This window comes from Lathyrus oleraceus, chromosome 5 (genome assembly GCF_024323335.1).
Source record: "Lathyrus oleraceus cultivar Zhongwan6 chromosome 5, CAAS_Psat_ZW6_1.0, whole genome shotgun sequence".
NCBI classification, from domain to species: Eukaryota; Viridiplantae; Streptophyta; class Magnoliopsida; order Fabales; family Fabaceae; genus Lathyrus; species Lathyrus oleraceus.
The window spans coordinates 609,354,215-609,426,303 of record NC_066583.1 but is presented as its reverse complement, the minus strand read 5'-3'; the positions used below and the strand labels follow the sequence as shown (position 1 = coordinate 609,426,303).

At 36.7% G+C, this 72,089-nt stretch overlaps 2 protein-coding genes and 1 non-coding gene across 5 annotated transcripts; 1 reads left to right on the top strand and 2 right to left on the bottom strand.

Annotated features, from left to right (window-relative positions):
* Window positions 1–36,197: 36,197 nt before the first annotated feature.
* LOC127082390 (uncharacterized) lies at window positions 36,198–37,605 on the bottom strand. Its single transcript, XM_051022626.1, has 3 exons — window positions 36,816–37,605; window positions 36,468–36,541; window positions 36,198–36,254 (listed from the first exon to the last, which is right to left on the bottom strand). The coding sequence occupies exons 1-3, from the start codon at window positions 37,603–37,605 to the stop codon at window positions 36,198–36,200; spliced, it is 921 nt and encodes a 306-aa protein (XP_050878583.1).
* Window positions 37,606–38,622: 1,017 nt separating this feature from the next.
* LOC127087001 (uncharacterized) lies at window positions 38,623–46,558 on the top strand. Of its 3 annotated transcripts, none has more exons than XM_051027834.1 (14): window positions 38,623–38,810; window positions 39,518–39,617; window positions 40,452–40,579; window positions 41,049–41,202; window positions 41,359–41,468; window positions 41,972–42,055; window positions 42,161–42,209; window positions 42,298–42,389; window positions 42,812–42,938; window positions 43,133–43,206; window positions 43,291–44,720; window positions 45,284–45,397; window positions 45,476–46,220; window positions 46,335–46,558. In XM_051027834.1, exons 2-13 carry the CDS (start codon window positions 39,525–39,527, stop codon window positions 46,036–46,038), a joined length of 3,018 nt encoding a protein of 1,005 aa, XP_050883791.1. In that variant the 5' UTR covers window positions 38,623–38,810; window positions 39,518–39,524; the 3' UTR covers window positions 46,039–46,220; window positions 46,335–46,558. The 3 variants fall into 3 exon arrangements, with proteins under 3 accessions (XP_050883791.1, XP_050883792.1, XP_050883790.1); XM_051027835.1 differs by having other exon boundaries at window positions 42,809–42,938; window positions 45,308–45,397; XM_051027833.1 differs by having other exon boundaries at window positions 42,809–42,938.
* An 8,844-nt stretch (window positions 46,559–55,402) lies between these two features.
* Window positions 55,403–55,508, bottom strand: LOC127090061 (small nucleolar RNA R71). Its single transcript, XR_007791595.1, has one exon. It is a non-coding gene; the product is annotated as a small nucleolar RNA R71 (small nucleolar RNA).
* Window positions 55,509–72,089: the final 16,581 nt, after the last annotated feature.

Below are 72,089 nucleotides of genomic sequence, written 5' to 3'. Positions count from 1 at the left end.
CCTGTTTATCAGCTTATGTGTATACTTGATATGATATGCATGCAAATGCAAATGTTATGCATGGTGTAAAAAGAAAAAAAGAAATCTGCTCGGGGAAGCAACTCTGGTAGGGAGCGGATCGCTGTATCAATCCTTGAATGCTCTGTGGGGAACGATCTGTCTGCCGGGACCGGGGAGCCACCGAAAATAAATCGGCCTTTTTTGAAAAGTTGACCTTGCTGGGGAAGTATCAACTATGGAAACTTTGCTTTGCGAGGCTCTGCGAGGAGAGTCTGTGAGGAAAGCACTTCCTGGGGAAGTGTCGTATGAATCGACATTTGCTGGGGATATGGGCTTGCTAATCGTCCTCAAGCTGGAGATTAAAACAAATCTGTTAGAAATAATCTGCTGGGGGAATGAGATGAACACTCGGAACACCACCCTCTTGTCTGTTGGGTATGCGACTACTCCGCTGTTGCTGGGAAGATACAGTCTGGCACTATCGACTCCGCTGGGGATATATAGTCTGGATACTGTCAATTCTACTAGGGATATACAGTCTGGATACTGTCAACTCTATTGGGGATATACAGTCTGGATACTGTCAACTCTACTGGGGAACCTGCTTTGCAGAGGAGAGGCTTTATCAACCGCTTGGGGGTGAGGATTCATGACTTGGCATCCGGTTCCTGTGACCTGTAACCAAAAATTACACGTATGCCCCGGGGAATTATTCGGTTTGAATTCACCGTCCGGGATTAAGCACATTCAAAGCAATTTTGACTGTTTTCCTGCGCAAGTCATCTGCAAAAGCCACCATTACATTCAGATGCAATATGTTTCCTCAAGAATTCAGACATCTTTTGCAAACAAACTGATAAATGAAAAGTAAAGAGGCTTTTTAACTGAATTATTCGACTTTTATTGGTTGAAAAATTTGTGCCAGGAAAAGGCGAGTACATCAGGAAGCTGATCCCTGGAAAGAGGCGATCGCTATAAATTGAACAAGAGAAACTATCCTAATGGCAATGTGGAAACGGGGTCCCACCGAGTTTCGACTCTGTTATGGCTTGTATGTCCTCAAGACGCTCTACTCATCTTGCTTTCTGAAGTGGATGATTAGTCGATCTTTTACCTTCGAAGATTGTCGGATTGAATGAAACGGTGATATAACACGGATGAACTCAGATCGCAGTTATTCGCTTATTCCCTAACTTTTGCGTGGACCGCCCTTTTGGGTTTTCAATCCACCGGGATACCCTTTTTTGCCTGAGCCGCCCTTTCGGGTTTTCGACTCACCGGGTGTACATTTTTTTTGATTTTTATATCCCTAATTTTTGCCCGAACCTCTTCATTCTTTTTTTTGGTTCGTCGGGATGCCCCTTTTTGCCTGGACTATTCTTTTTACTGTCCAACAGGTCTATTTTATGCGAAGTATTTTTTAACTGCGTCTGAGTTGACAGGGGACGGGAAGTCTTCGTCATCCATGGTTGTTAGCATCAGAGCTCCGCCAGAGAAAACTCTTTTAACCACGTATGGACCCTCGTTGTTCGGTGTCCATTTGCCCCTTTGATCTGTGTTAGGAGGAAGAATTCTTTTGAGTACCAATTCACCGACTCGATACTCCCGAGGACGCACTTTCTGATCAAACGCTCTCTTCGTCCGTCTCTGATATAGCTGGCCATGGCATATAGCTGCTAGTCTCTTTTCCTCAACTAGGCTTAGCTGATTGTATCGAGAACGGACCCATTCTGTTTCGTCCGGCTTCATTGTTGGTGCAGGGAAAAGTTATTCTGGCACAAAATGGCATATGAACCCCCTCCGGTGTGATCAACATTGCACCAACTCCGCGACCATTGACGTTGACCGCCCCATCAAACATCATAATCCATTTGGATTCAGGGTCAGGCCCATCCTCCGGGAGTGGTTCCTCGCAATCTTTCGATTTGAGAAACATGATGTCCTCATCTGGAAAGTCGAACCTCATAGGTTGGTAATCATCAATCGGTTACGCGGCAAGATAGTCTGATAAGACACTTCCTTTGATGACTTTTTGTGAAGTGTATTGGATGTCATACTCTGTCAGCATCATTTGCAACCTAGCAACCCTGCTGGCTTTTCAAAAATATACATGACTTGATCCATCTTTGATATCAATAGAGTCGTGTGAGCCAACATATACTGTCTTAGTCGTCGAGCAGCCCATGCCAAAGCGCGGCAAGTTTTCTCGAGCAGTGAGTATCTTTGTTCATAGTCGGTAAACTTTTTGCTAAGGTAGTATATTGCATGCTCTTTTCGACCTGACTCGTCATGCTGACCGAGCACACAACCCATTGACCTTTCTAACACAGTCAAGTACATGATCAACGGTCTTTTCCTCTCGGCCTGTAGACTGGCCCCGATCTTGATCTCTTTCTTGTCGTCTTCGGTACCAATGTTGATGGTCTCAACCACCTCCTGATAAGGTGTGATAGCTCGGTCCTCCTGTTTCAACAACCTGGCTAACTCCTCAGGCAATTCACAATCTTCCTCAACCCCTTCTTCGGCTTGATAGATAGGATTGTCGAAGTCATACTTGGCCATAGCAGTGTCGTTAGCAGTGAGATCCGGGTGATCAGTTTTACGAGGTGTTTTTTGGAAAGAAAAACGAAAAAGAAACATGAAAAAGAAACATTGTCGTTTTTGTAAAAGTAAAAATAATTAAAAGAAAGAGAACACAAAATTGTTTGCAAAAGCTGTCCTTTATTGATGATGAAAATAATTGCGAAATGTAACTAAATGGATGGCCCTACAGATGAGTCATTACACCTTGGTCAAAGTGTAAGACTTTGTTATGCATGTGATAAAAGGAAAACAATAAAAATTACTCCTTCAGCAGAGTAAACCGGACGACTTTTTCAGACGACCAATTGTCGAGCTTTTCTCCTGGGACACACAGGCGAATCCAGCTATCTAAGTCACAGTCACTGTCAGCCTTGTCTTCATCTACAGCATTGACGGTGTGGGGAGAAACCAAACCCCCGCTAGAGAAAGTACCGGCTTCATTCTTCTGAGACCCCGGAGTATACCCCAATCCAAACTTGTCTTCTTTTATGATTGGCTCCACAAATTTTCCCCAGCCTTGGGCATTACCAGCCTTAACCACTTCAACAGCTTGCTTGTATGAAGAGATAGAAGTCCCGACCTTCTCAGACTCAGGTGAAAAGACAGCTTCGGACGCGACCTCATTGATGTTTATAGCTTCGAAGCCCTGAAACAGCATCTCATGCATCTTGCCATCCATCTCCACATACTTAAACGTAGATAGGTGGCTAACAAAAATATCCTCTTCACCACAGACAGTGACGATCTGACCTTCTAGTTCATATTTGAGCTTTTGGTGGAGGGTAGAAGTAACAACACCGGCAGCATGAATCCAGGGCCAACCTAGCAGACAACTATAGGCAGGCTGGATATCCATCACATAGAAGGTGCTCTTGAACACCTGCGGTCCAATCTTAACTGGCAACTCAACTTCGCCACAGATAGCTCGCTTAGAGCCATCAAAATCCCTCACAACCAAATTACTCGGCCTCAGGGTGGCGTCATCGCAATCCAACTTCATCAAGGCTTTCTTTGGAAGAATATTCAGAGAAGAGCCTGTATCAACCAAGACATGGGAAAGCACCGTCCCTTTGCATTCCATTGTGATATGCAAGGTTTTGTTGTGATTCCTGCCCTCAAACGTCAGGTCATAATTGGTGAAGCCTAGTGCATGGCTAGTGTGTACATTCGAAACTACCAACTCCAGCTGGTTAACAGTTATCTCTGGTGGAACATAGGCCATATTCAGTACTTTCAACAAGGCTGCTATGTGTGCCTCAGAGCACATCAATAGTGAGAGAATGAAGATCTTTGAGGGTGTCTGATTTAGCTGGTCGACTACCTTGTAGTCACTTTTCTTGATAATCCTCATAAACTCATCCACTTCCTTCTCGAATGCGGTCTTAGGAGGAGCTTCCTCGGTAGTAACCTCTTCGGTGGATACCTGTTTTCCTTTAGCCTTGGCAGCTGCCTCAGCTTCAGCATTCGTGCGCAATATTGATGGTGCAAATAGGCGTCCACTGCGAGTGAAGCCACCAATTCCTCCAACATTATCTACAGCGGAGCTTTCAATGTCAATGTCTTCTTCGTTAACTTTCTGCCTGTGGCAGTAGATATCAGCCCCATAGTGCCACGGGATAGCACTATCTTTCTCATACGAAACAGGTCCTGGTACCGTGATGGTGACCGGACCAATCAAAGTCGGTTGAGGGTTGTCAAAGTAAATTGGTGCTGGACTTTCTGGGAAATATATTGTTGTCGGAGCGGGTCTCTCGGGAACATATATTTCTTCAGGAGTGAAATAAAATGTTATTGTCGACACATCATTCTTCACTGGACGAGTCTGATCGAACTGAAGACAACTTCATCTATCAGTTGCTGAATACCCCTTCTCAAACTATCACATCCGTTCTCGGCGTCTTGATAATTTCTGCACTCTTCCCCACAGCCCGGGAAAATCTGTCCTTTCAAGAGTCGGTCTTTGACCACCGATAGCGAAGTCTTCACTTTAGTCACATCAGAAACCAAATTCAAAGTTTCCCCACTATCAACAGCATTAATCCTTTGCCCGCCGTGAGCTGGCATCGGGTTTTGGATAACATTAGGCACCGGAGAAAAATTGATGGCCTGGGCATCTCTCAAATCTTGTACCTTTAGCTGGAGAGCCTTGCAATTATCTGTAGTATGACCATGTGCGTTGGAGTGAAAAACATATCTAGCGTTGACATCATAACCTCTAGGCAGATTGTTGGGATCGACCGGTAGGGCCAGAGTTCTCAACGTAACCAGATTCATGTCAATCAGCTTGGGAAGTAATACAGAATAAGGCATTGGGATTGGCTCAATGACCCGGTCCGCCTGCCTTGGATGTTGTTGATAGGGTCTCTGCTGACCTGGATTACCTCCTTGTTGTTGATTGTTGTACCTGGGTTGCTGTTGCGGATGATACTGCGGTTAAGGAACAGGTGTTGGAATAGTGATTGCGGCCACTTGATCTTGATAATAATTAGGGCGTCCTCTGCCCCTGCCTCTGCCGGCATATACAACGCTCGTCTCACCTTCTCTTCTTCGCTGATCGTTACCAGCAAACGGTTTCTTGGGAACTGATGAGTTGGAAGCACTGTTGTCTTGAATTCAGCCCATCTTCAACAGACTCTCGATCCTTTCTCCAGCAATCACTATCTCTGCAAAGCTGATTGACGGGTAAGCAGCCAATCTCTCGATATAATTGCCTTGAAGAGTGTTCATGAACATGTCCGCCATCTCCCTTTCAGACATAGGGGGTTGGACGGATGCAGCAATCTGTCTCCAACGCTGAGAATATTCTCTAAAGGTTTCCTTGGCAGTCTGAGACATTCCTTGCAACAAGGTCCGATTTGGAGCCATGTCCAAGTTGTATTGATATTGCTTGATAAAAGCCTCTGCCCAGTCTTTCCAGCTCTTGATGGTAGTACGAGACAAATGAGAATACCATTCGCGAGAAGCTCCAGTTAGACTGTCTTCAAAATAATACATCCACAACTTTTCATCTTCCGTGTGATCTCCCAACCTTCCCAAATAAGATTGGAGATGAGTGCGGGGGAAAGAAGCCCCGTTGTATTTCTCAAAAGTAGGGGGTTTGAACTTGTGAGGGATCCTTACTCCCTGAACCAGACCAAGATTGGTGACATCAAAACCTAAGGAATTTTGAGACTCCAAAGATTTGAGCTTCTCAGCAAGCTCATCCATACGGCGAGTGGTCTCGAGGGCCTCGTCGTGCAAAGAAAATTGATCATACTGACAATCTTCAGTAACGGGGCACCCGTTAATCCGAATACCTTGATTCACATTGTAACTTCCGCCAATACCATTCCCAACATTTCCCGTGTTGCCAACATTACCCGGGTTTCCATCAACATTTGCGTTACCCGCGTTTCCAGTGTTCACAGGGTTATCAGGGTTCCCAGGGTTACCAGGGTTTCCCTCAGCATTTGGTATCTCCAAATCTGGATCGGGCCTCGGTTGCTCAACCAATTCCCTCAGCTTTTCTTGGCCTGCTGCCATACCAGTCATCAATGTCATGAACTGATCCATCCTTTCACGCATATCCGCCAGTTCTTTCTATATCTGGTCCATTACTAGTCCTGGACGATTTTCCTTTGTCGGGTACCTGTGAACTCACTTGGGACCAATAACTGCCTGCAACAGGGAACAAACATTAGACATTACGGTGACACCTGCAAAACAAACAAGGGTTAGTATGTATGGTATGCGATGCACTGCTTATTCGATTTTAAGGCCCCCCCTTAAAGAGGGAATACCCTGCAAATGAATAAGCATGAGATGTTGGATGCAAATATGCAGATGATGTTATGCAATGCAATGGCATGTCAATCAGAATTGCTAGATCCGCTTGAACATTTGTCAGGTTGCACTGCCTGAAGAGAAATTAAGAGGATCAAGCAAAGCACACCAAACAAAGGTCATGGGATGGATCATGTTATCCTTAATATCAACCATCCATTTTTGGTGGATTATGGTTTACACCTTATCAACACCCAAGTTTCATTGATATTAAGGATACCTGAACGGATCAACCATGAATCAAGGGTTTGTTGCAAGTCACGAGCATGGAGTTTAGGTTAAGAACCACCCAAAGGGAGTGTACTAAGGTTTAAACCTGCCAAACATGTTCTACAAAAGGTTCCCATAGTCATAATCCCATCTTTCGGATATTATCGGAGGAACGACTACTCGTATTCCAAAAATATTCTCAAGAGAGACTCTTATGGTGTAGTATCGCGTAACAATCGTATCAAATCTTACACTTGAACGACTTTCGCACTACGTCCTACGAATAGGCCAAGATGGGTTTGGTAAACTAAGGTCCTTGGCTTCTAAGGTCTATATTGGAAAAAGTAATGTCTAACCACAACTTACTTGTGTGACATTATTGATCCCAACGAGACCTCCACCAAGTGAATGGGCTTGCAAGTCAACTTGCTAAGGAATAACTCCACACAAGTCAACAAGACTATGCCATTCTCCTATCCTAAGTGCACTCGAGTTCGGGTATAAAACTCATCTCACAAACAGAACCAACAGATACGGCAATCATATGTACACAATGCAATAAAGCAGGTAAATGCTGAAAGATAAATAACTGTACAAAAGAATAAACACCCAATAAACAAACAACCTACAAATACTAGGAGGGACTCACTTAGGGAAACCGGGTCCCCACCAGAGTCGCCAGCTGTCGCAACCGGAAAAATGGAATGCGAAAAAAAACAACCGGCGAAGAAAGACAGGAGAGTCGCCACCGTGCGTTATTTATCCCAAAGGAGGGAAAGGAAACGCTCGAAGTAAACCTGGAAAAAGGAAAGGACAAGACAGGGTCTCGCAACCAAATCTTGGGTTCGGGAGTCGATTATGCGAAGGGAAGGTATTAGCACCCCTACGCGTCCGTAGTACTCTACGGGATCCACTTTTGTAGTTCTTGTCTAAAGGGTGTGGGTTTATCTAATGTGTTATTTACTAAAAAAAAAGGGTCAAAAGAAAATGACTCGCACGGATGTCGCATCCACTGCATACGTATCTCATATGAATATGAGAATCAGAGTCTTCGTAGCTCGGCTACCTAGGGGTTAAGGGTAATTATGCTTGCTAAGACATCGTGTCTTATGCCTACGTATCTCATCTGGAATGAGAATCAGAGCAAGCCGTAGTTCGGCTAACTACGGGGTTATGAATTGGGTTTTGGACGAACGACGTTACTACGCAATCTACCGGATGCTCGACCTTTGGAGACTTACTCGCCTGTAGTAGAAGGAGTTAACGTGTTCTTAGGAGAAGAAAAATCAATGACTTGGTTTGCATTTTAGGAACGCTCAGGCAAAAGGGAAATCCTAGACGAAGGAACCTGCATAAAGTAAACACACAAAACATTGCCTCCTATCGAGGTCTTCCAGCTAAGAAAGCGGTAAAAATACGGGAAATGTAAAAGTACCACACGGATAAAGATCCGAAGTAACAGTAATTAACGGAACAAGGAAACCCTGAGATCCTTCCAAGCTAACACCATCAAAGAAAGTGAGTCAGTACAGGTAATCGGAATAAACCTCCAGGTGGTATCCCACAAATAAAGTGGAACACCAGGCAAACCATCTCTGCAAGAGTCATATGAGCCCTCACAGAACAAAACTCAACAAACAGGTTAGAGAAACAAAATAGGGTAACCCAAAGTTGCCCCCAAATCAAAATGTAACCACATGAATCATGCCATTAAAATTCACAAAAAGCTCACAAAAAGCAACCAATGGTAGGAGGCCTAAACCTCTTGTCAAACACATGCATCAAAAGGGTATCAAATTCACCTATAATACCTCATACATTTAGAGCATTCAAATTAAAGGCATAAAGATGATGGATATAGGGCAAACCTGATTGGAGAGATCGGTTGAAATCAAATGGCACGGCTGGATTTGCAAACCAATGTTAGGGTTTGCTTGAGCTGAAAGTGTGTGAGTCAGAATGAACCTTTTAGAGTTGCTTGGAGGTTGCTGCAGATTAATTCTCACTCTCCCTGTCTAGGTTTCTCTTCAGGTTTTGTCCAGGGTTTTTGTTCCAAGGAAACCTCAGAGTGTTTTGCTTCTCTTCCTTTTTCTGTCTGTTCTCCCTCTTTTATAACCTGATTTTCATGGCTTTGTGGGCTCAAATGAGAGAGGTCCAAGTCCAAGATTTTTCTATTATATTTTATTTATTTATTTATTTAATTTATTTATTTTTCGTTTTTTTTTTTTTTTTGAAACGCGTGGGCTTCGCCTAGCGAGCATGACAGCTCAATAACAAACCTTTGCTCCTTCAAGATTAACATTTTGACTGACGAATAGACCCCTGTTGGTAGTAACTCAAGTTTTTCCCTTGTGTTGACTGATCATCTAAATAGAACCCACAAAGTGTCCTGGATGATGTTCAAGCTTCTTGGAGCTAATCCCGATTGACATGATGAAATGCAATGTATCTAATGTTAAATGACCTAAAAATGAATGCGTGAATAAGGAGGGCAAATTTTGGGGTGCTACACCCATGGCGGATAATTTGTGACTGCTAGAAACCCTGCATCCAACTGTTTTTGCACTTCTTCCTTTATCTTGACAGCCATCTCTGGTCTTGTTCTTCTGAGCTTCTGCTTGGCCGGAGGACAACCTTCTTTGAGCGGCAAGTGATGTACCACGATGTCTGTGTCAAGCCCTGGCATGTCCTGATAAGACCAAGCTAAGACGTCAACATACTCTTGCAGCAATTCAATCAACCCCTTCTTCACATTGTATTCCAAAGCAGACCCTATCTTGATTTCTCTCTTGGCGTCCTCGGTGCCGAGATTAATCACTTCAACAGACTCTTGATGCGGTTGAATGACCCTTTCCTCTTGTTTTAATAACCTGGTAAGTTCTTCAGGGAGTTCACAGTCTTCATCACCCTCTTCTTCAGCTTGAAAGATTGGATTTTCAAAGTCGAAGCGAGCCATAGCAGAACCGTTATCAATAGGATCCGGTGATGTGCATCTGTATGAGTGATGGTATGTGCTTATGAGTGTGAAAAAAAATGTGGAAACTAAACAAAACATTGCCATTTTTTTTTGAAAAACTGCAAAAATAGAAAGACAGGGAACGAAGTATTTAAATGCAAAAAGACGTCCTTTATTTATGATAAAAAATGCAAGTGTCACATAGATGAGCCCTACAATGAGTCATTACGCCCTGGCGGAACATAAGACTTGGATATGCATGAATAAACAAAGAAAATTACTCCTCCAGACAAGTGGCTTGGACAATCTCCTCAAAAGACCAATTGTTGAGAACTTCACCCGGGATCCTCGGACGCACCCAGTTATCGATGTCGCAATCACTATCCCCATCTTCATTATTGACCGCAGAGACTAATTTGACTTCTCCTTCAACCATGTTAACGTTGGCTCCACCATGCTGGGGCATGGGATTGTTGACGACATTAGGAGCTGGTGCAAAGTTAACGGCCTTTGAATCAATGAGGTCCTGAACTACGTGCTTAAAAGCTTTGCAGTTCTCAATATTGTGGCCAGGTGCCCCATAGTGGAAGCTACACCTAGCATTGGCGTCATAACCCACCAGAAGCCTACCAACGGGAGGAGCCAGAGTGCGCAACTGCACAAGTTGTAGTTGATGAAGACTAGAAAGCAACTGAGCGTACGACATTGGAAGAGTGTCGAAACGCCGGTCCATCGTCCTTGGCCTCGGTTGATAGGCGGGTCTGTTACCCGGTTGTTGTGGTTGGTACTGAGCTGGTTGACGTTGTGGTTGTTGTTGTTGTAGTGGTGCTGCAGCTGGAATGGTCACAGCCGCAACATACGGTTGCTGATGATAGTTCTGAAAGTTATTCCTCCGGTTATCCATGTTCTAATAAGAAGATATGGCACTTGCATCCCCTTCTCTCCCCTTATGTCCCTGAATGAATGGCTTCTTCACCCCTGATGAAGATTCACCTCCACTCTGGGTCTTGTATGTCCTCAGGTAATTCTCCACCCTCTCTCCGGTAGAGACTACATCAGCAAAATTGGAGGCATTGCAACCCACCAGGTGCTCCAAATAAGGTCCTGGCAGAGTGTTCATGAACATGTTAGCCATTTCCTTCTCCAACATAGGAGGTTGAACACGGGAAGCTATTTCTCTCCAGCGTTGAGCGTATTCTCTGAAGCACTCATTACTTTTAAGAGACAGATTTTGAAGTTGAGTTCTGTCCGGAGCCATGTCTGCATTATACTGATACTACTTCACGAAAGCCTCAGCCAAATCCCTCCAGCAACGGATGTGTGCTCTGTCCAGCCTCATATACCATTCCAGGATGCCCCAGCTAGGCTTTCCTGGAAAAAGTACATAAGCAACTTTTCGTCATCGGAGTATGCAACCATTTTACGGAAATAGGCTTGCACATGGGTCTTCGGGCAAGAGTTGCCATTGTATTTGTCAAATATCGAGACCTTGAATTTCGGTGGCACTCTCACACCTGGGACCAGCCCCAAGTCAGCAACATCTACTACCAGAGGATTCTGTCCTTCCACTGCCTTCAACCTCTCTTCCAATCTTCTAAACATGGGGTCGACACCATGACCCATACCAAAGTCTTCCTGCAACAGGGGGAACTGATCGTCCTGATCATCATGAACGGGCTGTTGACCGGAGGTGACATGTAGGATTGGGATAGGCCCTGGTCCATTGGGTCCATTAGCCTCTCTAGCTGAAGGATCAGTCACCGTCTCTGGTTGAGCAGGGGGATTCCTCTGTATCATCTGCCTGAGCTCTTGTTGTCCCTGAGCCACCCCTTGAACCACATCCATGAATTGATTCATGCGGATTTTCATCTCGGCGAATCTGCCTGTAGGCTCTCCATTACTCTCTGTTGGTTTCTGTGGGTACCGTACCAGTGAATGCCTGGGTCAGCTATCCTACTGATTGAACACCAAACAAACTGAGAACACTGTGGCGGTACCTGTTATGCAAGACATGCTAATGAATATGTAAATGCAATGACATGTTTATCAATTCCAAAGGTATTCTACCCCCTTGATTCCAGTCTCTCAATAGATAAACGATGTAAAAAAAAAAGACTAAGCCGTTGATGAGAACCAAGAAAATTCCGACTAAAATCAAGTAGAAGATATAAACCCCACAGAAATGGATAAACATGTGTGAATGATTATGAATTCAAAATGATGTGATGCAAAATGATGTGAATGCAGTGCAGTGGCATGGGAATCAGGATCGCTGTATCTGCTTGAACATCTGTCAGGTTGCACTGTCTAGAAAGAAATTAAGAGCACACCAAACAAAGGTCATGGGATGGATCATGTTATCCTTAATATCAACCACCCATTTTGGTGGATTATGGTTTACACCTTATCAACACCCAAGTTTCATTGATATTAAGGATACCTGATCGGATCAACCATGAATCAAGGGTTTGTTGCAAGTCACGAGCATGGAGTTTAGGTTAAGAACCACCCAAAAGGAGTGTACTAAGGTTTAAACCTGCCAAACATGTTCTACAAAAGGTTCCCATAGTCATAATCCCATCTTTCGGATATTATCGGAGGAACGACTAATCGTATTCCAAAAATATTCTCAAGAGAGACTCTTATGAGTGTAGTATCGCGTAACAATCGTATCAAATCTTACACTTGAACGAATTTCGCACTACGTCCTACGAATAGGCCAAGATGGGTTTGGTAAACTAAGGTCCTCGGCTTCTAAGGTCTATATTGGAAAAAGTAATGTCTAACTACAACTTACTTGTGTGACATTATTGATCTCAACATGACCTCCACCAAGTGAATGGGCTTGCAAGTCAACTTGCTAAGGAATAACTCCACACAAGTCGACAAGACTATGCCATTCTCCTATCCTAAGTGCACTCAAGTTCGGGTGTAGAACTCATCTCACAAAGATCACCAAGCAGCCATAGCCAGCCAACAGATACAACAATGATATGTACACAATGCAATAAGGTAAAGCAGGTAAATAAATAATTGTACAAAAGCATGAACACCCAATAAACAAACAAACTACAAAAGCATGAACACCCAATAAACAAACAAACTACAAAAGCTAGGAGGGACTCGCTTAGGGAAACCGGGTCCCCGACAGAGTCACCAGCTTTCGCAACCTGAAAAATACAGTGTGCAAAAAAACAACCGGCGAAAGAAAATGACAGAAGAGTCGCCACCGTGCGTTATTTATCCCAAATGAGGGAAAGGAAACGCTCGAAATAAACTTGAAAAGAGGAAAGGAAAATACAAGGTCTCGCAACCAAATATTGGGTTCGGGAGTCGGTTATGCGAAGGGAAGGTATTAGCACCCCTACGCATCCGTAGTACTCTACGGGATCCACTTTTGTAGTTCTTGTCTAAAGGGTGTGAGTTTATCTTGTGTTGTTTACTAAAAAAGGGGTTAAATGAAAATGACTCGCGCGGATGTCGCATCCACTGCATACGTATCTCATCTGAATATGAGAATCAAAGTCTTCGTAGCTCGGCTGACCTATGGGTTTGGGGGATGTGTGCTCGCTAAGACATCGCGTCTTATGCCTACGTATCTCCTCTGGAATGAGAATCAGAGCAAGTCGTAGTTCGGCTAACTACGGGGTTAAGGATTATGTTTTGGGGGCGGATGACGTTACTACGCTATCTACCGGATGCTCGACCTTTGGAGACTTACTCACCTGTAGTAGAAGGAGTAAACGTGTGTTTAGGAGAAGAAAAATCAATGAAGGGTTAGGGATTGGGATGCTCATGCAAAAAGGCAGTCCTTGACGAAGGAACCGCGCTACCTGCGGGGATACGAACACATACAAAACAAATATGTATAAAGTAAATGTGCCAACAAGGCAATCAGAATAAATCTCCCAAATGGCATCCCACAAGCAAAGTGGAATATCCAGCGAGCTATCCCTGCAAAAGTCATGTGAGACTTCACAAAAACTCAACAAAAGGGTTAGTGAAACAAGATAAGGATTAGGAGAAAACATGCTATGACAAACGTAAGTCAGATTAGAGCAAAACAATATGGTTTTTCATGGATAACAGTATGGTTTCAGAAACCTCAAACCCTGTGGCATACACTTCAGAAATTAAACGATTAAGCATTCAAGGCATTATTTATACATTCATACATAATTATGAACCCGTGGGCAAAAACCTAATGAAATTCATCCATCATACCTCAAACATTCAGAGTATTCAACTTCAAAGCACAAGGGTAATGGGAATAAGGGCAAACCTGATTGGAGAGATCGATTGAAATCAAATGGCACGGCTCGATTTGCAAACCAATGTTAGGGTTTGCTTGAGCTGAAAGTGTGTGAGTCAGAATGAACCTTTCAGAGTTGCCTGGAGGTTGCTCTGAACTCTGTTAGCTCTTCTCTCACTATCTTTTTCCCAAGGGTTCTTCTCTCACTATCTTTTTCCCAGACAGGGTAATAGGAATAGAATGCCTTTTGTTTCACTGAAACTCTGAATTTATAACCTGATTTTTGTGGACCTGTGGGCTCAAATGAGAGAGGTCCAAGTCCAAAATTTTTTCTTTTATTTATTTATTTATTTACTTTCATTTTTCGTTTTTTTTTTTCGTTTTTTTTTTTAAAACATGTGGGCTTCGCCTAGCGAGCATGACAACTCATGAACAAACCTTTGCTCCTTCAAGATTAACGTTTTGACTGACGAATAGACCCCTGTTGGAAGTATCTCAAGCCATTCCCTTGTGTTGATTGATCACCCAGATAGGACCCACAAAGTGTCTTGGATGATATTCAAGCTTCTTGGATCCGATTCCGATTGCCATGATGAAATGCAAATGCTAAATGACCTAAAAATGAATGCATGCATGAGGTGTAAAGCGTATGCTTCCAGGAAAAATGAAGGGTAAATTTTGGGGTATTACACATGCCCCAAATATGTTCAACCTTTAGTGCTCCTGACACGACCCGTGTCAGCTGACACGGGTGGCTATGTCAGGCCACTGTTTTTTCTCTATTTCCATTTTTGACCAAGCTTCTGACACGGGCACCCGTGTCAGGCTGCACTTTTGGCCGTTTTTCAGATTTTTCTTCCGTTCAACCACGTTATTTTTCCGTTTGACATGACTTAGGCATTTATTTAAGTGATTTCCCATCCTTTGTAGAGCTCATGTGTAAACCTACAAACATACACACATTGATTAAAATTAAAATTGTGTGGGTTGCCTCCCACGAAGTGCTTCGTTTAACATCGCATGGCTCGACGGTCCTTCGTCTTTTCAGGTAAGACGGATTTTGTCTATTAGACCATCCTCCCGGTCTTATAGGTATGGTTTGACTCTTTGCCCATTTACCTTGAACACGTCCCTGTTTGCTAGATTTCTTAGTTCAACGGCTCCATGCGGGAATACTTTTTGTATCATAAAGGGTCCCGACCATCTCGATTTTAGTTTCCTAGGGAACAACTTCAACCTTGAATTAAATAATAATACCAGTTGTCCTTTCTGAAGTTCGTTCTTCTGAATGCGTCGGTCGTGCCATGTTTTGGTTTGTTCTTTGTATATTTTGGCATTCTCATAAGCTCGATTTTTGAATTCTTCTAGCTTTTGTAATTGAAGAATCCGGGATTTCCCCGCTTTGGACATATCATAGTTGAGAAATTTGGTAGCCTAGAATGCCCTGTGCTCGAGTTTGAGCAGTAAATGACAAGCTTTACCGTAGACTAGTTGGTACGGGGACATACCTATGAGGGTTTTGAATGTTGTTCTATATGCCCGTAGTGCATCCTCTAGCTTGATCGACCAATCTTTTGGTGATGCACAAACTGTCGTTTCCAGAATCTGTTTTATCTGCCGATTTGACACTTCCACCTGCCCAATTGTCCAGGGATGGTACGGTGTGGCGATTTTATACTTTACATTATATTTCCTTAGCAGGTTCTCCATTAGAATGTTCAGAAAGTGGGTACCTTCGTCACTAATTAGTGCTCTTGGTACCCCAAACCGAGCAAAGATACAATTCTTTAGAAAATTGATCACCAATTTCGCATCATTCGTGGGTAGTGCTAATGCTTTCACCCATTTTGACACATAGTCAACTGTGACCAGAATGTATTGCTTTCCAAAGGACGGTGGAAAGGGTCCCATAAAATCTATTCCCCACACATCGAACAGTTCTACCTCTAACATGGCATTCTGAGGCATCTGATTTCTCTTTGATATGTTACCTGTTCTCTGACATATGTCGCACTCTTTTATTATCTCTTGTGCATCTTTGAACAATGTAGGTCAGTACAGTCCATACTGGAGGACTTTTGTTGCGGTTCTATCTCCGCTAAAATGTCCTTCATATTCTAAGTTGTGACAAGCTTTGAGGATGTCCCTCTGCTCTTCCTCCAGAACACATCTCCTCACCAGGCCATCTATTCCCTTTTTGTACAAGAACGGATCATCCCATACATAAAACCTGTAATCATGCAAAAACTTTTTTCTTTTGTTAGAGTCAAAATCATCAGGTATTAGTCCACCTACCACAAAGTTCTTGTAATCTCCGAACTAGGGGATATGCGTAACGGCTATGATACATTCATCGGTGAACTCATCTCTGATGGGGTGGGTTTCTTTTGTTTCTTGAATCGGAGTCATCCGAGACAGGTGATCGACAATAGTGTTTTCACTCCCCTTTTTGTCTCTGATTTCCAGGTCGAACTCTTGTAGTAGTAGGATCCATCCCAGCAACCTTGATTTTGATTTCCTGTTTGGCAAAAAGATATTTTAAAGTTGCATGGTCAGTATACACAATTACCTTTGATCCCAACAAATAGGATCTGAACTTGTCAAAAACATACACAACCGCAAGGAGCTCTTTTTCGGTGGTTGCATAGTTCATTTGAGCGGGGTTCAATACGTGGCTTGCATATTAGATCACATGCAGAAGTTTCTCCTTTCATTGCCCTAATACTGCCCCTACTGCATTATCACTAGCGTCGCACATTATCTCAAAAGGGAGAGATCAATCAGGGGCCATAACTATGGGGGCTGACACAAGTTCCTTCTTCAGGGTTTCGAAGGCTTACCTGTACTCTTTGTCAAAAAGGAATGGTGTATCTTTCACCAGTAGACTAGTTAGTGGTTTTGCGATCTTTGAGAGATCTCTTATGAACCTGTGGTAGAACCCCCGCATGTCCCAAGAAGCTTCGGATGCCTTTTTCATTTACCGGAGGTGGTAAATTATCTATTATCTCAACTTTTACTTTGATACCTCGGATGGAAATCTTGTGTCCCAACACTATGCCTTCACGCACCATGAAATGACACTTTTCCCAATTCAGGATCAAATTTGTTTGCTGGCATCTTTCTAACACAAGTGACAAGTTAGTTAAACATTTATCAAAATGACATTCTTCTATAAGCAAAAATACCATAGGGGCATGTGAAGGCAGTCTTCTCTTGATCTTCAGGGGAAACCGCAATCTGGTTGTACCCTGAATACCCATCTAGGAAACAATAGTAGTCGTGTCCGACTAACCTTTCCAGCATTTGATCAATGAATGGTAACGAAAAATGGTCCTTTCGTGTTGCCATGTTCAGTATCCTATAGTCGATGCACACTCTCCAACTTGTAACAGTTTTGGCTGGAATTAACTCATTCTTCTCATTTTTTATCACCGTAGTGCCCCCTTTTTTTGGTACCACATGGATTGGACTTACCCATGAGCTGTCGGAAATAAGATAAACTAATCCCGCATCCAACAATTTTACAACCTCTTTGCGTACCACTTCTTTCATAGATGGTTTAAGTATTCATTATGGTTGTACCACCGGCTTGTGATCATCTTCCATTAAGATCTTGTGCATGCAAACGGTCGGGCTTATACCTTTTAAATCCTCGATTGCCCATCCAGTTGCGCCTTTGTATTTTTTTAGCACTTGAATGAGTTCTGCTTCTTGGGCACTTTGTAGACTGGCATTGATAATAGTTGGGCATTTTTTTCAGTATCCAGAAATACATACTTCAGATTTGTTGGTAGCTGCTTCAGATTTACCCCTGTTTTGGGTTCTTCAGTGACATCAGATGGTGGTGGTGGTCTTAAATCTTCCGACCGGTGTGGTTTAGATCTAATCCATTCAAGTTGTTTTCCATCATAACGAGCACCTCAGAATCCCCCTCATCTTCATCACTCTCAAAAATCGATAGACTTAATACACGTTCTAATGATGATTGGGGCATATGCTTTTCAATTTCTTGAGCAATTACCTGATCTATTATCTCTACAATGTGGCTTGTGCCAATATCATCTTTGTATTGTATTGTGTTTCGCACATCTATCTTTAACTCTTCATCATAGACTTTGAGGGTCATTGTTCCTTCCTCTTTGTCTATCATACATCGTCCTGTCTCCAAGAATGGTCTGCCCAATATAAGAGGAATCTCCTCATCTTCAAGCATTTCCAGAATGACGAAGTCAACTGGGAAAACAAACTTGTCAATTTTTACAAGAACATCTTCCACAATCCCATAAGGTCACCTAACAGAGCGATCCGCAAACTGAAGTGTCATTTGAGTAACTTGAACGGTGCCAGTGCCTAATTTGATCGGATAGTGGCATCAGGCTTACACTTGCTGCTAAGTCAATCAAAGACTTCTTGAATTTTCTATCACCAATAGTGCATGGAATAGTAACCGATCCCTTATCTTTCTTTTTCACTGGGATTTTCATACCTTGAAGAATGACATTATATGTTTCAGTTAGGATGATCGGGTCTATATCAGTGGAATGCTTTTTGGAGATGATGTCTTTCATGAACTTGGCATATATTGGCATTTGTTCTAATGCCTCGGAAAAAGGGATGTTTATTTCAAGTTTTTTGAACATTTCCAGGAACCTCTCAATTTTTTTTTCATGTTGATCTTTCTTCTTCTGTCTTGGAGGGTAAGGGAGTTTGATGACTGGTTTTGGAACTTTTTATTTCTCCTTGACAGGTGTCAGTACCACTTCTTCATCTTGGTCTTTAGTTTCCTTGATTTCTAAATCCACTTCTAACAATCCATCTTCCTCCATACTGTTTTCTTTCGTTGCCTTCCCACTTCAGGTTACGACAGTGTTAACATTGTTATATTCCCGTGGATTTGTTATCGTACCACTTGGTAGGGTACCCGGGGCTTGAGAATTTGAAGCTAACTGTTGTGTTATCTGACCCATTTGGACTTCGAGATTTTTTATGGAGGCAGTGGTATTTTTCTGATTGGTTCTAGTTTCTTCTTGAAACTGCATGTTATGGGCGGCTAATTTTTCAATGGTGATTTCCCATTCAGCCCTTTTAGGTGCCTGTTATTGTTGATACTGAGTCTGATATTTCCCTGTACCTTGTTGCGGAACATTCCCTCTCTGATCTTTCCAGGAGAAATTCGGATGATTCTTCCAACATGGGTTGTAAGTGTTGGAGTAGGGAATATTCTACTTCAAGAATTTGATCTCTTCAATTTGTTGGGGGGTAGCAAAGCAATAGACCATGTGATGAGGTCCATTATAGATTCCACAAGTGCTACCCTGAGCTGGCTGGACCTGAGCTATCTGTTGAGTACCTATATTCATAGCTTTCAACTTCTTGTCTATTTCGGCAGCAATTGTGTCTTCCAGATGGATTTTATTTGTCTCTAATTTCAGATCAATTACCCCTTCTGGATGACTAGTACATCTGTCGTATAATTCTAGATGCTCATTGGTAGTTATTGCTTCAATAATCCTTTTAATACCAGTGGCTGTTGAGAAATTTGTTGAGCCACTAGCTGCTGTATCAATCAACTATTTTGTTTTTATTTTCATCCCGTTAACGAACATCTGCATTTGTTCAGTCTTATCCATATTATGAGTTGGACACGCTACTAAGACCCTTTTGAATCTTTTGTAGGCGTCTCCCAATGATTCACCATCCTTCTGTTTGAAGTTAAGGATTTCATACCTTTTTCTCAGGAATACTGATGCTGGAAAGTACTCATTTAAGAATGCAATCTCCATCTCTTCCCATGATGTGATACTGCCGGCCAGAAGAGAGTAGAACCATTCTTCCGCATCTTCAGCTAAAGTGAATGGGGACATTCTTAATTTTTTTGCTTCATCAGTATGACAATCAATTTTCAATGTGGTGCTCATGGTCATAAATCTTTGTAGGTGTTTGTTGGCATCTTCATTAACCTTTCCGGTGAAAGGGTTTCTTTCCAATTGATTGATTGTGCTAGGATGTAGTTGAAAATTAGTTACATTCACCGGTTGGTTGACAATGGTCAGTCGACCACCCGGTGCGTTTGTACCTCCATAGTCACCTAGGAGTCTTTCCATAGGTGAATGAGGTGGATTTGGAGGAACATCAATCATTGGTTCTTTGAATTCATCGTGATCAGAGGTACTTTCTCCTTTGGAATCCACTTTTATGTTCGTGCATCTGCGTTGAAGGGTTCTCTCGATCTCTGCGTCAAAAAGAAATTCAGCTGAGGATTCTCCTCACATACACAAATTAGTAATTTATAAATGATAGAAAAATAATTTTATTGCAGAGCAACAAATTTTTAATTGAATTTAAAATTAAACTCTATATTTTGGCAGTCCCAGGCAACAGTGCCAAAAACTTAATCGGGAAAAAAGCAAGTGTACTTCCTATTATAATAATAACGGGGAAATTCCCCGAATGTCGATCTCAAGGACTGCACGTCAATATCGAGTTCAAATTATCATTCAATTAAACAAAAAGTATGAATTGGGTTTTTAGATTCAAAATTATAAAAATAAAGGCAAAGGCAAATAAGAATGAAAATAAGGGTTTGCAAGGTAAGAGGAACAATGCCAAGGAAGGTGTATGATTTATCCCTGTAACAACTCTAAGTCACTATTACATCAACAAATATCAATTACTATCAGTTCTCAAGGGTATTTTCTCCCAAGTCCTTGGTGAGAAAACCTTTAATCAATCTACCCTAATTTCCATGTCCATAAGCAATTAAGGTGAAGTTAAGCTTTATTATATCAAGAACACTCTGGTTCATACAGGGTATCCCTAGTCCTAGGTGATATCTACTGCAGAGTAACCTTATGAAAACCTTATCAATGGTGGTCCAACCTAATTGATAACCACAAAACAATTTAGATTGGTCCGAAAGAGAAAGCATTAAACACATCAAAAGGTTACTGTAAGAATAATATTATAAATGCAAAAGTATACTCAAATTTGTTATAATTCTAAATTAAGGACATACCCCTAGCATTGGGGGGTTTAACTACTCATATTGTTCAAAATAAATGCAAGATAAAAATTACACATTACAAGTATTTGGATGACTTTGATCTTCAATCGCTCCCTCTCATGAAAACCTTCAGCTCTCCGAACTCCTTCCTCTATGTAATACTTGATTACTTGACAATGCTGTGTTTTGCCTCGTTCCAAGATAATCTTTTCTTTGGTAGAAGGTTCTCTTATATAGTGAAAATTCCAAGCAATAGGTGGACATGTCCAAAAATCTCTCTGCAAGCCCGATAAAAAAGGGAAAATTTTAGTCTTGGGTTGACACGGCCCGTGTCAGCTGACACGAGTGGCCGTGTCAGCTCACTGCTTCCTGTGACACGCCCATGTTGCTTGACACGGTTGGGGACAAGGCCTGACATGGTCCGTGTCAGCTGACACGGGTGGCCGTGTCAGGCTACTGTTTTTCTTTTCATGCTCCTTCAGCCTGACACGGCCCGTGTCAGGTGACACAGGTGGCCGTGTTAGGCCTCCTATACTGAGGTTTTTCATTCCTTTGCTTGTCATAATTATGCACTCTCTCGCTTCGAGTTCCTCGATTCTTTTACCTGGACCTGTTGGACAAAAATACAAACATCCCACGCGTACAACCATGAAAATATAAGTATAATATGACAGTGAATGGAAACACTTAATTATTATACGGAAAGTAAAATTGCCTTGAAAAGTACCAAAATGCTTGTACAGTGTCTCAAAATCCTCGATTTCTTGTCGGATGAGTAACGAAGACTTAATGAAAATGGTGACTGATCAGCAGCCACCAAAGCTTCCACCATAGCAGTAAGCCTCTCATAATTGTCCCTTAAGGTTGTCACCTCTTCATGGAGTTCACGATTCTCTTGCTCTAGGCGATCCATCTTCTTTAATTGATTAGCTCGAGTATTGTACCGGTGAGACAACTTGTTTGGATGAAGACCAAGAAAGACATAAGACCCCTGGCGAACTTACTTAAAGCAAGACCAAGATGCAACATGATGCATGATATGCAAATGCAAATGTGAATGTTATTTTTTTTTCAAGGAACTTTAAGACATAAATTGCAAACATCATTTTGGGAATAACATATTTTGAGGTACTGAAAATGTCATTTTTTTTAATAATGTAAAGGATTACAAACAGAAATACAATTTCAATGATTATAAACGAAAAAGAGCCAGCTCTATGGAATCATGTCCAATGACGACCCAACTCCAATATGATACTTCTTATGAAGCCTTTTGATCTCTCTTTCATTGCTTCTTTTCATAACATCATTCTCTATCAAGAGTTGGTCTACAATGTCTTTCCAAACGCCAGAACTAGGAAGATGAGTAGATGATGAATAGGTAGAGGAAAATAAACCCTCTTGGTATGTTGCTTATGCAATTTTATCAAGTCGTCCTTTTCCTTTAGCGGCTTCTGCAATTCTACTTTCTCAAGGTGTGAGGTGTGGAATTTGTCTTCCCAATCATCCCTTTTTTGCTTCATCCTATCCAAAGCCTATTGCAACTCCTCTATGCCTTTAATAGTGGGTGATTTGACCATTACTAAGTACATAGGTCTTTCATAAGCGTATGGAATCTTGAATTCTTTTTCTCTCTTCTTCACCGAACTAGTGTAAGGCTCCAAAGTTGTACAATTCTTCAACCCAAGCTCATTTTTTCCTTTCCTATGAACATTGTGCCAAACACGTATCATTCTAGCTTTCAACCCTTAAGTGTTTTCCCTTCCTGGAAAAATAAACCTTATAACAAAGTGTTATTAGGTTTGTCCTTCATGGCAAACCCAAGTTGATGTCTTGCCATAGCTGGGTTGTAGTTGATTCCCCCTTGTGTACCAAGAAGAGGCACATTAGAGAACTCTCCACAACTATCAATAATCTCAACATCATCGTAAATAGAAGAATACCATCATTGATGGGGGACATAAGTCTTTGAGACCACCTTAAACAACCCTTGTTTTCTTTGAAGATATGAGACTGCGACAAATGCAAAATAAACCACTTGTATAGTAAAGGTGCACAACAGACAATAATTCTGCCTTCTTTAGAAGTCATATAATGAATGGAGAAATAAGTGTCACCGAGCAAATTTGGAACTGGATTCCTAATCAAGAAGATCCTCATAGCATTAATATCAACAAAATTGTCAATGTTGGGAAACAAAACCAAACCATATATGAGAAAGGCAAGAATAGTCTCAAATGCCACCATGCTACCAACGTTAGCAAAAGAAAAGGCTTTCTCAATCAATAATTTCGAAGTCAACCCTCTGATTCCTCCTTTTCCGGTGAGATTGACATTTATGTCACATTTCTTCAGATGAATGGCTTCAGCAATAACTCGAGACTCAAGAATCCCTTTCACCCCCACTAAAAGGAACTTCATCAGAAATTGGCATACCCAAAATATAAGTATATTCCTTCATGATGGGCAACAACTGATAATCGGAGAGAGTGAAACACCGATAAACAGGATCATAAAATTGAACCAGAGTACAAAAAAGGTCATCCTTAACATCAGTAGATAAAATAAATAAAAGCCTCCCAAAATGGTCTCTAAAACCCTTAGTATCATCCATAAAAGATGCTAGCTTCCTTAATTCCATGAGATCAGGACATCTGAAATTGTATTTCCGAGTATTCCTTCTTCCAATATCCATGATCAAAATATCTGCGATGTTTGCAAAGAGAGTCTCTAAGTTCCTTGAAAATTGGGAAAATTCTTATGAATGCAATGAATGCATGATGCAACAACCACAAACAAGATCACACAAAGCACACAAACAAGGTCCAAAGTTTTGGAGTCACGAGCATGGAGCCAAGGGTAAGAACCAACCCACAATGTATGTATTAAGGGTATAATCACATGTATAACAAGGTTCTAAAAAAGTTCCAAGAGTCATAATTCCATCTTTTGGATATTACCGGCTTAAACGACTACTCGTCAACCAATAATATTCTCAAGAGAAACTCGTCGGAGTGTAGTATCGTGTAACAACTAATTCAAGTCTACACATGAATAGCCACCGCACTACATCCTAAAAGGCCAAGATGGGTTAGGGGTTTTAAGGTTCCCAACTTCTCGGGCTCCCCGGTCGGAAAAAGTAATGCCAACTACGACTACTCGTGTGACATAGGTATACCAAAGGGGCCTCCACTGAGTGGGGGATCTCAAGTCAGCTTATTAAGGATTAACTCCATATAAGTCAAACATGATAATATCACCCTCCTATCATAAGAGCTGTCAAGTCTGGGTATATGACTTATCTCACCACACAGAGATCACCAAGCACCAGAAAAAACAAACAATAACAAACAACATCAAACATAATATATGCACAAAAGCAAAGATGGGCTTAACCCACTAGGGACTACTCCTAAGCAGAATCACCACTTTTTTGTAGCGGTCAAATTTTTTAGATTAAACTATTGATTAACTTAACTCACAAAGGAAGAGTCGCCACTGTGCTTTTATTGTTTCCAAAGGAAAAGGGAAAAAGTACGAACAAAACCCGAAGAACTTTTAAGACAAAAAATAATAAAAAGAGAACAAGGGTTCATGGGTTAGTTATGAAAAGGGAAGGTATTAACAACCTAAACATCCATGGTATTCCATGGGAACCTCTTTGAAAATGTGTCTTTTGGTTTAAAAATGGGTATTGCTTGTAAAAGATTGGAGAGATGGGAAAAGAAATCTTTTTTATAATTTTTGTGTTTGTCGAGACCTTTTGAAGTCTCATGCCTACGTACCAACAAAGTGCAATGGAGGATCAAAACCTCATAGTTCGTGGTAAAAATAACAAAGATGTTTGTTTTGATCCATTTTTAATGAAAAAATATTTTGTCACTTTAAGGAGAGTACTCAACTAGTCACCCACAAATATGAGAACTTTGCATCATCATGAGAAAGACTCCAACTTGGATAAAGATCAACAAGTATGTCACTAACTCTCTTAGATGGAAAAGAATTATCATCAATACTATGGAGATAGTAAAATTATATCTCAACTATGGAAATTACTTATGTCTAAACTTTGAGAAAAGTTATAAAAGGAAAAGTTCACAAAAAATGATTTGAGTGAATTATGCATTTTTTTAAGACTTTTGAAATTGGTCTCAATATGCTTAAGATGATTTTGCATTTATTAAGAAATTTGTGAAAATCTCTTGACAAGATTCAAAGTTTATTGAGAAAGTGGTTCAAGTTTAAAACAAGAAGATTTTGGAAAAGAGAGAAGATTTTGAAAATTAAAGAAAAGGAAGAGAAGAAGAGACTATCTTAGGGCATAAATAAAAATCTAGGGAGGAAAGATCTAACCAAGAAATAACAAACTTCATGACATGAGTCAAGCAAGAATTCCTTCCTTTGGATTAAGCCTCAAGCAAGCCACATAAGAAAATAATAATCCATGTATCAGATGAAACTAAAATAACTCAACCAAGTCTTTAAAAGAAGTCAAAAGTCAAAGATACTAGATAGATTTCAAGGGCTCAAATCACAAGTCCCAAAGCAAAGATCAAGATCTTACTTCTAAGTCCATAACTCCACAACATTGTTAAGGATAGCAACCACAAGTCCATGAATCAGGAGAACCAAGTTTCTTTTTAGGTTTTTCTTGTTAATATTTTCCTTACAAAGATATAAAAGTAAAGTCCAAATGGACAAAGAACAAATGACATAATCACAAACAATATGATATGAAATGCTAAACATAAAGTAAAAAGTAAATGGCATAAAGTAAAAGAGCATGAAGTAGATGACTTGGAAATAAAAGTTAATACAAGTAAAAATGTTAGTAAATGGTGTTAGAAAGCAAAAATGACAGAGGTTTTGGTCAATTTTTGGAGAACACTCAATTATTCACCCACAATCATGAAAATACGAACCTATACATCATTTATAAGAAGGGCTCCAACTTGGATAAAATCAACAAGTATTTCACTAGCTCTCACAAATGAAAAGGGAGAAATATTTTCACACAATACCATGAGGAGTAGGAGACTTACAATCTTACTTATAAAAGTGTCTTTGCTTTTGGGACAAATTTAGAGTTATGTTAAGCAATCGTAATTGGACTTATGTAGAAGGGGATAATCAGGCACAAAGGCTAGAAGGATGGTCAATTACCTCAATCTACACTTCATGAAACTTATGACAAACTTATGCATCAAACCTAAGTACCTTAAATGATCCATGATCGCTTAGAAGGTAGATTTGAAATGATGAAAGTTCATCAAGTACCAATCCACATATTATGAACAAGATAGACACAAACTATCCAATTGATCAAAGGGAAAAGAAGGAGATGAAGAAGACAGAGGCAAGAGAAGTCACGCCCAAATTGGATCAAATATTTGATAAAGTCATCATCAAAATCAATCATCCATTTTTATGGATTAGGGTTTTCACCCCATAAACACCCAAGATCCATTAAGTTTGATGAGACTTGAAGTCCAAACCATCATGATCCAAGGCCAACAGAAGTTCACAAGGTTACACAAACATAAAATACAATTAAATGAATTAAAATGCACCAAAAGTATTTTTAAATGAATTTTTAAATAGAAATAAAATGAAAAATCCATAAAGTCCTTCAAAATATCAAATAAGTGGCCAAGAAAATTACGGAAGGTCATAAATAAAATGAGAAACGTGTAATAAATTTTTCAAAATTTAAAAATGCAGAAAAGTATTTTTAAACTAATTAAAACAAAGGAGAAAAGAGGAAATTCTTGAAAAATATAAAATTAGTGAAATAAAACATGGAAAAATAAAAAATCAGATGAAGAAAAATAAAAAAGAATTTTAGAAATTATTTTGGGGTTTTATGGATGAAAAATGAAATTACTATGAATTTTAAAAGAAAAAGCAATTAAAAATAATAAAAGAAAAATAATTAAAATCAGAAAAAATATGGAGCATTGGATCACACCTCATTAATTGACGTGGTAGATCCAACACTCCACATGTTAAGATGCACGATGGAACACGCTGCAAACAACACACAAAATCCTATGAATATGAGTCAGAACCAACTTTTGATTTTTGAATATGAGAATGTTGAAGCAACCAAAGCTAGGTTGGCTTCTTCTTTACTTTTTTAGCTTATTCTTTGTCATTAAGTTCATCTCATGTTGCCATGATACTTTTCTTGAATTTACTTCTGAATTTATTCTTCCAGAAGTTTTCCTTTTTGGCTTTGTCCTTCTGAAGATTAGGATAATCGACAATGAAACGATCAGGCTTTTGTAAGTTGAAGCAACCTTTATGGTCAAGTTTGTTTTCTCTAGAGCTTGTTCATTTGAAACCAGATTTTTTACCAGAGAATGTTATGTTTTTGTTTGCAAGATACTTAAATCTTTTTATGATGAATGCCATTTCATCATCATCAGAAACTTTATCATTAGTGGCTTCTTTGTGCTCCCAAGTCTGAAAAGATTTCTCAGACCTCCCAATAGATTTAAAATCCAGAGACTTTTATTTATTGATTGGTTATTCATCTCCATTGAGTTCTAACTCATGACTTTGAAGATTACTCATCATACTTTCAAGACTGGTATTATTCATATCTTTTGCTTTCTGAATACCTGTGACCTTTGGTCTGTATCTGACAGAAAGACTCCTAAGAATCTTCTTGACATAATCAGAGGTGGTGTAGATTTTGCTCAAAACCAAAAGCCCAAAGACAAGTATTTGAAACCTTGAAAACATGGTTTTAATACTCTCATCACTTTCCATTATGAACATTTCATATTGTTAAACCAACAAATTAACCTTAGCTTCTTTAACCTGATGATTCCATTCAAAAGTGGCACATAAAGATTCAAAGATGGTTTTAGAAGTAGATTTGTCAATGATCTTTATGTACTTTGAGTGAGGTAGAGATTCCACCAAAATACCCATCACTCTATGATGCTTTACGTAAACCTTTTTAGGAGCAGGTGTGATATTTTTTCTATTGGTTACCATGCCTGCTCCATCAATTTCAAAGTTGATTCCATATTTAAGAATATCCCAAAACTCATCATTAAGCCATATGATATGGGTGTAAAATTTTCTTTTTCACCAATCAAACTCAATGGAGTTACCACTAAATGTTGGTCGTCTAGCAATATAATTGTTTTTATCAAATGTACTTTAATCATGGTTATTATTATTGCAAGGAGTACCACCATCGACTAGTTATTTCAGGATCATCAGACATGATGGAATATGTATTTATCTCGGGACCTTTTATGTACCACTTTTAAGTGTTTAGCATAGACCATGCTCTGATGCTAACTAACGGTGAGAAAAATAATAAGAGGGGGTGTGGGGGTAAATTGTGTATGCTAATTATTTTTCACTTCTGAAAATCAACTTCGAACTCTGAACTATTTGAGATTATGATTACAGAGTTGTTATGAACAAAATGAATAGTAATCAAAAGCAATAGATAAAGAAACACATACAATTATACTGGTTTCTCTCCTATTATGAGATTAGTCCAGTCCCTTTGTCCAATAAGAAATTTTTACTATAATCAAACTGATTACACTTTGCTCAAGCAAACTAGCAAGAGACTTCAACTACTCAATCACACCAGAAAGAGACTTCTATTCAAACAAATTAGCAAGAGACTTTTGCTTAAGCACATAGGCAAAAGACTTCTTCTCAAGCACACAAGCAAGAGGCTCTCACTGCTCAAGCATACATGCACGAGACTTCTGCTCAAACACATAGGTAAGAGGCTTCTACTCAAGCACATATGTAAGAGGCTTCCACTGCTCAAGCAAACTAGTAAAAGACTTTCTCTACTATAAACGAATAGTTTAGTACAATTGATAACAACTATACTTGATGTGAAATCAAAAGTATATAAGTGATACAACAACCACACAAATTTTTAACACTTGAGGTTTCTAAGATATACAAAGATAAGAAATCTTAAGAACTTGTGCAATAAACAATTATAAAACTTTAGCTCAAAGTTATGCTTGTTGGATTTTTTTCTATTGTTGTGTTGGTAACCTTCCTTCGAATCTTCAACTCTTTTTTATCGAGGTATAAAGAGAGTCGTTGGAAGGTGACTTGCACAAGTGTTCTTTGTTGATAAATAGTTCCAAAAGAGAGACATTGGAAGACAATCCTATTAAGATCTTCATCCATTGTGTAAATACTTTGTCCACTGCATCTTTCTCATACTAAGTAACAACCAAGATGTTAGTCAATACTTAAAAGGTCACTCCAACTTTCCTTGAACCTTGCACTAAGAAGCTATAGTTTACTTTTTCATAATCTGGCGTTGACAATATTAGTCTGCTTTGGAGACAAAGTACGAATCAAAGGCTGAACACCTTTAGTTGAGGTCTTTAGAGTCTGAGTTATCACCAGAAGTTGAGATACCACTTTTAGATTCTGATCCTTCAGAAGCTGAGATACCACGTTTAGAGTCACCTGATTGTGATCCTTCAGTATCCGAGCTTTTTAGCTTCTATACGTATGCTTTCATCAAGGTCAGTTCTGAGTTAAATTTTAAGCTTATGATCCTTCATACTTGAATATATGTTATTATATCCAATTGTTCTTTAAGTACTTTGTTATCATCAAAGCCCAAGGGATATAAACAATTTTGTTCCAACATTAACAAGTTTATGTGGAATTTTCTCCCTCATGTGATCTTTCTCTTAAAATTGCTTATGAGTTTAAACGGGAAAAAATTATGTTTTCAATTGGCGGTCTTTTGTTTGGTCTAGCTATATTCTGCCATTGAAATCATTCATGGTCTGAAGTCTTATTTTGAATAAAGATGAAATCAAAAAAAGGAGGGGATTTTCTTTTCCATCCATCTTCACTTTGTGTCCCAATGACGAAGAATCTTCTCATCATTTATTCTTTAAATTCAATTATGTGTCCAAACTCTTGGATTGTATTTCTTCTATCCTGAACCGTCATCGCTGCATCAGGAATTGGACCGATGTTTGGGATATTTCCATACTTCTATATCTATGCAATGTTCCATGGTGGTTCATGTGGTTATCATCTATCTTTTCAACATGGTTTGGATAACGCGAAACAACAACAAATTCAAGGACAAGGTCATCCCGTTATTAGTCTCAATTAATTTTATGTTTGTTGCTTCTTCTATTTTCAGTAACAACACTAACTTGGTTTCTCCTCTCGGTATTCAAGACTTTGTTGTCTTGAAAAGTTTTAAGATTAATATTCTTCTGCCTAAAGTGCCTAATATTGTTGAAGTAATCTGGAAATCGCACCTTTGAGATGGATTAAAGCTAACTGTGAATGAACATCTTTAAACATTTCGGGGACCTCGGCATGTGGTGGCATTTTCATAGATCACATAAGTAGTTTTCTTGGAGGTTTTTCTAATTATTTATAGGTTTCTAACTCTCTCATATTCTAACTTTCGAAAGCTATGCCAACCATTAAGTTCGCCTATCAAAATGGTTGACTTAATCTTTGGTTGGAGTCTGACTCTGTTGTGGTGGTTCAGGCTTTCAAGCCTCATTTTATAAGTGCGTCGGAAGATTCATAATAGATGGGTCAATTGCGCCAATCTCACTTCTAAAATGTTTTTTGTTGTTTTACATATATTCATAGAAGTGAATACTTGTGTAGACTCCCTTACTAATTTAGGTATAATTGTTACATATTACGTCCAATTTGACTTGCTACCTTTGTATGTGAGAGCATATTTTTAAAGAATAAATTAGGTTTGTCTTTCTGTAAGTTTTCTTCTTATTTAGTGGGTCTTAGTATAGTCCACCGTCTCCTTTTTGTAATCCTTTTTTTTTCCTTTTTTTTATATATAATCTTATTACAAAAAAAATTTAATTTGTTTAATATGAAAATTATAAGGAAATCACTATCTTTAAAGTTATCTAAAATTACTTTTATAATTAAAAAAACTACATCATTTTAACAAATTATGTCATTTTGACTATATTATAATATTTATTAATAAATATTTATGTTAATGAGTTTCATTACTTTTTAAATTTATAAAATGTAAGACCCTAATTTTGACCCTAAGATCCCTCATGCCACCTCATCATATGCATTGGCTTTAGGATCACACCTTGACATCATCCTTACCCCTCATTTTTTGGGTTTGCACGGGGAGAGATCACCAATCATATTTGATTGTATCATGCTTTGTTTTTTCATTATTTACTGACCAAAATACCAAAAATATGTCAATGTATAGTTTGTTGCTTTTGTAGGTAGTATGTGTGTTCACCCATGCTTCATCAAGCTCATATTTAGGGTTTGAGACCCTGAATGTAAAGAGACTAATAAATAGATGGTTCACATTTACTCTAGATATTATATATGGATCCTCATGGTCTTCACATATCATTTTGATCAAGAATTCATCAAGAGTTTGAAGCTTGTTTGCCTTGGAAGCCCTAATTCATCTAGGTATCTTGTGTGACTTCCTCAACAAGTTTTCTTCATCAATTTATCAATTTCTTCAATGTATACTTAATTTCACATCATGTTATATATATATATGATCCTCCATGAGTCCCAAAAATCAAGAGAATGTCAAGCTAGGAAGATGGTTCATGATGGTTGACCAGAGAAAGTCAACTCGTCAAAACTGGGGTTCCCTAGAGCCTATCTCCTACAATTTTTGTCATATGAAAATGATTCCAAGAGAAGAGTTACTCATAATGACATTCCAAACAACTTTCACTTTGAATTTAAGAGCTAGTTTTGCTTGGAAAGTCATTTTGCATGGTGAAAGATTATAGGTCTTTTTGTCTGAATCCTAGTTAGGAGGTCAACTTTCCAAGACCATAACTTGCTCATTTTTTATGATATGGAAGCCATTCAAATTCCATGATCAATTTCAGGATGTCTACTTCAACGTTTATGTTTTCAGGAAGTTAAAATTCAACTTTCAAATACATGTTCCAAGAGGAAACATTATAGGTCATTTTGGGCCATTACCATTGAACAAGTGATTTTCCTCAACTTCTAAAACGCATAACTCCTTCATGTCAAATCCAAATGAGGTCAAATTTGTGATCAAATTAAATAGGTTTTAAATAGCTACAACTTTTATGAATGAAGGTTTTCCATTTGAAACCCATAACAAAAGTTATTCAAGGTGGAAGAAGTAAACATTTGACTTGGTACTTAGAAAATTTTCATTTATGTTTGATTTTCCAAACTTCCACCTCCAAATTCATAATGATCCAAGCTTCAAATGGAAAATTATTCATCATTAAAGTTATCCCCCTTGATCCTACCTTTCCAAAAAGTCCAAGATTATCTCATTTGGATCAATATTGAAGGACTTGCGCATGGGTGCAATCCATGGTACCATTTGGAAGTTTTTCATGTTCAATTTCATTTCAACATTGCATGGCTTAATGCATTGCTTTCAGCATCACATGTGCATGATTTTGGACATTTTTCAATCATTATTTGGGATTTGTACACGCCTATGCAAGATCATGATGCAATTTCTATTTTTGGATTTTCAAATAAAAGTGTGTGGAAAGCATTTGAATTGGCTATAAATATAAGTGCAATGAGTTCAGAACTTCATCAATACCTTGCCCAAGCTTTGCCAAGACAACTCAAACCCTTCACTCCGTAGAATTGCTTGAAGATTTATTTGAAATCGAGTTTAAATTTCACCTTCTGTTTTGAAATTCAAACTCTAAGAATTCATTGCCCTTTCCATCTCAATTGATCACTGCAAGCAAGAGGAAGAGGAATTAAGCAAATCCAGATCAAGATCAAGCAAATTTGAAGCTACTCGAAGGTGAAAATTCAGAAACTTTATCTCTTCGATTCTCTCTTAATTCTTCACTATTCTTTGTGATTTTTGGTTTGCTGAAGTCCTATCAATATAGGCAACAAGATTGAGTTACTTTGAGGTCAAATCGAAGTAACTCAGATCATGAACCTCAAATTTCAAATCCATGTATCTTTCAATATACTTGAAATTGGAAGAAATGGAGACCAAATTCGTGCTCTTGAGAAATTTTTCTTCAAATTAGTATATTCACCTTTCATTTTTCATGAAGTTTTGGTTGGACCAGTCCGGTGGTCCTCACCGAAGAAGATGACCGGAGTTAGGACTCCGGTGGTATGTTGGCTTGACCTGAACCATCTGATCTTGGTCCAACGTTTTAATCTAAGCCATTCTTCCTGATTACCATGCGTGTACACACGTTGACTGCAGAACATGATGGAAGCGCGCACTTGGCCATCAGATCTGCCACCTCAATTAATGAGGGAGATCTGATGACCCTTGTTTTTTTGAATTTCTTTTTATTTTCTGATTTTTCATTTAATCCATTTATTTTGTTTAATTCATATTAATTTAATTTTTAATAAAAAAATATGGGACTTTCACCAAAAATCTTTAAATATTTTTCTCTTTCATTTTCTGAATTAAAATTATTCTTTGGATTAATTTTGATATTTTTCATGAATTAAATATTTTTGTGTATATTTTTAATTGTTTAAAAATACTTCTGACTTTTTAAAAATCATGAATTTTTTTGTCTAAGGTCCTTTGACATTGTTTGACCTAGGATAAATCTCTTGGCCATTTATTTGGTTTTTTGAAGAGGTTTTAGGTTTTGACCAAACTAATTTATATTTTAATGCATTTTTAATTTGATTTTTAATTGATTAATTGTGTAAAAATCATGTTGAGCCATTTTTATGGTCGTGTGATGTTTGACTATTTGTTTGGGCATTGGTCAAGATTGATTTGACTTTTATTGGATTAAAATTATTGGATTTAGGGGACTGATGAAATATACATTTCCTCTCCCAAAATGAATGAATAATTTTAATTTGGTAAAAATTCCTCCCATGATCAATTTGTGTTTCTCTCATTTCTCCTCCCTTTCATCTTCATTCCCATTATTTCCTATCCCTTTCATTGACCAATGAAATCTCAATATCCTAAGGCTAATTGGTTCATCAATGACTTTGTGTCAGATGAATCAATACAAGTATGGATGAGATAGGTTCACCCCTTTTGATCTTTTCTTTTAGTGTGTGGTATGTTTTAGGAGTTTGATTCATTATACCAAATCTCTAACATGCATTAACACCTAAATTTTTATTGCCAAACCTCAAATAGTTGTGACTTCTATATAAGTCCAATTACAATTGCTTAACATAGAGCTAAATTTGACCCTAAAGGCATAACACTCTAGTAAGTGAGATTGTAAGTCTCTCATCTTTCATGGTATTGTGTGGAAACTTGACCTTTTTTCCTTCCTTTGGAAGATGTCTTGGTTCAAGGATTCATGCTTGTGAATAGATGGTTGAGTGTTCTCCAAAGAATGACTTAATCAATTAAAAAAGCAAAACATCACTAACATATAATTAACAACAAGTCCTTTTGCATATGGAATGTTGCCTAATCCTAAGTCCAAAAGTTCAGATTAAGGTCAACAGTCCACCCAAACATTTTTAGGGTTTTTGTTGTTTATTAGGCCAAACTTCTAAAACATACCACCTTCCATTTGTGTAACCAACCCCCTTACCTGTAATCTCTGACATTTTATTAGTTTTGATTTGAAAACTTCTTATCTTTGTGTTTTGTTTGTACTTTTCCCTTTTTCTTTGGAAACAATAAAAACGCGGTGGCGATTCTGGTTTTATTGACGTTGAGCTTATCCATAGCTCGATGGTCATGAATTTACCGCTACATAAAAGTATAAAATAACTTTTACTATTCTAAAAATAAACTATATCATGTATTTTTAAAAACATAAACAAAAGTAATTTAATTTTAAATCTATAAAAAATGGCCCGCCTACATGCTAAAAGAAGAGGGAATTGCTCTCTAAATTCCATTGAGTGCTCCCCCATTATCGTGAAACGTCACAATTGCTCATAGAATTCAGAGATGCATCTCTTGACACACCCTTTTTACACAACCCTCAACATAAAGTGGTGAACCACATTTATTTTGCCAAAATTTAGTATGAAGATGCATCTCTTATCAACATTAGGGTGAGTCTAGAGATGCATATATGTAAAAACCCTTAATTCAAACCTCATTGAATTTTTCACAAATGCGTCTTCGAAATATGGTCTATTAGGTCAACCCATAAACAATTGCAGAATGTTGGAAAAATAATACAAATTAATATTCAAATACTTAATATTAAATATATAATCACTGACATAAATTTAGCAATACATATCATTACAAACGGGTGGTTCAAGACGTTGCAACATTCTTATAATATCTTTGGTCAATCTTGTAATCGTTACATCCACTTCAATTGAATAATTCGATGAGTAACGATAAAATATACTTCACACAGCCTTTAAATATTCATTCATCTTAAGTTCAAGCTTGGTGAACCATATCTTTCTTACGTCGTCAATTGAGGATGAACAATACTCGAGTTTGACAACTCTTCGATTTTCTGGATATCATAATAGAGTATTTAGTTTAAATTTCAAATTCTTGAGAGGTGTGTCCTTAGAGACCCTAAATAAAAGTGGGAGATTTGTGTCATTGAAATACACAAATGCAAGATGCGGATATGTATTCATTCAAGTGTGTTGTATTTTTGTAAATAACATGGAATGAGTGACCCTATATTTATATAAGTTTTAGATCAATTTATCCCTTAGAAACATTATCCTTTCATGAGGGTATATTTCAGAGATGCATATCCGAACACACCATTTTTTTTACAAATAAGGGTGTTTATAGAGATGCACATTCGTAAAGTCCATTGTTTAGTTGTTTTTACAATTAAAACGAGGTGTGTTCGAAGATACATATCCAGAATCACCCCATTTAGGCCTCTTCATTGTGGATGATTTTTGGTAACAATGATGGTGAAGATGGTATGCTAATGTGAGAACCCTTGAAAACAATTTTTTTATAAAGATTTACGGGTTAAAGAATCTGGAAAATGCCAGTTAACATGTTCAAAGTAAGAAGGAAACCACTTTAATTATCAGTCTCAGCCAGTTTAATGTTTTTAGGGGAACCCTTCATTTTAACCGATTTCGAGGATGGTTTCAAATTTGTGGTTTCAGGATAATCAATCTTCCTCAAATGTTGTTTTATGTGCAATTTCATGTTGTCATCAACATACATGAATCTCTCTTAGATCACTTCCACTCGATCATGACAAATATGTTTGTTTTATCATCACTCATCACACCATCATCATCATAAAACCAAAGCTTTTTTTAGTGAGTGTAAATCTCATCCATACGTATCTAGCAACCTTCACTTTCTTTGCAATTAGACAAACACATGGAAAATCATACATCTTCCTAAGTGTACAACCACACTTTGAATAATCTGATCCTACTTTCTCTATTCACTTGGCTTCATGCTTAATAAAATTCAATCCCGCCCAAGAGATGTTGCCACCCAACTGTCAATAAATGATTATATCTTTGAATCGATATTCTAACATAGTAATGCTCTGATCCAAAGATGTTTGCATCTCATTATGTTGATTTTGGAGCATTTGGTTTACGACGTCCCAATCTCGACAAAAATCACCTTTACGATTTCCCAATCAATTATTTAGTGTAACACTTGTAGATTCAACTCTGTTAGTTGTTGTATTACCAAAGTGTCTAACCTGATCGGTCCATGCACAAACAATCTTCTCTTTCACCAGATCCAAAATAATTCTCTCAACATATTTCAAGAAATCTGGATATATCACACACCCACCCATAAAATGTATTACAAATAACTCGTATGTGGAATAATTTATTATACCATTCTAGGCATCCATTCTCTTTTCCAACACCCTACTATGTTTGATAATTTTTCCATCTTGCCCCTTGATTTGTTTGGTGCATACCGCAAGTTTTAGTCGACTCCTCACATTTTTTATTATGTGATACTTATAAAGTAGTGCATACGATGTAAGAAACACATCTGCAACCAAATTCATCAATGCGACGCGATTAGTGACAATTACTTTTGACGTGTTTTTTTTTGTTCTTCAACATAGTCTTGCATATTTCCAAAACCCGTGTAACATTGTCCTCTTTTTCGGATTTCAAAAATGCAAAATCCATTAAAAAAGTCTTCTCAGTATAAGTAACACCATCAATTTCTAGGAGTGGAAACCTATACTTGTTGGTCTTATATGTTGAATCAATTATGAGCATAATGGGAAATATGTTAAACAATTTAATGAAATCAAGATGGGACCAAAATATATTTAGAACAATGACCTTATCCTCATAAACTCTGTACATAGAAACATAATGATCATCATCCAAAAGCTTCAATAGTTGTTGCATTTCAAATCTTGGACCTGTTGCCGCCTTGTTGTTTTGGGCATGCACATTGTATAGTTTCTTGATATTTGAAACATTTGAAGTATTTTTCCTTTTCAAAGTTGCATGTATGTTTTTTGGTGCCTTCATGTTTAATGTCATGTTCGAAACAAGTTCCTTCTCCTTTGGAATAAGACAACATACAATGGGATGATCGACTAACTTGAGACACAATACATAATTATATACACTAGACACCATATTAAATGTACATATTTCATTCGCCTTACGATATACACATAAATTAAACAAACACTTACATTTTCTCGATATGGTGTCATCATGTTTCAACTTCCTAATCGGTGGTTGGTATGTGCCACTTCTTTCACATCCCATTGTTACAAATATTTTTCTTATATCTGAACCATAGTTAGACCTTCCTATTACAATGCCAAATCCTAAATCTTTGCCTCCATACAAACCCATTATAACATATGTTCACGAAAAATAAACTCTTGTTTATTTGTAAATTATCCACGGACATCTACCTTGCCAACAATCGGTCTAACTCCTGGTTTAAAATCGTCATTCACTTCATTCAATATAACATCATCATTCACTTCATCCGATTTAACATTCATCCTGATAATAGCTTTGGAAAACATATCCAGGTGCACTATATCTAACATCAATCATAATAGAAAAACAGATTCAAAACTAAAAGTATCAGATAAATCTAGAGACGCATCTTCAAAACACATGAAACTTAGTGTGGATATGCATATACAAACTCAATATTCTTTTCTCAGCTCAAAAAACATGTTAATGCAATGAATGATGGATGAAATGAATGAACTTTACATTAAATTCAAGCTTCTTTTATTCTAGTTGATGTGATAAAATACGAGAATCATGTTTTGATGTTGAAAAGTTCATTGAGAATGAAAGATTTTTTAGTGTGAACTATTTTTTGATCATGAGGAACAAGAACATGCAAGGTGATGTTTTATTCAATTTCTCGCGTGACATTTTCGAATACGCATTTCCGAAAACATCATTGAGTCGTTAAATAAAGCAACTCAATGAATAAAAATACCATAAATAAGTTGCAGAGGGTTTTACGGAGATGCATCTCCGAAGACATCCATGAAAGTATACGAAGTTGTATCTCTGAACTATATTTTAACAAAAATAAAATGACTAACTGAAATACGAAGACGAATATGGTATAAGGTGCGTGTAAAGATACATCTCTAAATATCAATAAATATATTTTTGAATTTTTATAGATATATCCCGTACTACATTAGAGTAAGATGTGTATTTCTCAAAGAAGATTAGCCCGTATATGTATATATTTTTAAATGAGAACAAAATGTTAGTAGCATTTAAAGAAATAATAAATAAAATAAAACAAAATAGAGTTAAAGAGGGAAAAACAAAGGGTAGTCATTGTAATTAAACCAAAACGAAAGGACAATAAGCGTAATTTTGAATGACAACGACGCTTAGAGAGGGAGAAGCAGCAGCCAAAAAGTTGCATCCAAACAAAGCCTTCTCTCTTCTCTCTCTTTTTAAGACGTCACATTGTTCATTTCTCAGCCTCTTACCCTTTGCTCGTGTTTTCGCAATCTTCCGCTTCTCGAACAATCTCCGCCTCACAGTTTCGTATTCTTCCCGATCTCACCACTGTAAGTAAATCCACTTCCAATCAATGACCTAAATTTCTCGATTCAATCCTAATTTTACAGATCCCTAATTGATTCGTCGATTATTTTTTGTGGTCGATTGAATGGATCGTTTATTTAGCTCACAATTAGCTTGTTTTACTGTTGTTTTTAATGCCTAAATTCATAATCCAGCGCTTTCTCTTGGATTTTGTAGGATTCAGATTCTGTTAGTCTTGAAACTTTTGAAACTTTTGATTTAGGTTTTTGATTGTCAATTTATTCCCCCTTTATGTGGAATTCTATACTCGATTAGTATTTATCTGATCTACTATGCACACCGCAATCTATTTATTGATTTATTTTTAATTATAATTTTTTAGTGAGTGTATGGATTCAAGCTGTGTTGATGGCTGTAGTTAGTTTACTCCCCTGGTGCCATTGTTTTGCATAATCTATGGATTTTTCGGGGTATATCTTAAAGTGACTGTGGCACAGTTTAACATTTTTTAGTTTGTTGCATTAAGAGGTTCATGACTATTAAAACTATAGTAGTCGTTATGGGTTCCTGGTGTGATTGTAGGAATTTTCCTTTTGCTGTTCTATCCAAAACTTAGAAGCTATAAATTCAGGATAAAGTTCGTGGTTTATATTGTTTATAATGTTCCCTGGTCATAATATTACTTGATAGTGATGGCATGCATTTTCTGGTCTACTGCATTTTCATTCAGGGCAATCATGAGTGATGAAGGAGAAAGGACTTGTCCCCTCTGCGCAGAAGAGATGGATTTGACAGATCAGCAATTGAGACCATGCAAATGTGGCTACCAGGTTTTATTCTATTTCTATGTTCTTTTTATTGCACAATAATCCTATTGATGTTGTGTTTTCTAAGTTTACATGTAGATGATCTTTTAACATATTTTTATCTATTGATCTTTTAACATCTGGCATTCTTCAATCCTTACTATTCATCCATCGTTGGTGGGCTCAAAATCAAAAGACATTCGTGTCTGTCAAACTTGTTGGTCAAAGGATCCTAGAGTTTGCCCAGCTGAAACCTTGGTGTTGGCTATGCGCAAGCCACAGAGTCACCTGGATTCTTATTCTCGGTTTCATCATGGACTAATAATCCCATAGGATGTTTAGGGGTTACTTCGTTGTGAAACAATTAGTGGTGGGGTCTATCATGTGTCCCGTGTCGTAGTTTCTGGCTTTGCTGTTTTTTAAGTTGGGTGAGAGTGATGTTTTTTTTTTAAAGTTTTATTTTCTCGCCGTTTCTGGCAGGACAATTTCTCAGTTTTTTGTTTTCTGTTGTTGAGGCACTCATTGTGCGAAGATTTTGGTGATCTAATAATTTTTTTAGCTTATAAAATAATCTTTTCGCGCCTCCCTGTCAATTTTTATTCTTAGTGTATTTTATGCAGTCTGTAGTCGTGCAAGGTGGAATTTTATTGAATCAAATATAGTGTTTTATTAATTATTACTCCTCAATGAATATTGTGGTTACTCTAAATTATTTAGTATGGGTTTGATCTTTTACTGATTAGAATACGTGCTAGTCCCTTCTCTTTGTTGTGTTTTGTTTCCCGAGTCCTGTTTTTTTTTTTCGTTAATCATCAACACACAATTTTGAATGCCAACTGTTTCTGTAATTGGCTGTAGATTTGCGTCTGGTGTTGGCATCACATAATGGACATGGCTGAGAAGGACAACACAGAGGGACGGTGCCCTGCATGTCGTTCTCCATATGATAAGGAAAAGATTGTCGGGATGGCTGCAAACTGTGAGAGGTTATTCTTTTAACAGTACATTTTGTGGGCTTGAAATGTTTATTCTTTCCGCATCCCCTTCCTCCCATTTTTAATTAAGTGCGCATGCATTTGTCTAACCATCTCTCATATCATATAAACTTTTTAAGTAAGTTATAGCACTATATGTATATATCGTAAGCTGTACTTTTTATGTTTCAGATAGAACAAGGTATATCTCAGTTATTATGGGCCTATTTGGTTTTATAAAACATTTTCTTTTAGTTTTTTTCTTTTTATGTGTTTAGACTATTATCTGTTCAAAAATTTGAAAACCGCAAAGCGAAAACACGGTGTTATTTTTGTAATTAAAATTGAGAGCATACAATGAAAGCCTAACAGGCCTTACACTCTCAGTTTCTTAGATCGTGTTAGTCAGAAGCATTTTTTTAAATGCTTCCATGGTTGTGCATTTTTGTAATTGTATCTTGCTGATAATATCTTTGCTTAGATTGGTGGCTGAAGTTCATATGGAAAGAAAGATGAAGAGCCAAAAAGCAAAGTCTAAATCATCTGAAGGACGGAAGCAGCTCAATGATGTTCGAGTTATTAGGAGGAATCTTGTTTACATAGTGGGGTTGCCTCTCGACCTGGCTGATGAAGATGTAATATTTTGATTTAATCTACTTCCAATAGTTACCATCTTTTGCATTTCTTTAATTAAAAAAGTAGCATAAAATTCCACCTTACCCTCCAGTGTCTTTCAATTTTTCCCATTGTTCTCAGTGGATGTTTTTAAAATTTTATCAATATTCATGCAGCTTCTCCAGCAGCGAGAGTATTTTGGTCAGTATGGGAAGGTCTTAAAAGTGTCAATGTCTCGGACGGCAGCTGGTGTTGTTCAGCAGTTTCCAAACAGTACATGTAGTGTGTAAGTTTGTGTTCTTTCAAAATTTGTGGCTCAGCTTATCTTTTCATAGTGGTATTTGCATGATTGTCATAGCAGCCATGGCAGCCACTTTAGTGAGCATGGCAGAGAGGCTCTTGGCCACTCCTGAAAGTTAGTGGCGCTACTCTATTGGTATCCAAAATCTTTAGTTAAACCTCTCTAAAACCCACCACAATTGGCCACTCCTGAAAGTTAGCAGCGCTACTCTATTAGTCAGAAGAGATGTAGTTCATAATTTGTTGGTTTATTAGAAGTGTTTATTTTGAAGAGGACAATGGTTTGGTCCCTATGATGTCCTTTTTCATTCTATTTTACTTTATGTGTAGTTTGTCAATCCTCTTTACTAGTGCTTCTATTGGGTCTTCTCCACACATATTCCAATCAATTTGGATGTGGTTTTGACTTTGTAATTATTTCTTATCATTTTCATCCATTATAATTTTATTAAAAGTTGCAGCTCTTAAAGGAAAGATTTTTGGTTTCAGTTATATTACTTATTCAAAGGAAGAAGAAGCAGTTCGATGTATTCAAAATGTACATGGATTTGTTTTGGAGGGTAGACCTTTAAGGTATTAATCCTTGCACTTGTTGAGGCCTTTTTCTTTTACATATGAGATGATTGACCCATGGTTCTTGCTTATCAGTTTCTTATTTTATCGGTTTTTACATTTCAGGGCTTGTTTCGGAACAACTAAATACTGCCATGCATGGCTCAGAAACATGGTTTGAAAAATACTGATTCCTACAAAGTTTTTTTTACCTTTTCCTTGATTAGTTAAGCTTTTAATTGTGGATAAATTTTGATGAACAGCCTTGTAACAATCCGGATTGTGTGTATCTTCATGAGATTGGCTCTCAAGAAGACAGTTTCACCAAAGATGAAATAGTTTCAGCATACACTAGGTATTTCTATTACATGAGTTTTGATGCAAAGCATATTATGTTTTGATTTAAAAATAAAACCATACTATGTTGCAATTGGTTCATGCCCCTTGTCATGTAAGCATTTCTTATCAGCATTTAGTTTTAGCTAACAATGATAAATCTACCTTACCTTTCTGTGATACTAAACTATTTGTGGATAGCAGAAATTTTTACTCTGAATATCATGTTGCCTATGGTTAATTGTTTGAAATCTGAAACCTGATGACTGTCATATAAAAGGCAAGGATTTTTAACGGCAATTGACAAGCTTGGGTTTTTTTGATGGCTAGTTAATGTCATCATTTATTTTTAAAATGGATTAAGATGGGTTCCCATTGCATAAACTGTGTTACCCTCTAATTTGTGCTTATGATGACTTAGTTACTTTTTTTTTAAAGAAGTCATGTTCAACATATTACTGGTGCTGCAACCAATATGGAACGGCGTTCAGGGAATGTATTGCCTCATCCGTTGGATGATTGCACGAGCAACAATTCAGAGAAACCCATTGCGAAAAATACTTCTAGTGTATGCGTTACTTTTCGTTATACTTATAACTCTTTTTTGTTATATTGCCTCTATTTTTGGGCGTTGGCCTTTACTGCATTGTTTCCCATGCTGACTCATTGTTTAGTTGCTCTTCGTCCAGACCGACTATGCTGCTAAATGCCCTTTGTAGCTAAACATGAAGTTACTAACTTTTTATTTTGATTATGGAGCAGAACTCTGTTAGCACGGTAAGAGGTTCTCCTCCTAATGGAAGTCCTGCAAAGCCTATGGCTCCTCCTGCTGCATGGTAATATATAGTGTTGGATTTGGATTGGAATGTTGAAACTTAAGATTGTTTAAAGTTAATTAACATTTGAATCTGTGTTATTAGGGGTTTGCGGGCTACAAATTGTCAGCCAGCTGCTGGTGGTCTATCATGTCCTACTGGACTGTCCAAGCCCAAGCCTGATTCTATCAGCAGCACACTACCCTTTTCCTCTGCTGTTGCAAGCACAAATCAAGTTTCTAAGCATAATGAGTCAATAAAGAGGCAAGTGTCAAGTGATGGGCGTCATAGTATAGTGCCTGGAGAAAAAAATAACACTATGAATGTCCTGGCGAGTGCAAGTGAAAAAACTTTGGCTTCTGATGTTTCTCTTGCACCTGTGAATTCAAACACCCAATTGTCTTCTATACCATTAGCCAGAGATGGTTGTACAACATCAAACACAACAAAGTCTATGGACATCACATCAAATTCAAATGGCAGCTTTTGTCCCGAAGAAGTGGTTGCTGCTACCAATGAAGAGATTCAAAATTTGTCATATGGGCTGTCCTCTCTTGACCTTGATAGAAATGTCCTAAATGAACATTATAACGTAACCAAACCTAGCAGCCCGCCTACTGATTATGTATTGGTTAAGTCTATGCAATCTCAAGGATCAGAACATATTGATAAGTTTAGAAATGTGGTAAATACAACAAACGCAGCTAGTAAAGCCTCTATATCAGATAGCGAGGTCTGTAAATCAAAACAATATGATTTAAAATTGGATTCTCAATCTAAGCTAGCATCTGGTTATGTTGAAGTAGAAGATGATGCGACATCTTTTGATAGTCAGAGACTCAAGGATCCAGAAGTTGTTAGTCATTCTTATTTGCCTAGGTCATGTTTCCCTTACGTCACAAATCATAATAATCCTCATCCTCTGCAGCATGGTGAACCTTGTACTGTTGTAAATACTGGTTCTTTAGCCACAGATAATGAAGTTGGGTATGAATCACAGTTACATGGATCTAAAGCATTATGCGATGGCTATTCTGAGAAATTAGACAGTACCAGCTCTTACAGTTTGCTTCATGATGAAAGCAATGATCATCACATTGGAAGATTAATTAGTAAAACAGTTAATATTGGAAATGATGCTGCCACAACAGATAATGGTGAGAGTAGTATAATTTCAAATATATTGTCCATGGAGTTTGATGCCTGGGATGATTTGGCGAAGCTGTTAAGTGACAGCACCGAAAATCAGAATGGTCCGCTAAAGAAATCTAGTTCTTGGAATGTTCAAACCAATCAATCAAGATTTTCTTTTGCAAGACAAGAGGAGTCCAAAATCCAAGCCTTTGATATGAATCCCTCTCATGGTGCCAACCAACAATTACTCAGAAGCCGCTCACTCATCCAAGATTTTGTGGAAACAACAGACGTGTCTTTGGACAAGGTGGGTATTGCATATGGCTTTCCCGCCAATAACATTGAGGAATCTGAAAATCTAAGCAGTGGTCAGTTTGTTGCTTCTTCCAATAAGCTTTCTGGTGAGTATTAATAGCTTACATAAACTAGCCACTCTTTCTATTTATGTAGCATTTCTCAACATTGGTTTCTTTTTTTGATTTAGTACTGATGTTATTTTATGCCAATTTTGGCTTGGAGTTTTTCTTTTTGATTGATCTGAATTTTTAAAACATCTTACTTTTGGTGGAATTTGCTAGAAGTAGAACTTTTTATAGGTATTGGGAATCTAGAGAGTCCACGTCCACTATTGAAAGTGTATTCCTGGAAAAATAGTGGTTAGCTAGAATGCTTATAAGTGTATTCCAGAAGGAATAAAGGCTAACGGTGCTCCTAGAGCAGCAAGAGTTGTGTTTTGTCATGGCTGAGGATAAAATTCCATGAATATATTTGTACACGTAAAAAGGTCAAGTGGTCTGGATTTACTCTTGAATTTCTAGATAACCTGCCCTGTCAATTGTGATTTACAGTAGAATAGATAACTTATTATGATAATGTCACCAAGTTGAAATTAAAATAACAGCTTCCAAGCTCCTGTTATCTTTTGTAAAGACATGCAATGATCTTCCTCTATTATGGTTTTCAGCTAACTCAAAACCACAAATTTCAGCGCCCCCAGGATTTTCAGTTCCAAGCAGGCCACCACCTCCTGGGTTTTCTTCTCATGAAAGAATGGGGCAGACTTTTGACTCAATTTCTGGTTAGTTATTGCTTTTTTCGGCTTGCACCTACTTCCTGCATATTGTTTGAAATTGAATGACTGTTTTCCTTTTGACAGGGAATTCATTGCCTGACCCTTTCTTGTGGAGAAATTCATATCAGACACCATCAACTGGAAATTTTGGTGGTGCAGGAGACATTGAGTTTATGGATCCAGCTATTTTGGCAGTTGGTAAGGGGAGGCTTCAAGGTGCGCTAAACAGCCCAACACTAGACATGCAATCCAATTACACCCCACAATTAAATTACCTTGAGAACGAAGCCAGACTTCAGTTATTGCAAAGATCTCTCTCACCACAACATAACCATCGATTTTCGGAAATTGGAAACACATTTTCTCAGCTTGGTGATCCTTATGGAGTTTCTTCACGGATAGATCAATCACATGTCAGTAATCTGGCAACATTTCCTCAACTGTCTCTCCAGCAGTCTAGAAATGCTGTCTTGTCAAATGGCAATTGGGATGGGTGGAATGAATTGCAGAATGGAAATAGGATGGGTATGGCCGAGCTTTTAAGAAACGAAAGACCCGAGTTTAGTAAGTTTTATAGAGGATATGATGATTCAAAATACCAGATGCCAAATTCTGGGGATCTATACAACAGGACATTTGGGATTTGAATTTATTGGTTATACTATTTTTCTCAATTTTGGGCATGGCAAATCCAAGGCAGAAGTGGAAAAGCACAATTTTTCCGGCATTGCTAAAGGTGTTCGAGCTGGCTCTTGCTCTCGGCATTATCTGTCTAATGAACTTATGGCTACGATGATAGTCGAAGACGTGCAGTTTATAATTGCAAATGGTAATTTTTCCAGTCTCCCCTTTTTCCCTTTCTTGCTTGTTAGCCAGTATTATATTTAAAACACGCTTTTCTTAAAAAAACATCACATAATTTTCCTCCCTTTTCTATGTGTAGTTCCGGATTTGCCGAAGCAAGCTGTGTGAGATTTAAGAAATCAACGAAGGATCGAAACATGATCATTAGCTCATAGCCCACATATATCTTAGTCCAATGTTCTCTTATAAGTACAGACAAAGGAAACTTGTCTATTGACAGTGAAGTGTGAACTAATCAACTCTATTTATTGGTATTGTAATTTTCTTTACTAAACTTGAGGATATAAATGGAGGTTGGGAATATGATTCAATGGTGTAATACTTTTGGCAGCAACTTTGCATCTCTTCATATTTGAGATTTTAAAATTTTCATTTTTACTAAACCTTTTTTTTTATCATTAATCCGACTTTAAAAAAATGAAATTATAATTTATATTATATGTTTTTGACACACTTTATATTATTATTATTATTATTATTATTATTATTATTATTATTATTATTATTATTATTATTTATAAAATGAAATTATAAAAATAGAACATCACTTCTCTTTCATCTTCTATCTCCATAGTACCTTCCAATTTATCTTCTTAAGTGTTCGAATAACCCATCAAAATTATAGAAAACGAACTAAGAAGTAAAATTTTGTGCAAGGTATGTGTTTTTCTATTTTCTTTTAAGAAACCTAAGTAAGTGGTTGTTTTGATTTGTCGGTTTTTTTTATACTAAAATCTTAATTTTCTATTAATAATGTGTGTTTCCACTGTATTGAAATTGTCATATGTGGTCTCATTGTTGTCTGTGGTTCCACTGTATTGAAATTGTCATATGTGGTCTCATTGTTGTCTGTGGTTCCACTGTACTAAAATCTTAATAGTTTAATTTGACGTGTTGTCCCTTTAGATTTATATGGTTATTTTTAATGTTATACCTTTAGATTTATATGGTTATTTTTAATGTTATACGAATCTATTGGTTGGTTGTTAAACCATTAGGTTAAGAATTCATCGGAGTACATTTGTATTCATCCTTGTTAAATGGTATTTGGATGAGGAAGTGTCATAAATGAGCTGGAAATGGGACATTGACTATATATATGTTATATGGAATTGGAAAAGTTGATTAAAAATGTGGGATTTACAAATAAAAAATGTATTTGGTATTGCATTCCTAGACCTAGCTTTGCTCGTGGGCTTAGATCACTAAAAATGACGTTTGATGTATTTAAAAGATATGACTTAGTTGATGTGTATGTTGAGCATTGTGTTGATATCCTTGAGATAGTAGATGAGTCAGAGTTAGGACATGACTATTTTGAAGAAGTTCAAGTTAATGATGAGTCAAATTTTGATTGTGTTGATATCCTTGAGATAGTAGATGAGTCAGAGTTAGGACATGACTATTTTGAAGAAGTTCAAGTTAATGATGAGTCAAATTTTGATAATGATGATGTAGTTGAGGACGTGGGAGGAAAATTCAATGTTTATGACCATAATGAGGTTGATGATAAGGGAGAGAAAACCAATGTTTCTGACCATAATGAGGTTGATGACGAGGAAGAGAAAATCAATAATGATGGAGATGTTGATTTAGATAGTGAAGATTCTATTGACTTGGACTCGACAACAATCCTACCATTTGAGACAAAAGATGTACCCTCTGAGCATGATCATGGTGTGGATTTTGATAAACTATATACTCCTCCTGCTAGTGAAGATGAGCAAGAGTATGAGCATTTTCCAAATTTCAAAAATGGTGAGACAATCAAATTTCAATTGGGGATGGTTTTTAATAATAAAGATCTGATATGGGATGCTATTAAGGAATATGCAATGGATAGTAAGAAAAATGTTTTCTTGAAAAAAAATGATGAAAAAAGGATGGTAGTTAAGTGTCTAAATGACTGCAAATTTTACACGAGGTTCAATAAGAGGGTTGGAAATCAATATTGATAAGTTGCAAGTTTATTTGATGAGTATACATGTCATATGACAACACATAACAGACAAGCAAAGACTGAATGACTTGTCAAGAATTTTTTCCACATACTTAGACATAGTCATGACATGAAACCAATTAGGTTTATTGCTAAATCAATTGTTAAACGAGGAGTGAAATTGTCAGCTGATCAGGCATATAGAGCTAAAAGAAGAGCACCAGAATTGATACAAGGTGCTGGAAGTGACCAATTTACTAATTTAAGAAGTTATGCACATGAGTTAGTAAATTCAAACCCCAACAATAACGTTGTGCTACAATGCTTTGATTCAAGTAGTGATCCCGCGTTTGAAAGGATTTATGTCTGTTTATAAGCATGTAAAACTGGATTTGAAAAAAGCTGTAGACCATTAATAGGACTCGATGCATGTTTTTTGAAAGGAGACTATGTGGGACAATTGATGGCGGTTGTTGGAAGGGATGTGAATAATCACATATTTCCAATTGCCTATGCTGTTGTAGAGGCCGATAAATTTGGGAGTGGTTCATAAATTTTTTGATTGAGAACTTGCATGCCATAAATCATAAGCCATATCCTTTCATCTTTGATCAATAAAAGGTAGCATGTTATAATGTGTTCTTATAGTTCAAGGTATAATTTATTTCAGACCCGTATCAATGTATTATGTTTGTATTGTTTTATAGAGACTTGTCCCAACAGTTTAAGGTATCAGTGCACATGTTGAGCAACCCCTTTGTTATAAGAATTTATATGAGAATTGGAAAAAGAAGTTACATGGGATGGGTTTGAAAGAAATTATGTGGAGTGTAGCAAGGTCTACTACAATTCCAGCATAGGAGAGGATAATGTTAAGAATAAAAACATTGAATGAGGTTGCCTAAAAAGAAATGAAGGACATACTTGCACATTTTTAAAGCAGATCACACTTTAAGACCTATTCTAAGTGTGACCTACAAGTAAACAATACGCGTGATACATTTAACAAAGAAATCTTAGAACATTGAGGCAAATCAATTATCACTTTGTTATAGGGGATTAAACATTATATCGCTAAAATAATTACTACTTAGAAGGAAATGATGCGTAAATATAATGGAGATATTTTTTCTAGGATCCAATTGATATTTGAAAAAAACAAGAAACTTTCAGAAGGTTGTACTCCCAAATGGTATGGTGATGATGATATGACCATTTTTTGAGTAACTAATTGGATTGAAACCTATTGTGTCAATCTCAAACTAGGTAGTTGTGCATGTAGGAAATGAAACTTGACTGAGATCCTTTGCAGCTATGCTATCACATGTATGTGGAGAATCAAAAAACCACCAGAGGACTATGTATATGATTATTATAGGTTTGTTTCATATGTATCTGATTATGTACTATATTCATTTGATCATACCTATATGCTTATGTGGTGCAACTGTGTGCAGGAAAGCAACGTTTCAAGACACTTACTCAAATATCATCTACCCAGCTAATGGACCGCAATTATGGTCTCTAGATGAGCAATTAGCAGTCAATCCACCATTGATGAGAAGAGCAATTGGATATCCCAAAAAATTGAGGAAAAAGACAAATGACGAGCCTATAAATCCACATGTGTTGCCTAGAAATTTTGTCACAGCTACATGCCATAAGTGTGAAGTACTTGGTCACAACATGAGAAGTTATAAGGGAAAGAGAGCTGCAGATAGAGCCATACCAAAGGGTGAAAACAAGGCCAAGAAGGAAAATCCAACCAATACTAAGAAGAAGACTCAAACAAAGACAAAGAAAAATACCAAGGCCAAGAAGACAAATCCAATCACTGTAACAGAAATAGGAAGTTCATCACATGGACTACCTCCCACACAACCAACTCAAGAATAGTTTTAGGATGATCACGTTGTTATTTTGTAATTTCTATTTTCTGTGATGAACAAGTTGTTTTTATGAACATGTTTATATTTTTTTTTATGTTTAAGAACAAACTGTATGTTTATGATATTTCTGATATTTTGTGCAATGTTTAAGGACAAGTTGTATGGACAAGATATTTCTGATATTTTGTGCAATGTTTATGAACAAATTTATGATATTCTGACATTTTGTGCAATGTTTACGAACAAGGTTTTTGATATTCTGATATATCAGAGGTTTTGTGCAATGTTATTGTTATTTGTGCAATGTCATATTGATAAGTCAAACTCTGTCAAAACTCATAAAATACTCTGTTATTAACAAGTTTTCGATATTCAGATATTTTGTGCAATGTTCATCTTCATTCAACATTAAAATTTTACATTCAAAGTTAACACATGTTACAAAATATCACATTAAAATAAACCAAATCAACTACTTCATTATATTTGATAAAACTAATTCAATTAACAATACAAATGTGATGACACAATAAATTTCATCATAATGTTCATAAACTCTAACTTCATCTTCATTTCTTCTCTTTTATTTTGGCCTCATTAATTTTTATTTTTCTTGATTCAATTTTGGTGCAGAGGAGTAATTAGTTCCTTGACTTTTGGAGACATTTCTTCATCGTACCATATAAAGTGGTTTCTCTTTTTTAAACCATTGCAACTAGATTTAAAGAACATAGATGGAGGAAGAGCTCTTTATACATCCCACACCTAAAAAAATGGCGACTTGGGTTGAAATCGGTCCATGATGTTATCAATGGAGATTCGAGTCCACATCGACATTCATTTCAAAATGAATGGCCAAGGGATTAATTGCTAGATTTCAAGCATTGAGACATGATTACAACTTACACGCGTTAATAAGGTGAAAACGAAATGCCAACAAGGAAATGAGATGGAAATAAAATCTATGGTTTGTTTCATATGAAATGGGATGAACATGGTAATGAGAAGGAATTTTATAATAATAATAAGGGTCTTGCTAACTTGTGCCCTTAAGGCACAAGTTAAGGATACTACAATTAGAAAATTTGTGTGGAATAAAATAATGTTTTAAGTTTCAAAAAATTAAATGTATGCATTCCAAGAGAATATTTCTACAAATAAGTCATTAACTTGTGCCCTTGGGACACATGTTAGAATTATCCTAATAATAATAATATAAGTTATAACTTATATTTATTTAAAATCCGATTAATGATAAAAAAAAGTTATTAATAATATAAATTTAAGAGTTAAATATGTTTGTGGTCCTCCTAAATATCTTAAATTTCTTTTTTAGTCCCTCAAAATATTTCATTCAAAGAATGATCCTCCTAAAATTTTCCATCCACAGTTTTGGTCCCTAATACTAAAACCATCGCTAATTCAGTCGCTAGTTTTTGATAAGTTTTTAAGTTTTTGTGTAAATGAGTAGAAATTGATGATTAAGGTTAGACATGAGTAGAGATTGCATGTATGATATTTTAGAAATAATGTGTTACACGTTTGTTGGCTGAAATGGATGGTCAAAGCATTTTTTTGGGGACCAGGCGACAGATCCTTTTAGAGTGTATCTTGACCGTTTGGTTGCCGATGACATGCATTTCAACATCTACATTGATCATCGTGAGATGCGACTATTTGACGAGATAATGCTATAATTTGGATGGTTGGCATACAGATCATGTCTCACTACTCCTCATCTTCCCGAGCGCATTATGTGGTAATTTTCCTACACTCAGACCATTCCCAGATACCTTGTTGTCTCTGCTCCTCCTGCTTTGACATATAGAAAGATATATGACATGTTTGATGAATATGAGAGTCATCTAGTACCAGGGGAGACACGAAGTATCATAGTTATGAGCGACTGGAGCTACGTCGAAGGGTATATAAGATGGTTCTTTAGGGTGTCACATTCGTACATGTTGCATGCTGCTCCTGGAGATCCGCCGAGGCCAACTCATCAGAAGATATTAGAGGAGGAGCAAACATGGTTAGATCATGTTGATGATGTCTTGCCTAGATGCCGTCACATTGTGGAGATTGTGCAGACATGCATTGATATAGGTATCTTTCCTGATAGGTCTGATGTGAGGTAGATCCTAGATTCCATCATGACGGAGGCATGGGGGGCATTGATATACCGGAGACAAGGCCGGAGGACGGGGGGATTGATTGCCGAGGAGACCGAGGACGTAGAGGATAAGGGTGTACATGTGTTAGGTAAACCCATAAAATCCGGTCAAATCCACCCAAAAAAATCCATAAAAGTGAGTTGGATCGGGTAATTGGGTGGATATGAGTTTAAAAACTAAAAAAATCTATTAAAAAATTGAGTTTTGGATAAAACTGGATACAAACCCAAAAAACTCACTGACCTACTAATTAAACATTTATTATTACAATTTTAATGATTTTGATTAATATTAACTTAATTGTTGCAATTTTAGTCTCATGAATATTTACTATTTTAGTGAACCATGACTTTAACCAATTTTGGATGTTTTCCTCTTTAGTTATTTTGATGCTAATACGATTTTATATAATACAACTTTAGCTTGTTATTGGTATTTTATGATAATTTTTATTAGTTGATGTATCATATATTATTTTATGATGCTAAGATATAGTAAAAATATGTTATCTAATTTTTTAATATAAAAGCGTTAAATAATTTTTATGGAAAAATATGATGACTCATCATTTTTTCATTTAATATTAATAAAATAGAAAAATTTATTTGAGCAACCCAATATCCAACCCAACCCAATCCAAAAATTAGTAGATTTTCCCAAACCGACCTATTGGTATAGCGGGTGGTTATTTTAACTCACCCAAACACGAGTGTTCTATATGGATTTGGTATTGAATTTGGCCAAACCCAACCCAAACCGGCATATGTACGCTCTTAGTAGAGGAGACAAAGGAGATGTAGTTCAGATATACTCAATAGTGCATTAGTATATAGTAGTAGAACTATGAATGATACTTTATTTTGTCATCAGGCTACTTTATTGTTGTTCTCGATTTTTTTTATACATTTAGTGATCTTTTATTTATATATATGACATTTTTGGATCATCTTGACTTATGTACGACATTTTTTGCATATCGCTTGTATGGTTTAAATCTTCCTCTGAATACACGTAAACAAAACATAACATGAAGAGTTTTGTTCTGATACGTTACGAAGATACATCTATGTAAAATAAACGGAGATGCATCTCCGATACAATACACTTTTAAAATAATTTCTGAGTGTGATGCATGATATACGTTTTAAATTGTTACAGAGATGCATCTCTGGAATATCTTAACGTTTAATCAGTGGTGCGTTCGGAGATGCATCTCCAGAATATGAAGAGCATTTTGGTATTTTCACTTGATGTGTAAGTAACATATAATATGCATTAAAAAAATGTTCCAGACACTTGTTACAAAGCTATTCATTAAGAAACGTTTTGAGTGGTCCGTCCGAAGATGCATTAAGAAACGTTTAATCAGTGGTGCATCCGGAGATGCATCTCCAGAATCTGGAGACCACTTGTTACATAGCTATTCATGTCATGTTTCAGGCGTTCAGTTTTGAGTGTTGAGTTTCACATTATTTGAAATAATTATTTTTGAATAATAAAACTTCAAAATCAATTTATAAGCGGGATGTGTGTCACGTGACAAGTTAATTTTGTATGGTCGAATAAGGTCCAATTTAAAATTATAAGGCATACAAATTGAATGAAAGAAATTAACATGCCATAACATTAAAGATTGTATTTTCCAGATTGTAAACTATGCTGAAAATAAGTATAAAATGAAACACAATCAATGTTTAAAATAAATATGGCGGGGATAGTGGAACCACTAGACAAAATATTCAGAAATAATAATTAGTTGTAATTTTGTCCACTAAGTCACCTCAATTGATAGCTGTGTATGAATATTAAGAGTAGATACGCAAGTTCGAACTCGTGATATCCTACTTTCTTCACTTTTAAAAAGGTGAATTTCAATCATTAAATTATTTGACAAAAAAATAAAATAAAATAATTAGTTGTAATTTCTAAAAGGTCTTTTTGAAGTAATAGTAGTAAAAATAAGAGATACAATGGACGTTATGATTCAGATTGATATAGTACGCACCCTTAGTGTTGCTCACATACCTCAATGAAAAATCATAAATTCACCCTTATCAGTGTAAATATTCGATTATTGCTGTCTAAATTGGAAGATTTAGATAGAGAATCCTTACCATTCATTAAGATACATTCATAATCCATTATAGAATCGATTATGCATCATCTAATTGATTAAGCTATAAATCTAATATATTAGACATCTTAAATTTTGTTTTTTTGATCAATTAAGTAGATAGTCTCCTAATCAACTGATTAGGCTAATTTTTTTTTGGTTGTTTTAATCAAAAAGTGAGAGACTTATCTTTTAAGTGTGGGCGATTTATCCATACTACTTACAAAAGCATCCTTGTGCCTTTACAATACACTGATCACTTAGACATACACGATTAAACGAGCTTTCATATTTTCTCCCTTTCACACTTTGAAGTTTTAAGTCTCAACGTTATCTTTGAATTTAACATCACACAAGAATTTTGAGTCTTCTTGATGAAGTTTGAGATATTTCCGTATTAGTTGCCATCATCTGAGATGTTTTAAATCACCAATGATCACAAATTCTAATTCTTCACTTGAGCTAATTTTAGTTTGATTCAGAAGGATAACTCGATCTTAATCGACCACCTTGTGCATCTTTGATCGCTTGAGCTAACTTTAGCATTTTCCTGACTTCAACTGTTGTTATCATTAAAACCACTTCAAGTGTTGTTAATACTTTCAGTGTTATTACTACTTCAAGTGTTGCCATCATCAAAATCATGTCAATATCAAAGCTAAGCAGTTGCTTCTTGAATCTTGCTATCCATGAGCTTTATCATCTTGAATAACTTTTTTATTATACTTGCAAACACATGGATTCAAAATTCGAACTAAAACCATCTTTGTTGTCTATGGTGCTTAAAAATCAATTTTTTTGTTTCACCAATGGATGATCCAAATCTTTACTTTTCCATTTTTCTTGGATACTCTAGAACTTTGAAATTCAGTGGAGTCACTAGTGATGCCACTAGACTTAGACTTTTCCCATTTTCATTATGGGACAGAGCTAGAGCTTGACTACACTCTCTATCCTCTGATTCCATCACAACATGGGATCAATTAAAATTTGTTTTTCTTGCTAAATAGTTTTCTCCTAGTAAAACCATCTAGCTAAGAAATCAAATCACAAGTTCTACCAAAAAGTACGGAGAATCACTTTATGAAGCATGAGAGCATTTTAAGGAGATGTTAAGGCTATGCCCTCATCATGGGATTGCAAATGGTAACTTGTTCATACCTTTTATAATGGACTTCTAATAAATAAAAACATAAATGATACTTATGCTCTCATCAAAGATATGTCACATAATCACTACCAATGGCAAAATGATTGAAAGTCCATTGAACGTTCACCCTCTATAAAAGGGGACAAGTACGAAATTGACACTTAAGAATATATTGTTGCTAAAGTTGAAATTTATTTAAAAAATATGATAAATTGAATGTTACTGTTGTCATCCCTGATGTTTCACCTTGTGAAATTTATGAGATTAATGGTCATGCTTACATTTAGTGTAAAATAATTTCAAATTTAGAGTATAACCTACAAAACCTTAATTACTTTGACCACTCTCAAAGATGGAATCCATATTCTAATACGTATAATTCAAGGTGGAGAGATCATCCAAAAAATTTCTTACGAGAACACCTCTCCCCAACTACAGTTGGACTCTTGGGGTTTCAAGGACAAAAGAGTGTTTTCGCTGCCAAAAGTTCAAATCTTTTAAAAACTAATTGAAAACTTTATGATCACTCAAACTAAACTAAATGGTGAGTTTAAAAACTAGAACATGCACACAAATGAAATCCTTAGGCAACTAGTATATAAGGTAGATTCCATGGCCACCCATAATAAAATGATGGAGATTCAAATATTACAAGTATCATAACAAATTTATTCATCCCCTAAACCTCCAGAGACATTTCCAAGATAGCCCGAACAAAATCCAAAAGGGAATTTAAATGTGGTCACCCTAATATGGGAAGCAACTTAATGACCCTAAGGAGAAAGATGAGACTGAAAATGAGGAAAGGTCCAACCAACAAGTGAGGTTATAGAGAAGGAAAAAAAAACACATGTCTCTCCAACACCATAAAAACCACCCATCCCATTACTACAAAGGTTTGTCAAAACTAAGATTGAGGAAATATTTAAAAAGTTTATGGAGTTGTTGAAAAAACTATACATAAATATTCCTTTCACAGAAGCTCCGTCTCAAATGTCGTCGTATGCTAAATCTATAAAAACAATTATCAAACAAATTAAATCTAGATGATAATAAGACAATTGCTTTAACTAAGGAATACAATACCATAATCCAAGATAATTTGTCTCCCAAACTTAAAGATCCGAGAAGTTTTTTTATTACATGTGTAATTGAAAATATGAGCTCTGAGCGTGCTCTGTGCGATCTTGGGGCTAGTGTTAGCCTAATGCCTCTATCAGTCTATGAAAATCTTGATATTAGTGAGTTGAAATCTACAAACATCTCTTTAAAATTACCTTATCGATCTATCAAGTATCCAGTAGGAGTTTTAGAGGATATTCCTATAAGGATATGACAATTGTTTATACCCACTGATTTGTTGTAATCGAAATGGAAGAGGACTCTCAAGTCCCAATTCTATCATGGATATTTCCTTGCTACTGCATGAGAGATTATAAATTTTAAGCATGGTAGACTTACTGTTAACGTGGAGGATGAAAATATTGAATTTATATTTTCTAACATCATGAATAGTCTTTCTGTTGAGAATTCTTGTTACAGGCTTGATATAATAGATCCTTGTGTTAAGGAAGTATCCTTTGAACCACCTTCTCTAGAATAATCGGAAGCATGTTGATTGAGAGTACAAATCAAGAAAGAAACAATGGAAAATCTAAAGCATATGAAAAATTGATGGATGAAAATCCTACCGTTAAAAGCCAAGGTTTTGAAGTGGTGATGGTGAAAGATTAAACACCCTTCCAAGAAGAAATTACAAAGGTAAAACTAAAGGCCATGCTATTAAATTCCAGGTACAAATTTCATGGTAAAAACTTTACCTTACTTGTCATTGCAAATACGGAATAAGATGGTAACAAAACTTAAAAATTGCTTGATGTCCTCAAAAGGTACCCTAACTAAATTGGGTATACTATTGAGGATATAAAGAGGATAAGTCCTTTCATTTGCATGCATATAATATTTCTTGAAGAGGATTATAAACTCTCTAGAAAGCATCAAAGGAGATTAAACTCTAACATCAAATAATTGGTGAAAAATGAAGCAATATCTTGAAAAGAAGAAAGAGAAGTCAATCCAATGACATTTAAAAAGCGATTTATGAGGAGAAACCCACCGTCTTTATTTTCAAAATTTTATGCTTTCTTTTCTCTATAGGATCATAATAAAAACTCACATGAAAGAATAAACGAATAAACTGATCTATCAACAAAAATTCTTTAAACAAACGCAAAAATGTTTCCCCAAGAATTGACTACGGTCCACCCGTAGCTGCTGCAGAACCAGCGTCAATAAAAATTGATCTCTCTCTCTCTCTCTCTCTCTCTCTCTCTATATATATATATATATATATATATATATATATATATATATATATATATATATATATATATATATATATATATATATATATATATAGTGAGAGAAGTATTGTATGAGATACATACACCACCAGTGATATCGCTTGACAAAATTCTCTTCAATTAAATATTAAGTTAATAGTTTTCTACAAGTTAGCACACATCAAGACTAATATCATAAATGTGGGTTATGACAATGAAGTACATTTTCTAGAATAGTCGATACGATGGAATAAAATTAATATTTAATATCTACCTTTTGGGTCAAACTGAATTGAACTAAAATTCAATAAGATTGAAACACTTAGAAGCAAGAGTTGGGAGGAGTTCATATGATGGATTAGAATAAAGAGCTATTCACCCAACTGTTTGAGAGTTCTATACGATATAATTGAAATGAGTTCCTACCTAAGCAACTAAGTTTTTTGTGATTTTTCGACGCTGACTTTGGACAAAGTGAAATATGGATCTCGGTCCATTATAAAATCTTTGAACAAGATTTTTTAAATCAATTGGTAAGAGACATTTCATTTGAATAAAATAATGGGAGAATATATAACTAAAGTCCTTATTAAACATGTTTATATCGCATTATATTCATTTTTGAAAATTTTATTTGATACAAATAATTATGACTAACAATTCAAATAACATTTTGCGAATAATCCTTGACAAATATAAGTTGTCTAGAACAAACTTTATTTACTGACAACAAAATTTTAGGATTGCCCTTAAGCACGAGAAAAAATGGCATGTTCTCGAGTGACCCATTCATGAAGAGGAACCACCCTCTAATGCCCCTAAGGATAAATGAAATGCTTATGAGAAGCATCTTAATGAACTCTTGAAAGTTTCCTTCTTCGTGTCGACTACCATGAAACTTTGTGCTTTAGAAGCAACATGAGAGCATGGAGGCATACAATATTATCAAACAACTCAAGACACTTTATCAAGAACATGGTAGGCATGGGAGTGAAGTTGCACGTACCTAACACATTTAGGGGGAGAACCTTAATACGATTACTTTGTTACTTATCTTATCGCTTTCGTGTTTCATTTATTATTTCTTAATGAGTCTTCTTCATAATTGCACGTATCTGAATCAAGTTTGAATCGATTCAATTTTAAGCACACATAAGTGGATTGTTATTTTTAAGATTTGATCATGATGACTTAAGTCAATTTCCTGAATTAATGAAATAAGAACCATAAGTGATATCAATTCAAGTCACGTAGGAAGTGGAAGCTCAAATTAATTTGAAAATTTGAAAAATTGAGATTTCTTCGATGTGATTCAAATCACTCACAATCCATTACTCGAATCAAGAAAACATAGGTGAAAATAAAAAAATTGGTATATGTTATTCAAATCACAGTTTATACCTGATTCGGATAATGCAACTCTATGACTTGAATCACAGTTTGTGCATGACTCGAATCACATACTTCCTGGCAGCCATTGACTTGTCTGATTCGAATCAGGCTTAACACATGATTCGAATAACGAACCTGTGTGACTCAAATCACACTTTTAATCTGACTCGAATCACAGGAAAATTGGTCACTTTTTTTCACGAGATCTTGTTTCACACCACTTTGTCAATTGACTCAAATCATGAAATACTATTGACTCGAATCTAACTAACTTTTTCCATTCATTTTTGTGCTTAATCTCAAGCACATATAAAACCTTTTTGTTATCATTCTTCAAACATAACCTTTACAACTTAGACAACTTTTACATTGTGTCTTTGTGAAATCAACACCCTCTCTTTTCGAAATTTCAAAAACTATTGCAAATGAATTTATTCCATCTTCAACCTCAAGTTTGATTTTAGATCTTGGTAACGATATATTTGTAATCGATTGAGGGAGATACTGTCTTGAAACTAATCGTTCTTGAATATTTGGTTGATATTTTCAGGTAGCTTGCAAGATTGAGGTTGTTGTCATTGGTGCTGGCAAATTCCAGTGAAAAGAAGGAGGTTCTTCTCCCTAGATTACCCTGGTAGTGACTGTGTGAAAGGCTACAAACAAGGTGGAGTTCTTCACAAATCTTTAAACAAATCATTGCTCAAGAAATCAGTGGGATCAAGGGGTGATTGCCACACACGAAGATTGTTAGCAGATTGGTAAAGCTGGAAGATTCAATAAGCGCGAATCGAGTAAAGATTATGTTGAAGAGTTTGGCATTACGCTGTATACAAGTCAAGATCCAGATAAGAGATTTATTTTTCTCGGCACTGTTATGGATTAGTGATTGTATAAACTCTTACAATATCTATCAAAATAAAAAGGAATACAACAAGTTCCAATGGAAAACCATTGAAAATTGGAGTAGGCAAAGCTAGAACGAACACCAAAACACTATATATTCCAGTGTACTCTCTCTCTCTCTCTCTCTCTCTCTCTCTCTCTCTCAAACACACACACACACACACACACACGCACACACACACACACACACACACACACACACACACACACACACACACACACACACACACATACTTTTGAATTTAATTTTTCGTAGGATATTGCATGCTTAGGTTTTCAATTCTTAGCGCAATTTATCTTCTATTCAATTGGTAGCGATTTCTTACGTAAGGTTATGTTTTGTTAAAATTAGTGCATAATCGAGCTTTAGTGGTGATTAAATTTTGAGAAACTATTGAGGTTAGAATTCATTGATATTAAATCGTTGTATAAACACACCTCGTGAAATATACAACTGAATTAATTGATTACCTTTTATGTATCATCATAAAGCCATATTTGGTATTTTTGAATTGTTTAAGTGTTAACGTGATCAAGTTCCAACAAAAGTATATTCTTTACATTTTTGCCTTAAATCTTCCGCAAGCATTTTTGAAAAACCTATGATAATCCATTTTGGAGAATCGGTCAAATTTTAAAATTGTTTTTTAAAAGGTCTATTCACCCACCTATAGTCTATTTCGTTACTCCATATTCTCATCCAACAATTGACACTTAGAGCTGGTCTTTTTATTAAGTCTAATTGACTCCAAATTTTTATGAATATGGCGGATGGTGACGATCCAAAAGGAGAGTATAATAGAACACCTATTTTCAAAGGAACAAATTATAATTATTTGAAAGCGAACAAGTACATACACTTACTATCAATTGACAAAAATCTACGATGTATTTTGGGTGTTTAACAACTTACTTTAAGCGCGAGTATTCTACTAAATTTTCCATCATACGAGTGCTAAAGGTATGTGGAGTGCTCTCCAAACTCTCTATGAGGGAACATATGACGTTAATGATTCTAACGATCTTAATACTTTGGATATTACAAAGTTGTTTAGGAATTTAGTCGAGCATTAAAATGAACTAAAATGACTAGCCGATAGCGAAGTAAAGTCGAAAAAGAAAGAGAAATGGAAAGAATAGAAAAAAGACCTTTCTTTAAAGCTTATCATCAAAAGCAAGGAGGTCAAAGGAAGAAAGTGAAAACTCTAACGAAGAAGCTCCTAAATAAGAGAAGATGATTTTATTCGTTAGACACTATAATAGATACTATAAAAGAAACAAGACCAAGCATTCCGACAAAGGCTTAGTAAATTTCATTAATACTCACCCGAATAAGAAAGAACACAAGAAAAAGAATGATGGCATTACATGTTACAAGTGCGGAAAATTGGAACATTTTAGAACCACTTGTCCAAGTCTCGCCAAACATCATAAAAAGAAAGATAAGGAATTATACAAGATGAAAGGAAAAATATCCAAAGGTTCTAGAGCCTATATTACGTGGGAAGAAGAGGATGGGAGCTCCTCCTCAGATTCTTTCTCAAGTTCTGATGATGGGTGTGCCAATCTATGTTTGATTACACATGAGAAAGCTGAAACTTCAAAGGTATATACTTTTGAACCCGATGATGAATATTCCTATAGTGAACTATCAAAAGCATTTAATGATATGTATGCGGATTCTATAAATTATTTTAAGAAAACTTCTCTTAAAAAAGAAATGATTTTTAAACTTGAAAAGGAGATAAATAATCTTAATCGCGATTTGGATTCCCTTAAGGAAGCACATACATCTCTAGTTGATGAACATTGTAATGTTTCTGACACTTTAGTTGAGAAGGTAGATAAAGTAGAGTGTGTTACTTGTCCATATTTAAAACTTGAAATTGAAACTCTCAAAGGATATATAACTCATGTTACTTCACTATCTTGTACTTATTCTAGCTCTTTAAGTGATAGAGAGGCGATTTTCAAGAAAAACCCCCATGTCACTAAGAGAAATAGAAAAGCATTTCATCTAAAGCTATTTGTCATTATTGTGGTGATAAGGGTCACTTAGGTCTCTTTGTCATATTATGAACGTTCAAGTTTCCAATGATAAAATGATATGGATTCCTAAGTGTATCTTAACTAAACCTAAAGGACCCACTAGTTAGAGACCTAAATTTACTATTTGATTGTCACAGGAAAGTCTTGTCTTTGAAAAGAGGTTACGATTCCTAGATAGCGGATGTTCAAGACACATGATGGGAGATGCTTCCATGTTCAATAAGTTTGATGAAAAGGAAATCGACCGCATCATGTATGGGGAAAACACAAGACGTAAAATTTTAGGAGAAGGTATGGTGGGAAATCCCTCCACAATCACCATTGAAAATGTGCTTTTAGTTAAAGGGCTTAAACAAAACCTACTTAGCATTAGAAAATTATGCGACAAACGGTACACCGTGGTTTTTGATACTCTTAGTTGTTTAGTTGAGCATAAGGCAATTAAGGACCTTGTGTTTAAGGGTTCTAGGATTGATAATTTCTATATTCTTAATCCAGATGATGTGTCAATGCATGGAACTAAGTGTTTAGTTGTAAAGGGTAAATATTCTTGGCTATCGAATAAGCACTTAAGTCACGTGCATTTCAACTTGATAAATAAAATAGCATCAAAGAATCTAGTAATTGGTCTTCCTAAAATTAAAATTTTAAAAGACAAACTATGTGATGTTTGCCAAATGGGAAAGTAAACGAAAGTGTCATTTAAATCGAAAAAGGTTGTTTCTGTTGGTGTAAGCCCTAGAGGCCAATACTTTTGGTACTTGTTGTAAGACCCCAATTTTGACCCTAAGACCCCTCATGCAAATCCATCATAAGCATTAGCATTATGATCATGGCTTGGCATCCTTCTTACCCCTCTTTCATTGGGTTTGTTTTGGGAGAGATCACTAAGCACTTTGTGATTATATCAAACTTTTATATTATCATTTTACTAACTAAAATACCAAAAATATGTCTTTGCATTTGCCTAACTCTTTTGTAGGTAGGGCATGATCTCATTGATTCATCAAGATCACATCTAGGGTTTGAGACCCTCATGAACAAAGAGCACAACCAAGAATTTATTCAAGGATGGTTATAAGCATCATATATGAGTCCCAATGATCTCTACATGTCATATTGATCAAGTTTTCTTCAAGAGTTTAAGGGTGATTTGCCTTGGAAACCCTAGTTTGACTGGGTATCTTGAGTAACTTCTTCAACAAGCTCTCTCACCAATTGATCAAAATTCTCAAGGTAAACTTAAAATTTCATCATCTTATGCATATGTGATCTACCATGAGCCAAGAAAGTCAAGAGAATTGGAAATTAGCAAGTTGGTTGATGGTGGTTGGCCAGATGAATTCATCTGATCAAAACTGGGTCTCCCTAGACCCTATCTCCTACAATTTTAACCATATGAAAATGATTCCAAGCGAAAACTGACTCCAAATGACATTCCAGACAACTTTCATGTTGAGACCTAGATCTAGTTTTACTTGGAAAATCATTTTCTATGTTGAAACATTATAGGTCATTTTGTCTAAACCCTAATTTGAAAGTCAACTTTCCAAGGCCAGAACTTGCTCAATTTTTATGAGATGAAATATTTAAAAGTTGCACAATAAAATTCGATGTGTCTACTTTAACTTTTATGTTTGGAGTGGGAGCTAATTCAACTCTTTTGAGCATGTGATATGAGGCTACATTATAGGTCACTTTTGACCTATACCATTGATCAAGTGATTTTTCCAAACTTCAAAAATGCATAACTCTATCATTTCAAATCCAAATGACATTAAATTTATGACTGTTTTGAATGCCTTTGAGAGAGATACAACTTTGATGAAGACACTTTTCTCATTTTAAGCTCATATAAAAAGTTAAGCAAGGTGGAATATTGACACATTTGGCTTGACACTTAGAAAAATTTGGATATGTCAAATTTTTCCAAACTTCCACCTCAAATTTCTCCAAGTTCCAAGTTCCAAATAAAAAGTGCTGAACATAAAAGTTGTTCCTCTTGATCTCACCTTTCCAAAGAGAACAAATTCATTCATTTTGGATGAGAAATGCATAGGCTGCGCATGGCTTAAACAAGCTGATATCATTTGGCAAGAATCAATCTTCAAACACCAATGTACATGTGCCTTGCAATCTAAGCTAACTTCAAACCATCTGATATGCAATTTTGGACCTTCAACTATCATTTCATGGGCCTATGCGCGCCCATGCATCATTCCATCATCATTTGCCAATTTTGGAAAGTGGAAGCGAGTTTGCAAATATCACTTGATTCATCTATAAATAGAGCTTCAATTGCTCAAAATTGAGGACACCATTGCGCAAGCTTTGATCCCCAATTGAAAACCCTTCACTCTTATAGGATAAACCTAATAAATTCATTTGAATTTGAGCTTGAATCTCCACTATTTTGGAATTCAATTCTCCAGGAATCCATTGCTTCTAAACCTTTCCATTCTCTTCTTGCAAGCAAGTAGAGTGAGTCCAAGCACAAGCCACTTCAAGATCCATCGTGTTCAGACCTCCATTGAAGGTAATTTGCAGAAATTTTAAACTCTTCGATTCTCTCAAATTCTTGCTCAATTCCATTGATTCTTTGGTTGTTTGAAGTCCTACCAATGTAGGCAAGAAGATTGAGTTGCTTTGAGGTCAAATCGAAGCAACTCAGTTCATGTACCTCAGATTTCAATTCCACATATCTCTTAATATATTTGGAATTGGAGTAATTGGAGGTCAGATTCGAGCTCAGTGCCATTTTTTCTTCAAGATCATGTCCTTGTTTCTTTTTTTGGTGATGGTTTATGTTGACTAGTCCGGTGAGTGCCACCGGAGAAGATGACCGGAGCTCTGGCTCCGACGATGACTTGGCATGGCTGTGAACCATATGATCCATGTCTCACGTTCTAATCTGGAGCATTGGTTTTAAATACCATTTGTGCCACGCGGTTGACTCGGGTCTTTGTGGAACGCGCGTTTTAGATCATCAGATCTGTCACCTCAATTAATGAGGGAGATCTGATGGTCCACGTATTTTTGAATTTATGATATTTTGTTTTAATTGTATTTTCTTCAATAATTCATATTAAATTCAATATTGATCCAAAAAATATGGGACTTTCACTAAAAAATTTCAAATATTTTTCTCTTTCATATTTTGAATTAAATTTATTTTTTGGATCATTATAAATATTTTTCATGAATTAATTAATTTTGCATTTGTTTTTAATTGTTTAAAAATATTTTTAAATGTCCAAAAATTATGAAATTTTTTCTCCAAGGTCCTTTGACCTTGTTTGACCTATGATAAATCTCATGGCCATTTCTTTGGTGTTTTGATGAAATTTTAGGAATTTGACAAAACATATTTTATTTAATTGCATTATTTTATTATTTTTAATTGAGGAAATGCCATTCAAATTTTGTTGACCATTTGTATTGACTTAATTAGATTTACTTGTTTATTGTTGGGCCTTGGTCAAGGTTGATTTGACTTTGTCAAGTTAATATCATTGGATTTAGGGGATTGATGGAATGTACGTTCCATCTCCCAAAATGAATGAATGATATTAATTTGGTAAAAGTTCTCCTTTGACCAATTTGTGATCTCATTCATCCCCTTCCCTCTTCATCTAATTCCCCTTCTTCATCCATTCATTTCCATTTGGCCTATGACATCTCAAAGTCCTAATGCTAGTTGATTGAATAATTGACATGAGTATGGATGAGATTAGGCCACACCTTTTGCATATTTTGTGTGTGTGGTATGTTTCATGAGCATAGTTCATAATACTATGTCTCTAACATGCATTAACACCAAAAGTCTATTGTCTGGCCTCAAATAGTTGTGATTTCTACATAAGTCCAATTACGATTGCTTAACATAGCGCTAAATTTGTGACACAAAAGGCATAAGCATTCTAGTTAGTGAGATTGTAAGTCTCCCCTCTTTCATGGTATTGTGTGGAAACTTGGCCTTCTTTCATTCCTTTGGAAGATGTTTTGGTTCAAGGATCCATGCTTGTGATAAGTGGGTTGAGTGTTCTCCAAAGAATGTCTTGAAAAAGCAAAAGCAAAATAAAACTAACCTCTAACTTACTAACTATTGACTTTTAACTTCAAGTTTTTTATCTTAATGCAATTTACTTTTAACACTTTATTTCATTTGCCATTGTACATATCATTCTAATTGTTTATTTTAATGCAATTTTCACTTTGTCCACTTGGACCATATTGTGTGATATATTTTTTTTGTATATACTTTGTTTGTTTGTATGGTCTTTGACCATTTAATGTACATAATGAAAACAAAAACCCTAAAAAAACTTTTGAGTGGACTGTTGGTTTGATCTTGAGCAATGGACTTAGAATCTAGGTAACCTTCCTAAGCTAAAGGACTTGGCCAATGCCAATTTGTTGAAGAACCAAGTGCTTGCAATTTGAACCTCATCTGATACATCTTTGAGGATCTCTCTAAGATTCATCTGTAATATGATCATTGTGAATCTGTTATTTTGAACCCGTGACTTGTGGAATTCATCTGTTATATGGGTTATTTCTGAAAAAGATCATGGAATGGATAAGCTTGGATGAGACCATCTTTATTTGATGCCTTTTCTCTTCAAGATAATATAATTGTGCATTTGTATGTTGTTTGATTCTAAAAGTCCAAGGGAATTCTGGGTTTCCATTGACATACTTGTCTATTGGATTGCTACCCATTTGGTCAGATCTTTTCAACTCTAAACTTTTAAATTTTGTACATAGGATAGTCTCTTCATCTTCTCCCCATTTCTTTAATTTCCAAAATCTCTCCCTCCATTTTTCAAAATCTTCTTTGTGTGAACTATTTTTGTTCTAAACTTTGACCACTTTTGCAAAAAAGGTAGAAACTTTGGCCTTATGCCATTGCATTTTCAAACTTCTTTTCTTAAATCAAACTTGTGAATAAACTTAACTATATTTGACCTAAACTTTCAAAAAGCCAAAAAGAACTAACTCATTCAAATCATTTTAGGCCTTTGTGTCTTTCAAACTTAAATTTTGTTAAAATCAACACACTCATTTTGAAATTTGTAGCATGAACTACGAGGTTTTGATCCCTCATTTTTATGTTGGTACGTAGGCACAAGACCGAAGGTCTTGTCAAACACAATTAATGAATTCTTTTTCTCATCCCCTCATTCTATTTGTTTGTAAACGTCACTTTGTACAAAATACATATGCACACAAAAAGGGATCCCTTGGAGTACCTAGGACACTTTGGGTGTTAACACCTTCCCTCTGTGTAACCAAGCCCCTTACCTGTGATCTCTGACTTTTATTAGTTTTTATTTGAAAACTTCTTACTATTTGGGTTTTGTTCGTACTTTTTCCCTTTTCCCTTGGAAACAATAAAAGCGCGGTGACGACTCTTGTTAATTGATCTCTAGCTTGTCAATAGCTTGATGATCATGAATTTCCCGCTACAGAAATTAAGTGGCGACTCTGCTGGGGAGTAGTCTCCGGTAGGTTTAGCCTAATTTTTGTGTGAATATATTTGTATATATGTGATGTTTGTATATATGTATGTGTGATATAATCTTCTTGTTGTGCTTGGTGATCTCTGAGTGGTGAGATAAGTTCTAATCCGAACTTGAGTGTAATTAAGGTAGGAGGATGGTATAGTCATGTTCGACTTGTGTGGAGTAGTCCTTAACAAGTTAGTTTGAGATCCATCTGCTAAGTGGAGACTCTTTTGGATTTGGAAATGTCACACAAGTATTTATGGTTAGGCATTACTATTTCTAATTGGGTCCGAGAAGCTGAGGACCTTAGAACACCTAACCCATCTTGGCCTATTTAGAACGTAGTGCGGAAACTGTTCAAGTGTAGACTTGATAACAGTTGTTACGCGATACTACACTCAGACGAGTTTCTCTTGAGAATATTATGGGTCGATGAGTCAGCCATCTTAACCTGTAATATCCGATAGATGGAATTAAGACTCTGGGAACTTTTTAGAACATGATCTACATGTTTTTATCCTTAGTTCACTCCTTTGGGATGGTTCTTACCCAGGCTCCATGCTCATGACTTGCAACAAACTCTTGATTCTTGGTTGATCCAATCAAGTCTTGTCAATATCAATGGAACTTGGGTGTTGATAAGGTGTAAACCATAATCCACCAAAATGGATGATTGATCTTGACAATGACTTGATTCACCCCTTGACCTTTGTTTTCCTTATGTGTGATCCCTTATTTGTGATTGTTGCATTCGTGCATTCATGCGCATCATAACATTCATCACACAAAAATTTCAAGGAACTAAGGTATCATTTGTAAATATTTTCAGACCATGGATTATGGACGAAGGAACACTAAGAAGTACAGTTTCAGATGTCCCGACTTGAAAGAGTTAAGGAAGCTAGCATCTTTTGTATAGATCCCTTGAACTTCAAACAACGCCATGGGAAGCTTCTGTCCATCTTGTCTGCTGGTGTGGTTGAAGGACTCTTGAGTGTGTTGGTGTAGTTCTATGATCCTCTCTACCATTGTTTCACTTTCCCAGATTTTCAGCTTGTGCCTACCTTGGAGGAGTATTCTCATATTTTGGGGATACCTATTTCTAGTAGAGTGCCTTTTAGTGGATTGGAGGAGATTCCCCGATCTAGTATTATTGCTGAAGCTCTTCACTTGAAGAAGTCTGAGATAGAGGCTCATTGGGTGAAGAAATGAGGATTGTTTGGATTGCCATCTGTTTTCCTCATCAAGGAAGCTACTACTTTTGCTCAAGCTGGTAGTGTGGACGCTTTTGAAGCTATCTTTGTGTTGCTCATCTTTGGATTAGCTTTGTTCCCTAACATTGACGGTTTTGTTGATGTTAACGCAATTAGACTTTTCTTGATTGGGAATCCTGTGCCTACTTTGTTGGGTGATATGTATTTCTCTTTGCATCTAAGGAATTCTAAGGGTGGAGGAATGACTGTCTGTTGTACTCCTCTTCTGTACAAGTGGTTTATTTCGCACTTTCCTAGGACGCCTGCTTTTGTGGAGAACAAACAATGTCTAAGGTGGTCTCAAAGACTTATGTCTCTCATTAATGATGATATAGTTTGGTATGACCCATCCTTAAGCAGCTTGGAGATTATTGATAGTTGTGGTGAATTCTCTAATGTGCCTCTCATTGGTACACAAGGAGGAATTAACTACAACCCTGCTTTGGCTCGTCGTCAACTTGGGTTCCCCTTGAGAGACAAACCTAATAACATTTTGTTAGAAGGTCTTTTCTATCAAGAGGGTAAAGATTCCCAACATTTGAAGCAGAAGATTGTGCATGCTTGGCATAATGTGCATAGGAAAGGAAGATCCGAGCTTGGTCCGTGCAATTGTGTAGCTTTGGAAGCTTACACTCTTTGGGTGAAGAAGAGAGCTATGGAGTTGAAGATGCCTTATCCTTGCGAAAGACCTATGTCTATGGTTGTGGTTGAGCCATTAACTCTCCCTAACCAAGATGTAGAGGATTTGGAAGACGCACTCATCAAGATGAAGCAAGAGAAGGATATATGGGAAGAGCGTTTCCATGCTTTGATCAAGAAGCATGAAGAGTTGCAATTGGAGTCTAAGGACAAAGATGCACTGATTGAGCTACTTGAAGACCGAGTGACGAAGAAACAGAGAGAGCTAGAGGTTCCATCTTCTAGCATGCCTCAACCTTCCATTGCTTGGAAGAAGATTGTTGACCAGTTTTTCCTCGAGAAGACTCAGATGAAGGCTTATTTTGAGGCCGAGATCCGTCGCATTCGAAGGAAGTACGCGCCTTCAGTCAGATCTTCCGACATTGTTGTTAGGGATCCTTAGGATGACTAGTCTCCTTTTCTCTTGTATTTTTCATTTGGTTTCTGAAATTGTACTCAGTGTAATCCTTCCAATTTATATAAATAAAAAGAGATTTTTGGTCATATCAATTTGTTGCAATTACCATTTAAATATATATATTTGCAAATGATATAGTAAGTTCCTTGAAAATAAAAATAATCAAGCATTGCATTTCATGCATCATTTGCATAAGCAGGTTTTTGCTAGGTGTATGATTGATGTTCTTCTGTGCTTTAGCCAAGTTAACTCACCGGTACAACACCAGAGCCAATCATCAGAAAATCATGGAACACCTTGAGCAAGAGAACAGAGAACTGAAGGACGAGATCACCTGACTGACTGCCATGATGGAGTCAGTTCTTGCTGCTCAAAGTCAAGCTTCTCCAGCACCTACAACTCCTCCCGCGAGGACAGTTATCTCAGAAGTGGTTACCTCTACCTTGCCTGCTGCCACCGCCGACTTCGCGCCAAACATGCCTGCCGGATTCCCATGGGGAATGCCGCCCAACTTTGTGCCTTAAGGCTTTACGCCTACCTTGGCTTCCATGCCGACATCTATCCCGATCATGTTCGTGCCACCTCCCGTTGTGCACACCTTGCCTCGCGTAGAGGATACCATCTATCATTCCGAGCCGTCTGAGGGCCCAGACGTCTATGAAAAGATGGACGAAATGAAAGACCAATTTCTTGAGCTGCACAAGGAATTGAAGACGCTGAGAGGTAAAGATCTGTTTGGGAAGAGTGTTGCTGAATTGTGCTTGGTACCCAACATCAAAATCCCAATGAAATTCAAAGTACCTGACTTTGAAAAATATAAGGGGAACTCTTTTCCGCTCAATCATCTTGTGATGTATGCTCGCAAGATGTCAACTCAGACAGATAATGACCAATTGCTAATTCACTACTTCCAGGATAGCCTGACTGGTGTTGCACTCCGTTGGTATATGGGGTTGGACAGTGCAAGCATCCGCACTTTCAATGACCTATGTGAGGCTTTTATGAAGCAATACAAGTACAATGTGGATATGGCTCCAGATAGGGACCAATTGAGGTCTATGTCTCAAAAAGATAAGGAGACATTCAAGGAGTACGCGCAGAGATGGAGGGAGTTGACTGCCCATATCACTCCTTCTTTGGAGGAGAAAGAGATGACAAAGAGCTTTCTGAAAACCCTGAGTTCATTTTATTATGAACGAATGATCGCCAGTGCCCCCAGTGATTTTACCGAAATGGTAAATATGGGGATGAAACTTGAAGAAGGGGTCCGTGAAGGACGTTTGTAAAAAGATGAGGCGTCAACAAGTAAGAAGTATGGCAGTAGTTTCAGCAAGAGGAAGGATAGTGAAACTAAACGCAAATTCCAGAAGAAGTATGACAATAGTTTCAGAAGAAATCCACCAGCCCGTCAACATCATCATCATCAAGTGTCTTCCGTTATTCTAGTATTTTCTAATCAACAAGCAACACCAATTCAACAACAACCACAACATCAACGTCAACAACAACAACCGCAACAAAGAACGAACACCTACAACAACAACAATATCAACAACCAGCATCAACAAAACTTTGAAAGGAAGAAGGTCTCTTTTGACCCGATTCCTATGTCGTACGCAAAATTATATCCCTCGTTAGTTCTCAAGAACTTGATTCAACCGAGGAACCTACCGTAGATCCTAGAACCACTTCCTTGGTGGTACAAACCTGAGCTTCATTGTGATTTTCATCAGGGTGCACCAGGGCATGATATTGAAAACTGTTATCCATTGAAGTATGAGGTGCAAAAGCTTATGAAGAGTGGTATGGTGTCCTTTGAGGACCGCGCGCCTAATGTGAAAGCTAACCCTTTGCCCGCTCATGGGAACTCTTCAGTGAATATGGTGGACGGTTGTCCCGATGAATTCAAGGTTTTTGATGTCCGGTTTATCCGAAGATCTTTGGGGAAGATGCACAAAGATATCTGTTTGGTGAGTGACTGTGAACATGACCATGATGGTTGTGTTGTTTGTAGTGTGAACCCAAGA

Excerpts from the sequence above, each read along its gene's own strand:
- LOC127082390 (XM_051022626.1), bottom strand. The coding sequence starts at position 37,605 with ATGGGTTTGTATGGAGGCAAAGATTTAGGATTTGGCATTGTAATAGGA. Across the intron at positions 36,542-36,815 it reads CAAAAAAAAACACGTCAAAA|ATTTCTTGAAATATGTTGAG; the intron begins GTAATTGTCACT and ends TGATATATCCAG. Across the intron at positions 36,255-36,467 it reads TTTGTGCATGGACCGATCAG|TTGGGTGGCAACATCTCTTG; the intron begins GTTAGACACTTT and ends ATTTATTGACAG.
- LOC127087001 (XM_051027833.1), top strand. The coding sequence starts at position 39,525 with ATGAGTGATGAAGGAGAAAGGACTTGTCCCCTCTGCGCAGAAGAGATG. Across the intron at positions 42,056-42,160 it reads TTGGAGGGTAGACCTTTAAG|GGCTTGTTTCGGAACAACTA; the intron begins GTATTAATCCTT and ends TTTACATTTCAG. Across the intron at positions 42,210-42,297 it reads ATGCATGGCTCAGAAACATG|CCTTGTAACAATCCGGATTG; the intron begins GTTTGAAAAATA and ends TTTGATGAACAG.